A 72089-nucleotide genomic window follows, 5' to 3' on the forward strand; every position below is an offset into this window, starting at 1 on the left:
TGGTCCACAGTTTCAACATGCGTCCAGCCACAGTTCTTGGTACACAGTGCCCACTCTTCTTCAATTTATTCCAAACACATAATGCACTTTTTAATCTCTTCTGTTGACCCATTATTTCCAGTAAATTCAAGTTTTCTTCGCTGCTTTGTAACTGGCATTCCGTGCCCACCCTTTGTGTGTTTAGTTTATTTTGGAACACCCGACGTACGCTCAGCTTTCTTCAACTTTCTTCCAAACTTTTTTCTGCTTTTAATTTTTTACCTTTTGTGGCGATGTTTTTCATTTATAATTGTTGAAAACGTGCCAGCTGGCTCTCTTACTGTCATTTTTTTACACATTGGGTTGCTCAGAGCTCTTTTCATGTATTCTTCACTCTATTTTCCTCTTACTCTTCTCGTTTTCCGCTATTTCAGTCTGAAAAGAAGTAAAGAGAAGAAAATATAATTTAAAAATGGAAATTACTTCTGGCCGATACTGAGGGGCAAACGGGCGTCTGGTACTGCAGAACAAACACGCAGTGGAAGCTAGTCATATTGAACATTCTCTTACAGAAAGTATAATGAAACGTTTGTTACATGTCATTCCTTACATAACGTAGATAACTGAAATACAACAATGAAGTTAATCATTTGCCTTAAATACTTATGCCATAGGCTTTAAAATATCTTCCTTGCACTAACAGCTACAGCAACACCACCAAACACTAAGAGGAGACAAAACACTGAAGAGAGGAAGAAGGTATCATAGTCTGTTTCACAAGGATACGCAAGCTTGTTTCTGCTTACTGAAGCCTTCTGCCATTAGAAGGTGGAAAGGGAACCCCAGTAGCGATCGGTACCGTGTGCCGGCCGATACTGTACGACCCTATCTTAAACGTTTTTGTTGTTAGGTAGTTTAATTATTAATCGCATTTCAAGCTATGGAAACGTAAAAGTAATAATAAATGGTTTGTATAAAGGAAAACATTCTTTCCTTGTGAATCTGTGTCTTTCTCTTCGTTTTATGAATTATTCCTTGCCCTCAGTAAGCATGAATTACAAAAATCAGGAACATAACTGTTTCAGACAATATTTTTGTAGTTACTTTTCTATTATCTATTATTAATCATATCAATAACATATGGACGAGAAAATCAGAAGGAGAGAACGCTGTACGCAGTTTGAAAATTTACTTTTAACAATCCGACCGGGTTAACGATTTCATTTTTGCACACAACATTTTAATGAACAACCTATTAAATTTCTTTCGGAAATTGACAATCTGTCTAGAGTACAGCCAGGGAACGTATCTTAGTGGCAAGACGATTACAGTAATCAAAGAAGAAATGTACATAAAAACGCAGTTGGACACAGAGAAATATAAATTGTATCAATCATGCCAGGAAAACTTCATAAATTACATTTTTGCATATTGACACAATGTGTACAACATGTAGGAAAGTTTGAGCACGGGACAAGTCTTACATTATTTAGTAATGATGTGTGATATAGATGTAACTGAAATTGTCGTATACTTCCGATCTGCCCAATCAATTGCACGGGGATACAGAATAAGCTTTTTCATTGAATTAATAAGAGGCGAAATGAGAATGTACTGAATGTAAAACCAAACGAAGTGTTCTAGAAATAGAAATGAAATAACACAGGAATGAACAGTTCAGTCTACACGCTGAAGAAGCAATGACGAAAATAAAAGAAATATCCAGAAGTGTGATTAAAATTCACGGTGAAAGGTTGTCAGTCATAAGATTCGCAGATGCCATTGCTATCCCCAGTAGAATTGTAGAAGAACGGCGGGACCTATGAAATGGAATGTACAATATATTCAGTTCACACCATGAATTGAGGAAAAACTGAAGAAAGGTGAAAGTAACAAAGGGTAGCAGCAAAGAAATTAGTGATAATCTGAATATAAAAATTGGGGGTCACAAAGTAGACAAAGCGAAGGAATTCTGCGACCTTGGAAGGGAGATTATGCATGACGGTTGCAGGAAGGAAGATATAAAAAGGCGAACAGGGTATCCTCGCAAAAAGGACCTACTAGTATCAAACGTAGGACTTAATTTCAGAAACAAATTTCTGATAATTTACTTTTGGAGCACAATTGAATATTGAGGTGAATCATGGACTGTGGGAAAACTGGAAAAAATAGAAGCGTTTGAGATGGGGTACTACAGAAGGACGTTAAAAATTAAGTGGGTGCAATGTTCGCATTGTCAAATTACTTTCATGTGAAAGGAGTCGTCTGTACCTAAGACGTATTTTAATACATTGCTTGCACAAACCTTCTTTTGTACATTAATCTAATATTTCCTTCACGTGAATTAAGATATAACAGGAACGGCAGCTGCTTACAGGATACGGAAATTTGCATTGCATGACAACGGGAACGAGGCAGTAATTGAGATTAAGTAAGTATATAAACGGCTGAACATCAACGTAATTTTGGTTTCGTACTTAGTGGAAGATTAAGTAATGATGTGTTGATCGTAAAATTAGGAAATCTCAAAACGTTTTGGACGCAATCAGTAAACCGAAAGACATCACCATGTTCTAGGAAGTAGAGGAGTAGAGAAATTGGAGTCGTTGATATAAATCCGTTGTAGAATATTGGGGTCTGACGTATAGCAAGAAACGAATGTTGCACTTGAGAATGACTTCTACATGCATTATTTAACAGGAAGATTAAAAGTTTTCAAGAGGAAAATGCAGCAGTTCTCGTATGGAAAACAACTACATACTGTTCTCTCCTTCAGAGCGAAGAGAGATGAGTATATAAAAATAAAAGCTCAAACTATCAGAAGAGTAGTTGTATTAAAAGTCTTGGAAGATCATTTTACGAATAATACTTTGCCACAATTGCATATAAGTTATAATTATGAAGTCCAGCTGAATCTGAAATACCTAACAACGCTAAAAATTTTATTTGAGTGCCGTTTGTTTTTAGGGAAATTTAATCTGTATTTGACGCAAGTTCATAAGGAGCTTGTTCCTCCATCTTCAACCATTCCTTAAGGGGAGCTGATTTAAAATGTGAATCATTTATGTTAAAGGCAGTCTGTATGAAATATAGTCCAAAACTGTCATCATTGATGTAAACTTGGAGGAAGTACACAATACGAAGAAGAACACCCGGGAATCAAATATGTTTAAAATAACTGATATCACAGCAACATCATAAGAATAAGTGCGGATTATTTGACGTTAACAACAAACAATACGAAAGCTTTATGTAAAATGCGTTTTGCGTTTATTGAATATTGACGAAAGGGAAAATGCGTAAATGTCGATTTCAGAATTCAGCGGGCTCTGTGGGCCGACATGTTGTGATGCCGACGGCGAGAATGAAGTAGTATTTATAGTGGTGGATAGGAACTAGCACACCTACACTAGAAAATGGTGGAATTGGTTTTATCTGCTTGAGAGTTTATGTCTAGTGTAACGCTAGATAGAAAGCGATTTTTCTTACCGGTAATCTTGAAACAGTAAAACAGTCACACAATACTTGACGAGTGCCACACGAGCGTGACGAAAAAAGAAGCCATCAAGATAATACACGTGCCCTTAAAGGTACTTAGGTAACAGAAAGAATGAATGAAATGAAGGGCTAGCTAAATAAATATGTAATTAGAAAATTTTTTGAGCCTCTTGGAAAAGCCGTAGTGGTAGTAGAATGGTATTTTCGTATTTCCTATAACCACTCTTCTAGCAGCATCAGTAAAAACGTTGGGAATAGTTCTTTGACTTGAGAGAAAGCTTCATTGGACTAAAAACGCATTACTGATGAGTGAAAAATTCTCTTCTTCGAGTCATTAGTTCTTAATGAAAAGTTTTTCAAACATTTACTGTGTGTACTTAGAATCCTGTTGATTCTAATATGCATAACTTTATTGTTTAGCTATTGCTTTAAGGAGATAAGTAATATTACATGGATTTTAATTAAAGCACTGGACACACAAGACTACCCTTCCAAAAGAGTCGCTTCCAATGTAATGTTGTCATTCACAACGTAGAAGTTCAGTATTTATATTATATATTTATTTATTTCGCATTGTTGTTGGTTGATATACCGTAGCATATTCGCCGTAATATCTTCTGTCCCCGGAGAAATACTACAGGTGTCCCCGTGACACATGCTGTCACTTCATACGCCGCTTCCTGTATTTAGTGACGCATAACCTGTCGAGTAACGTGCGCGAGGCAAGTGTGTGCTCTTCATACTTTCTATGGGAACCGGTATTGTCTATTCACCCTCGCTTCCTAGGTCGTCCGGTAGGCGACGGACCTTACGTAAGCGGTGGTCTATTGGGTAGAACAGGCACACTCTGTGACTCGCAAGCATAGTGCAGGTTGTCCGTGTACCTTCGAGAGACGGTGCCTCGCAGTTTGAAAACATTTGGAGGGCTTCATGGTGAAACACAATTCAAGACCACCTTCTAATTTGCAATGATTTTATTCGTAGCTGTTGCTGCTATAGCTGATGTAGCTCTAGAGAATGTCCGTAGGAAATCTTACACGAACGGGAATACTTTCTCCTTGCTTTGTCTACTGTTTTGCCAACTAATATCAATCTAACTGGTTCTGGAGGTGAAGTTGTCTGCCCTAAATACATTACGTGCACGAAACAAGAAAGGTAGCTTCAGCATGATCGTTACATGCATCTGTAGTGAGCTAAATATGTCTCTCATTATGGTTTTATACGGAAGTAGATGCGCATCCAGAAAAAATTCTAAAATCGTGCAAGCTGGCTGGAAGTGGATGTGTCAGATTTCTCATATGGTTAGGTGAAGAGTTATACCACCTTTCCTTTGAACGCGTCAGTGTGTTTTCTCAAAGAAGCAACCATTAATATCCCTAACAAGAACTATAATGTGGAAATTTCTGACAATTTTGAATTTGGCTACACTGCATGTCGTTTTGATGTTAGTAAATTTTCGCGATTCCTTTTTTCATCTCTCTTGCCTTCCTGTCAAAGTAATATACGCTTACAGAGCATTCGAAAATTTACGTATGCCGACTGTCATCGTATCCTTTAATGTTTACTATCATTCGCGCATCTAATCTATCAAAACTCTTTTCAGCATAATAAGAAGCTCTGGACTTTGTAGTAACGCTACTGTAATTGCCACTGGCATTAAAAAAGGGGGAACTATTCCGTTCATAATGTGGAACTTCTGGAGATATCTGAAATATTATCTTTTCAATCTTTTAATTCTTGCTCTGCAAATGTCGTGTGTTCACTAAACACCATCGGAAGTTATAGGAGCACAGACAGCATAAATTTTTTGTACAGAATGGTTGCCAATCACAATACACGACAAATATTTGCAGGGCTGCGTAAAAGTTGTATAAAAGTTAGGAAGATAAAGTATCCAATTACTTTCAGGGTCTTTAAGGTGCGTATTTTAGGTTAAGTTTAAAACATACCTTTACCAAACTGTAATTTTGTATCTCTTATGACGCTCGTATTAATAAGAGGTGAAAGAAGAAGGGCAGACGAAAGAAGCATAAGTCTTATCTATGGATCTGATTATATTAGTCACCATGAACTACCAGCTCCTGTTTTAACCATGTGAGATAAGGGAATCACTGAATTGGTAAGGAATATTTTAATACCACTCAACAAGCATAATACCATCTGTAGAAGAGTCAAAGGAAGTGTTAATACTGATGCAAAACAAGCGAACTTCACGTTCAATAGGATTAAAGTCTGAGAAGCATGATGATTGTGTCCTTATAGAAATACCATTACCTCTCAAATTACCATTCACAAAATTGGCTACATTCGTAGTATCGTTGATGACTGAGAGAGTGAAAGAATCGTTCATGATCCCAGAACTGGGAAAGGGAATCAGTTCCATGCGCTTTAGGGTCGTCAAACGCCGTGTTCCAGTGGAATAAAATTTCCTGAATCCACCAGACAGGAGTCTCAGCCATAACGACGTCACTCAGTGAAGATGTGAAACGTGTATTGCGCAAGCTTTTGGCTCTGTACTGTTCAACGATGTCTCCGAGCCATTCGGTTGTCACGCTCAACGCTAAATCGAGACTGGCCAGAGAGAAAATCCCTGTTAACGCTTTAAGATTCTGTACAGTATTTTCTTACGCATAAAATCTTCAGGGAAGAAGATGCTTTGCTGTAATGCGACACCCACTTGCCATGGGTTTTCGTACACTGAGCCAAAATGCATACAGATTATTGAAGACAACTTGGACTGATATCCTGTGTTGTAGTTTTACAGGGCTGTAATGAGTTTCCTTCTATACCGTATTTCGATTTTAGAACAAGCCGCAAACTATTTTCACTATTTATAATTGTTGGTGAACGATCTTTAAGTTCTTCATGTGTCTCTATGCAACGCCACACATACCCCTATAGCAACGTACCACAGTGCATTTAGTTTCGTGGTTGTATGGAAAAATTGTTCTTCCTTTCATCTTTCTTTTGCTATCTCACTTGAGCAAAAGTACACCTCTCCTTTCGCGTTATTTTTCAGTGCCACTAAGTAAATAATAGTTTTAGAGTGTTCTTTTTTTCTTAATGTATCTGTACGTAGCGCCCGCAAGTTGAGAAGCATGCTGGCACTTGTATCTGTTTTCACTAAAGAAGTGGAGAAAACTTCTTTATTATACTCCATGTAGAAATATAAAAGGCGAGTACACAGTCTTGAAATTATAGTTTAGAGTGTCGTACGCCTCCGACGGATAATTTTTTGGCACAATAATAGCTCTACATACAGTAGATTTTTGTATAACTCTTAAAACAATTTCCTGACTCACTTAAATGCACTTACAACTGTATCAAAAGTTTATCATAAGATCAATAAGCAGCATAGTAGTGTTAGTCTTTCTGAGGACTATACAATGTATATTTTCTAAGACAGTCTACAAACTCTACTGACATACATGTGTACATTGACACTGAATATCGGTAATTTCCGTATTAAGAGCGAATGAGAGACAATATCAGAACGATCTACTATCTTTCACTGGTATATAATTACCAATGAAGATAAGCATTTCGTGTAGTCAAGTTAGACTAAAGAAATCCACCTGCTGTAAAATGAAGTCGTAAGTGATACTGACATTGCAAGAACTTAAAAGAAGTTATACTTTGAAGATATTTATTTGTTGGTGTTTCCACAGCGACGTGCATTTTCTTCGAATCTACCCGCATACATTTTGTTGCGCTCTGTAACTGTATACGTGAAACATCATGCTTTGTTATTCCGCGTAGGTTTTATGGTTGTGACTATTAAGGCACGACATGCGCAAACGTATGGACTGGGTGCACGAGGTGTCCTTTTAAGAAATTTGTTGTTGAGGTCAGTCAGAGAGAAACCGAATCTGCTGTTACATCAAGTTTAACTATAATCTTTATGCGTCAGTTTGAAACGGACTGTAAGCTAATGATACGTCAGGTTTTGTAATAACGCTTACTGATAATAATGCTCACGATTCAAAAAATATATTCGAATCATACTGAAAATTCGTCTTGAAAACAGATGATGTCGTGTACTTTCGAAGATTAATATAAAATGTTCTATCATGTTGTTTTATTTCTTTTCCAAGAATAGGAAGCACGTTCGACAGTAAGCGGCTTTTGGTTAGTCACATTACATTTCCACAAATATTTTATGCAGGTCGATTTAATAAATGCTCAAAACTAAGACAAGACGTCACATTACAGAAAAATATCAGTCCACTCTAGAAAACACTGAAATGAAGTTAATGTGCAAAACGGAAGGAAGTTTCAGTTTCACAGCTGAAAATATCAAAATTCTGGGGAATACATGTCTACTATTGAACTTATGATCTTGCATGATTTTTTTCTTCTAAACGGTGTGACGAAATATTGGGTTCACCTGATAATAAGGATTTTGTCCACACAAAGGTAAGAGACTAATATGACGTAACTACACTACTTGTAGTACACGGTAGCTATAGTTGGTGAAAAAATAAATACGGACGAAGTTGTGTGTTGAGAACACGCTTTCCAACCCCTTTCTGAGACCGGTATGTCCACTTTCTTTTGATTTTCGTGTAGACCGAGTTAATAATTACATGATGCAGCTTTTAGCATGACTGTGCATACCGTTTTAGTGCATATGAAAGTACAGTCTACCGCTGTTTCTAATCTTATGGCTTTTTTCTACTCTTCGTCTCTGCATTAGGTAAACCAGGCTCCGCCCTCTTGTTACCCCACTAGGACTCCTGTTGTAGACGCGAATTGTTTGCAGGAAGAATGATTTCTGGCAAGCCTCCGTCTGAGCTCGAATTTCACTTATTTTACCCTCACGGTCTTAACGCGAGATATATGCAGGAGGAAGTGATATATTGGTTGTATTTGATTTAGGATGACAATCGACGTTTGTAAACAGTTTTTGTATCTTGTAGCATTTTTGGACTATAATACAGAGACTAATATAATGTCAGATTTGAAATATAGTTCTTCCTTAGGGTTGAGTATATTGTCTGCTAAATTTCCTTTACAACTTTCGAAGTCTCATTGTGACGACTACACGATTTTCCAGTCATGGAACATTTTGTTGGCAACGAACATTGTTATATTTCCTTTGCGTTCATACCTTCAATTTTCCTCTAATGAACGAATAAACGTTTGTAATGTTGATAACTACAGGTGAATGAACTGAGCTACACACACAGGAGACTCCATATCAGATGTAACAAAACTTGAAGAAAAATAGCAGGATCCAACCATAGTCATATTGAGTGCGAGAGAATTCTCGATCCGATTGACAACAAATGAGAAATCACACCCTGGAGCTCTAATAACGTTTTTGTAATTAGTGCTGTGGATGCAGTGCTGCCTGTTGAATTTTTTTTTCCTGACTTTGTCTAACATTCGGTCAAAACGATCCAGTAATTTGTGGAACAAGGTGTGCAGGACCGTCCTCTGCTTTCTGAAGATCATCCGTGCGCTTTCACCCGTCCATGTCGCTGTTAAGTGCGCTCTGTGGAAATAATTTTAATTAGTCATATTTCAGCTGGTGCGCTCAAGAATATGCACTTCACACTTTTACAGTTTAAAAGGAGACAGTTTTGAGCATATAGGTCTAAGTATCAGAAAAGCTGTTTCCAATTAGAAGAGAAATTTCAAGAACTCCTTGTATTTAGATCAGATTTACTTTAGACGTCTTTATATAACTCGTCTGTTTCGACTGAAAGAGGGAAAGAACCTGCATTCTGCGGGTTCCAAGACACATAAAAGTAAACAAGACGAGCATATCCTTACTTACTAGTCATCGTAGAAGCTGTGACTCTTTTCAACTTAAACTTCTGTGAAGAAGACATCTGCCGAATTCTCTTGCCCCTTTACATGTAATGTGTTGCATTACAATATACCTCATAGCTCGCCGAACATCTTTAAAACTAGAAGACGACAGCAGCAAAAGGAAAACATAGAAGAGACATTGTGACCTTGTGCAGAATGTAAGCGTCTGACGTCTGTTGTGCGTACCTACGAGCTGAATCGTGAAAGCTGTCTCATGAGCAGAATGACATGTAATACCGTTTTAATCTGTCCTAGACGAGCTCCGAAAAATGACATGCTGAGGAATTGAAATATCGAAATGCTAAAATCGTTCTTTTGGAAACAGAGATATGGATTTTATTATATTTATATTTCAGTTCACTTCGTGTTAGGGAAGACGAATTAAGTAAAGTGCTAGAAGAATTGCGTACCAGAGTGATGAAGTCTGTCAGTGTTAAAACAAGTAAGATAATCAGGAACGACGTACTGCAAGGAACAGATGCCTTGGAGACGTTGGAAGCTGACTATTGCGCGTTTTGAGTACTGTGATATGGAAAAGTTGGTCAGAAACAATATAGAAGCCTTAGATATATCTCTAATCCTTCATAGAGAATTCTGAAATCATTCCAGCGGTCAACTATATAGCTGTTACATATTAACACATTAGGGATGGTGTTTCAAATGCTTCTCGTAATCTAACAGCCGATAAATCTCTACTACTCTAGGGCAAAATAGAAAGGAAATAGTTTGTCGTACAAAACTGGATAACACGTCTGAGAGAATGGCACAAGGCTAATACATCTTTGATGTTACAGTAACCTTCAGTGCAGGCAGGAGAACGAATGACTGTGACATGACGTTTAAAAACAAAAAAGCTAACTCCAAATAAATATTGACTGACATCTGTGAAACACGTAGCGTTAGCGACTGAATTAGACGGGAACGCATACAATCATTGTGAGTCCTCGAAACATTATAGACAAAAACTTCGTTTGTGCTATATTATCATGACTGTTCAAAAAGAAGTAGTCGTAGAATGTTAGTCTATCAATTCACAGACATTATGAGAACATTTTTTGGACTTATTATAAAAATACTCAAATAAAATAAAATAAATGAGGCTTGATTTCGACGTCTCATCCGCTTCGCGATCGTTGAAAACGAAATAAAGTGTGGATTGGACAAAGATGAGGAAGGAAAACATCCAAGGAAATTTTTAAGGTATCAAACGGATACGGAACTCAAATAACTGACGAAGCCAATAAGAACGTAAATTAAAATGGCAGTTACGGAAACAATGCTACGTTCTCCGAACACGAGAAAATTCTGTTGATTGTCATTGTCATCAAAGCTCGGTTTCTATTGAAATCTTCACTAGGATCTGAACCTGATTATTAATGTTCTGTGTCGAAATTATTAATACGGATTTTGAAGACCTACTGGTAACAGTTCTTCGACAGGAAGGTCGGTTGTTATATTGATTGTGAAGTGCTGACTCGTCCTCTTCCAGAAGTGTAAGACGTGACAAAATTGTTCCGCATGGTATATAAGGTATATGAGACACGTGACAGACACTCATATTTTAAGAAGAATTTAGTAATTCCTATTCCATAGAAGGTACGTGATGACGGGTATGTTTATCGTTACAAATACGGATACAAATTGTTCACAGAAGATGGGAAAAATTTGTAAGAAGATCAGTTTGGCTTTTAAACAAATGTAGAAAACAATACCAACTCTACGACTTATCTTAGAAGATAGAGTGAGGAATGGCGAACCTACATTCTTACAATTTGTATATTTAGGGAAAGCGTTTGGCTACTTTTGATTGAATACGGTTTAAAAATTCTGAAGGTAGCGCCGACACTATAAGAATGAGCAAAAAGTCATGCACAACTTCTACCAAAATCTGAGTGCAGTTCCAAACGTCGAGGAAATAAAACGCAAACAGAAATAGAGAAGGAATTTAGTCGGGGTTGTAGCCGCCCATCGATATTCTTTAATCTGTTCAACGAAACCATCAGTAAACGAAACCAAGGAAAAATTGAAGTTCACGGAGAAGAAATAATAAATTTCAGGTTTACCAATGACGGCAAAGAAATTTAAATTGAAATAAATAAATAGTATCTGAGTGTTCATAAGATGAACATCAACAGTAAAAGAATGACATAATGTTGTCGAATTAAATCAGATGATAGTGGTAGAATCAGATTAGGAAATGAGACCGAAACGCTAACCGATTAGTTTTGCTGTTTTGGTAGAAGAATATCTCCGAAGTAGAGACAGACATAATATATGTGCTGCATGACTTTTTAGACTTATTACACACTTAAAAAAATAACCTTGTCGTTGTAATTTGCCAACTGATACCATCCAGAAAATGTGAGTTTTTGCGCTCAACAGTGTCATTCAGTTGGCGTGGAAGCGACCGACTCATCTGACGTCCTAAATGCCGTTGTTTATTGTCTTGACTGGCTCTCCGTTACCGGAGGAACTCACTATTTCCGCTGGAGGGTTGCCTAGTGGCAGGCGTTTGCCGAATAACTTCGACAGACTGTAGAGATAATGCCCGAAGTATCCAAACATGGGAGCCTGTTCTCAATCTGTTCCGTAAGACACTACCAATAATCAGTCGTTATTCAGTGTGTCTTTTTTATGACACACACATGTCTTAAAAGAATTGTGTGTCAAATTACTTGTTTCCTGAATACTGCATCAATCTTATTCACCTAGCCGAAGTCGAAGTGGAACGGTTTATCATTGACCTCCCTCGAAAGGTTCCTATCTCGTAATTGTATATCTGTGTCATGCGAATCACTTTCCTGTGTAATAATGTAGTGTTCTGATTGTCTTGAATGAAAGAAAGTAAGTCAGCGAAACCCACTAACGCCTAACATTAGCAAGAAAAACGTCACCTTAATGCCCTCACTAAGTTCCCTATTCACATTATTAGACCTTCCGTTAAGTTCTAGCTGTTAGCAGCAGTTGCATGCCACTATATCATTTGTCCATCCCTTACATGTTGTTTTGAAAACCGTAACTGAAATGCAGCGTTTTGTTGTCGGGTGGCGGAGTAGCATCACTCCTTTACTAGCATAAAAATGAATAGCGTTGGAGTCATTTAATCCAGTAAAACAGACTTCCTTTAGCTGCTGTCGGTATGCTGTAATACGGAACACACAATCTGTTTCAGAACTCGTAGCAAAAAATTGTTTAGGAAAATCCAACGTATATGAAGTTTAGGTCTCTCTTTGTGTGAAACTGTCATAAAACGGAACATTTCTTTCAGGAGATAGCGTATCAAATAAGGGAAACGTAGGTACTCCGAAAATTTTGCTTTGTCCTATTATATTGTTTTCGTTTGGAAAACGCAAATCGTAAATCATTTAATTGATTTGAACTGCCACGACATATTTTGAGTCTTTTTGACGCGTAGTCAGGTTATAACTGAAATGTGGGAACGGACATTTAGTAAGAGCTCGCTGTTACCTGTCAGGCAGTTATCTCAAATACCGATTCGGAAGTGAAAGTCTTCTTAGGAATACTAACAGAAAAATTTAAAGCTTTGGACATGGCCGCACGGCCATTGACCTTTTACAAAGTCAAATTAACAGCAATAGATGCCCTCGGTCGCTAAAAAGGTATCTTTTGACCCAGGTTTCGGCACTGCTAAAACTCTCAAATTGGCATGGAACGTATCAAACTAAAAATCAAGCGGTGAAGCCTTATTCACCAAATTTGTAAAACAGAATGCATAAAAGGCAAGCCACTATGTGTCGAGCTACGGTAGCATCAGATTTGTGATTAAAGCTTGATCGCTTGACTTTTAGTTTAATACATGAATGCCAATTTCAGAGTTCTGTTTCTGATGGAGGCACTCTTAGCGGCACCGAAGCCTGGGTCAAAAACTCCTGCGAGCGAGGACCGCTGTTCATGGTAATTTTATTCTTAACAGACAAACACTAAAAAGTTCGTTTAAGGTTTTTCTCAACTGTCCTTTTTCCAAAATAAAATAAATCATCAGTTGCACTAGTTCATTTAAATGCATGGTCCAGTTACTCAATTACTTCATACTTATCAGCAGAGATAGAAGGCCAAAGATATTCCACCTAGTGAAAGTAATTTTTAAGTGATTGTGGGACATTTGTCGCACGGAACAATCCGCCCATGCATTCTACCTACGATGGTGCACCGTGATGGACAAAACACTTCCTGCCGGCGGAGATGAACGTGAACGTGAGTTGTTCCCAATTAGAGACTAACTGTGAAAGCCTGACGAGCGCTCTTCCACGAAAGGCGGAATCCGAGCCGGCTGTATAGTTTTGTTAATCACGCACGAGCCTGGCCGCAGAAAACAGGGATGATTTCGTTACCTGGCGGCAGACAATTTCCGAGCCATCGTCATTTCATCACGGATTCTCATCAGGACTAACACGCTTCGCATCTCACCCATGAGGTCTCTGGCCTGGCGAGGTGTACCTCAGCACCACGCTGGCCGGCGGGTTCTACGTCATTGGTGGCCATCGCTGCAGCGACATCCTCTCGCCATCAACACAGTTGTATCTCTGCACGTTTTATTCATAACGTCAGCCTTCGTAGGTCGCAGTGCAACTTCGAAATGAAAGACTGCCCATTTTTAGGAATAGCTGCTATGGTGTATACTCCAACTTCGTGGTAATGCATAGTAGGGTCACACAGTGGGTAACAAGTAAGATCGTATTACGCTTGAAAGAGAATGAAAGCACTAATATAATCACACGCAAGTAATATGCCACCAGCTGAGAGAAAACAGATCCATTAGCTTTCAGCACCACTGTAACGGGAATTACAAGAATTTAGTTCAATGATCCTAGTTATCCGGCTCATATACTGAGAAGCGATAGAGTGCTCTACGTTAAGCATAGTAGCATATTCTACTCATGATCTAAAATTAATGTTGTAGAGAATAACTAACACAACAGCTGACGATATCACCAGTTAAAATTTCTGGGTGTCTTTTTCATTCTTTGGAAACTAAGTGCATTAGAAGAATTAATTAGATAAATGTTTAATAAAGACTGGGCTCAGTTACACATGTTCTTCTAGTCTCAATGTATCAGTCAGTTCAGTAGAAATGTAATCGGGAGCTGAGAAAGGGAGAAAAGCATTTGAAAGAGCAAAGGCACCCGCGAAAAGGCGAGTGGTTTGGTAAGTCATTAAGTTTTGATTTGATGGCAAAAATTCGTATCCGCAAATACACCTGAAGATAGAAGGAAAAAAATCCAGTATTCATTCACTCTTGATGATTTTACTTATTTTTCTGTTGGCTATCGTTTAGATCTTCGTTATCATTTTCTTCTCTGGTCAGTTTTCCGAGTTGGTAACATCGAGTTCAAGTAGTGTGGAATCGGAATTAGTTGCTGTCGTAGAAATGTGTGTTCATGTCTAATAGTATAGAATTTTTGACAGCATCATGTACTGCAACTTCTAGAGATGCTTGTGTTTTGACTGAAAACTGTTTAAAAATATCTCATGTAATTAGCCTGCAAGAATCAAATGTATGATCGACATAAGTTTTTTGGGTATGGTACCGCGTCGTAAAGTATGAAAGTACTGCTGCTCAAGAAAAAGCAACATTTCGGCCACGGTTGCAGCCGCCTTTTTCTGGGTCTACTTGACAGGTAGATGCAGAAGAAGGCCGCTGCAACCGTGGCCAAAACATAGCTTTTTTTTCAGCAGCATTACTTTTATATACTATGACGTGGTACCATACCCAGAAAAATTTTATGTTGACTGACTCTGGGGTCGGAAGCCTACGCAATTATACAAGTGTATGATGTCGTCCTGAAAAATCTTTTTTCTGGAAAATACGAGCTATAGGAGCATCGGTGCTTCTATACGGAATTTCAGAATTCTTGGTCTGGAATAGATGTTAGAGAAGTCCAAATTGGTATGCAGAAGTTAATGATGAGGTAGATGTGTGTCGAATACTTTTGTTGGAGGTTCTTTGACGAAACAGCGACCTGGAAAAGTATTTTAAGATCTTTCTTAGCGAAACATCTCCTGGAGTATGTGTCCGTGTTCCGGGAGCTATCCATAACTCAAGGTGGACGTCGGAACCTATTTATTGCTTCAAAAGTTTTGTGAATTTGAATTATCACCAACAGAAGCTAATGTCCCGTGTAATATTTGTATTTATGTTGTTAGTGAGTATATTAAATCGTAGTTCTTTGCCACTTCTTCAACCAAAACAATGTATTTGGATTTCAGTACTCTTTCAAAGCCTTATAAATATTAGACTGCAGATTGTGACTTCTAGTGTGTCTTTAGAAAAAGTGAAAACTCAGATATATCACTTTTCATCCGAATACGACGCGTTTTCGTTCTTTGATTGTAATTTGTCTTCTGATTCAAAACTGTAAACAATAAATCCATTGAATCATGAGGCGAAACTACCACAAGAAAATATTAAAAGAGTTCCGATAATAATCGATAAAATGAAAGGAAGCAGTAATAATGGTATCTAACAGTTAGTTTCTGGTTAAGAAAGATTATTTCCTTCCAGATTGGACTTGAGTTACGAGTTCCTTGAGACAGACCTTTCTGCGCGGCAACGATGCGAGCAGTGAATAATTTGAAAGTTATAAATGATGCCTCTGAGACAAGCTCGAAGCTTATGGAGGACTGCAAATAAATTATTCACAAACAACGCAAAACAGAAGAAGTATGGGCTTCAGGTCGTGTTCGAGCATCACCGTTAGTTTCCAGGGCTTAAAAAAAAAAGTGACTTTATCAAAGACTGAAGATTTGTGTAAGGAAATTGGATTATCGCAACACAAGTGTCTTACAAACATTGCACATAGTAGTTTTAGAGCATGAACTATTGCAGTTAGTTTAGCAGACTTAATAATTACGTTGTAAGTTACTGATTCATCAATTGTTTCAGAGTAATATTTTTTGTACAAGAAGAAAATGAAATTTTTGACCCATATGACTTTCGTGTTTCTTTTAATATATAGTGGCCTGATGGTGCGTCCTCTTCCTGGCACTCAAATGACACAAAGCTCACTTTTTCGTGCAATGGAACCAAAGTAAGGGGTAACACAAAGAAACTATCAAACTAATTCCACCTCAATTTCACAAAGCATAGCATTGTTTGCAGAGAAACTTATCAATGTTATTCTTACGTCTCGAATATTTTTCTATTTCTGAATATTCTGTTATTCCCTACATTGCGTGTTCAAAAAACGGACTGAACCGTAGAGGAGAAATACCTCATCTCTGCGCTGCGCCTATCTATTGAATGGTACCTGTCATTCCCTACAGCGTATAACTAGCTGATTAAAAGTTTCCGGACACCGCTGTCTAGTGACGAATAGAACATTAGAGGTGACGACAGACGGTACTGCCAGTATAAAATGATTCAAGAAGATTTCTGTTGTCAGTACAGAAGCAGTACAGCCGAATGGGTCGTCACGAAAGTTCAGTGACCTCGAACATCGATGAGTCATCAGATGTACCCAGGGTAACAATAGAGTCAGTGGCATTTCAAAACAGCTATTGGTGAAGTGGCTGTGTCGCAGAACCCACTGCTAAGCCAAGACTAAGGAGACCTCAGGTAATGATGGACGAGGACCAACAAGCAATGCGGAGGGTGGCCGTGAGAAATCGCATGAATGCTAACCAATATTGAAAGTGGTTTAAAGAGAGACAATGGATGACTGGAAACGAGTGGTCTGGGGTGATGAACCTTGTGGCAACGCTGCTGGAGGGCTTGGGTTTGGTGAATTCCTGGAGAACGTTACATGCTGTCGTGTGTAGTGTCAGCAGTGAAGTACGGAGGAGGTGCTGTTATGGATGGATGTGTTTTGCGTGTTCTTGATTTCTTCTCTGTATTTCTGCCATTATGAAGCACAGCTAGAGAACGTTTTCTCTGTTGCCTCTTTCTAAAGCCAAACTATATTTCTCAAACAGATCTTCTATTTTCTTTGCCACTTTTCTGTGTATCGTCTGTGTCAGAAACTTGGGCTCATCCCCTGTCAAGTTGATTGTGTGGTAGTTCTTGCATTTATTTCCCCGTATTGTCTTCGAATTTATGTGCATGTAATTCTGCAGAAAACCCAACGGCATGTGCCCTTCTCGTAGATTCTACGTACTAAATTTTAGTTCAGGTTATTACTTAACTGAAATTGGGCAGGGTATGTTGAAAAGACCATTCAGCATCTCTTAAGTTAGCGGAATGCCAGGTCCTAGCACAATGCAAAATGTTTATTTTTGGTTAATCTGGGAACGTTAACTGAAACTATTGTGTCTATGAGACTTATGTTGATGAAATGTTCACAGATCGCAATGAAAGGGAAAACCAAAAATATTTACTGAAGAGGTGTGTGGACACACCATGTTACAGCTCCAAACTGACCCTGTGGAGTATATTTTGAGTTAAAGTGAGTAATTGTTTAGAGCTGGTGGGACACATATAAGTTTATACGTAATGTATGCAACTACCATAATAGAGGTGTGAAGACGTCATTACTTAGTCGGATCCAATTATAAAAGAACGGAAATCTGAAACCCAGGTGAATAATGCAAATATTGTTAAGCATGATTTGACTCACTTGTGCCTTAAGTTGTTTATTTCGTATTAATGTGAAGGAGCTGCTGAGACTGGGTGCCGAAATAAGGAACTAATGACGTCAATCGATCTCTCAGGGCAACGTGAGATCTTGAAATTCGAAATCTGTGTCAGACTCTCTGAAAAATACGAATCTTGAACAAACAGAGACAGGTATGAGAAAGACAGGAGCGCAAAAAGAACTGTGGGTAACAGGAGAAGTACTACAACGGATCGAACAAAGAAAAAATGTAAATAAATGGTTCAGCAAAAGAAACGAACTCAGCAACGTGATTCAGTTACAAATGAAATCAACAGTAAGAACAAGAAAGTTAACGGAAATGGCTGCGGAAAAATGTGAAGAAATCAGAAAGAACTGATCGTCGGAGGAACTGGTTTTGCATACAGATAAGTCAAAATATCTTTCGGAGACTTCAAATGATAAGGAGTTAAAAGTGAGCTGCAAAATCAATTCTACTATTAAACTTAGAAGAGTGTGCGACTGGGTGGAAAGTGTACATAGGGGGTCTCTACGAGAGGGAGTAGTTTTCTGTTAACATGGGAGAAGTACTGGTTGTCAAGTTGGAGGATGTAACGGACACAGTATTTCGACAGAGCTTTGGCGAGGATAAACAAAATTCCTTCAGAAATTCTGAAACTACTATGGGAAAATAACAACCAAACGGTAATTCACCTTAGTACGTAGAATCTGTTACACTAAAGGCATATCATCCCAAGTTTGGAACTAACATCCACACAACACTAAAGACAGGTAGGTCAGATAAATGTGAGAATTACCGAACAATCAGCTTGATGGCTACGCATCCAGTTTGCTGACCAGTATAATGTACAAAAGAGCTGAAAAAAAAAAATTATGACCTGTTTGATGATAACCATTTTCGCTTTAGAAAAGTAAAGAATCAAGAAGAAGCGCTGACGTTACACTCGATAATGAAGTAGACGTCATTTGGGGGTCTTTCGAATTGGGAAAACGACTAACAACTTATTTGGAAAACTCAGAATATATATATGTTTAGTACTAACAGTGAGGTTTTTTTTTAAGTATTGATTTCACGCTACGTTCATTGAAAATACATTCATGCATTAAACTCAATAGCGTCCACTGAAGTCAGTGATCGTTAATTCGTTTGTCAGTGAATAATAAATCTGATTCTTTTCAGCATATCGGTTACCAAGCAATAAGAATTCTGCTATTTTATTAATTACAGCTTAATGTTCATACTGTTTACTACAGATTCTGCGACATATAGATGTGGTAATAATACTTACTCAAATTTCTTCAATAAGATATCTGATATTTTATTAATTAAAGCTTAGTGTTCGTACTGTTTACTATGGATTCTCCACCGTATGAATGCCACATCAGTATGATGAAGAATCCATTGCAGACAGTACCAAAATTAAAATACCTCCAATAATTTTGGTTTTGCACTTTCTACCTCGCCGATATGTGGTATTCATCATCTCTCGGACACATAAGGACTCTTTTTCCCGAGAGATTGGCTGTCGCTAATTCAATGTGTATGTACCCTTTTCTTTTAACTAGTTTTTGACACTGACAATCCTACGCGATTTCTTTCGAAGACTAACCTAGAATGACTCCTGGGGAAATGTGCGCCGCTGTTTATATTTCATTATATTTCAATGAGAAATTTCATTTGAAGCCCTTTCTTTATATGTCTTGCAAGGTTTAATAATTATTTTATGCACTTTTTACCCGTTTATCACATTATTATTAGCAGTGTCTTTCTTCCGTCGCATTATTATTACGAGATATTTAACTGAAGGCCTTGTTTTTCTTTTGTTGTATTATTAATACCAAACATTTAATTGAAGCTCACTTAGAATTATTGTGCTTTATCCATGTTTCATATTGTAAGAGTTCTATCTTTATTTTGTCGTATTGCAGTTAATTATTCTACACAACATTCACTTGCTCCGTAGACAATTACGAACAGTTTCATTTACTTCATAGAGTTCCAACACAGGAATCAGTCTGTGGCCTCCTTATCTATTACTTCCCTTCATTTTATTATCAACATACGAAATTTGTACAGAGATGTCTTTTCTTCAGGCGCCGACGTATTTCTAGGGCACTTTACAGTGTCTTAGTTTGAGTTTGGACTCACATTTCTTAGACAGTTTGGACTTACATTGTCATAGACAATTTATAACCATCATTAATCGTATTTGTTGCTCGTTCTGTTTGCTGTTACTATGCCTTCTTTCCACAGTTACGTACTCTGAGTTAATTGCTTTCGTGTGAGTCTTAGAACAGGTGATAGACTAATAAACAGCCTTGACAGTAATACATTTTAGTGTCTTTTTCAGTACACGCTGTTATCATCATTTGTCACAGGAATGTGTAATTTGATTTCAAGTGACCTCAGTTTTACGTTGTTAACACAAATGCTACATCTTATTCACGTTTGGTCCCTGCTGGATTACTCGATGTACAACATGCGTCACTTTTAGCATTCTGTAGCAGCTTTTATTTGTGCCCACATTATTTTCATTTCTTCAGACTGGGCTCTTCTGTGCTCGTCAGATGACGTGTGTCGGTCTTTTTTGAATTTTTCTGCCAGCCCAGCTGTCCAGTCATGGCTTTTCTGCCTAATTATTTTCCTGTCTTTATCAAGCATTGTTTCTCTCTCTTTCAGATTAGTTTTACTGCAATGATCCATTTATTGTTCCAGTGTTGGCTTTACTGCGAGTTTGTCGAATTCCACAATCTATTTAGTTATTCTATGTGGTTCTTTCTTTTAACATGCATGTAAAATTTTTGCGTACGGCTTTTTGTATCCGAATACATGTTGGTATACGTTTCAATTGTTGGTATACTTTTCTATTCGTTTATTTGCTCTTAGCCTCTATGAACCTTTTTCAGTACAACAGGAAGTAAAATTTTTGCTAGTTACTTTTCGTCCACTCTTTTGCCTTTCTTCGGTGTCTCTTTTCCTGTTTAAAATGAGTGTCAGCCCCACAGGGACACTCTGGCTTGATGACTCTGTTGTAATGTTTGTGTTTGGTGCACTACATTTTTTGTTATGTAGGTTTCTTGTAAACTAGGAAATTGTTTTCATTTTGTGGCAACGAATTCTATAACCAATACTTTCCAGGCCAGTCTTCTGAGTGATTTCCCCTAAATATTTGAACTAAGACACTTACTCGATTTTTCCATCTTTTGTTTCTAGAAGTTTTAGTCCCAAGGAGTTGCTGGTCGTTTATTTTGTTTTTTTTTTTTTCAAACGACAGTTGGAGTTCTACTCCTTCTGCTGTTCCTTTAAGAATTTTTGTATGGTTTTGTGCTGTTTGAATGTCCTAACACAGAATCGCCATGTCGTTTGATAGAGCCAAGAAGTCGTAAGATTGGTTTATTTCCAATTTTATTCGTTCGTCAATTTCGAGCCCCGATTTCTGCATGTGGCCAGCTTGTATTAGTTTTTCTAAGACCCAGTTGAAAAGTAACTAAGAGAGTGTATTACCTTGTCTCACTCCTGTCCTAATTTTAAAATGTTCCGAAATTTTTCCCCCGAGTTTTGCCTTGCATTTTGTTCCATTCAGTGTTTCTACTAATAACTGCAGTGCTTTTGAGGTCCAGGCGTTGTTATTTCAGAATTTCCAAAAGAGACTTGTCGTCCGCAAAAATTTCTTCTGGGCAACTTCTATTTGTTGTGAAACCAGCTTGATACTCGCCAGTTTTACATTCACTTTGCTGTTGAGATATGTTCAGGAGACATTGAAATTAAAATCTGTGTGGGACTGGAAGAATAATATCACCTTAATTATTAATATCCTTCTATCTCTCTTTATTTAGCGGATTCATCAATGGAATTTTCCAATCATTCCGAATTTTCCTAGTTTGCAAAATGATTTGCATGATCAACGTAATTAAGGATTAGACAAACAGATTTCATGACTTCTGCAACAGCTGTGTTTTCACTAAAACTTTGATATTTTTTAATCCCTTAGTTTGTCTGTCAACTTACTCTTTATTTACTGCTTCTGAATCTGGATTGGTTTTATAGGAGAATTTGTAGTGAATATATTTTCTTGGGTTACGAAAAATTTAAAAGTTTTTAAAAATATTTGCATACATACATCCAGTTTTCTTCGTTTTTATATCCTAATCGCTGATTTTGTTTCAGGAAACAGAGGTTTTGGGGCTCGTATCAACATGACTTTGTTGTAAAGGTTTCATAAAAAGATGTGGTCCTGAGTTTTGGAAATTTTCTTCAATTTCACGTAGTTGACTGTTCTCACATTTAAGTTTTGGTTGTTTAATTAATTCTGAAGTCATTTCTCGAGTTTCCAGTTACACTTCATCCGTTTTTTCTTTGTAATTTATTAGTACGCCTTGTTCTGAACGACTCAGGCTCTTTTTCACTTTTATAAAGGAATATGTCTTCGGTCAGTTTTGATAAGTTTCTTTTTGAGTTGTTCCCAATTTTGTGTCTGCGTTTAATGGAGTTCATTTGCTTATAGTAGTGGTTTGACTTTTGCGACTGCAGATTTAGGAATTACTCATATCCTTTTGCTGTATTTTTGTGCTCTTTTTTAGTTTCACTCGTATTATGACGTGGACTGTGTGAATATTTGCTCCTTTGCGTACTTGAATATTTAAAATCTACTTGTGCAATGGCTAAGAGATCCTGATACGATGGGTCTGAGATTAATTTATGTTCTTGTCGGGTGATCGTCATGTTTTTCTGTTTTTTGTGTTTTTTTCTTTTTTCATTTAAGTGATTTGACATAATTTTAAAGTTGAAATTTCTGAACTGTTCTGTCAGTCTCTTTCCATTATGGTTGGTCCAACCGTTTTCCTGAATTTTCTATTTCCATAACTTTCGAAATTTTCAGTTAAGTTTTCTACATATTAGAGACTGTATTTTTACCACTTCTCGTGACTTCCTTACTTTTTCTTGATTTGTTTTCTTTGCTCGATATCGGTACATATGCATAAATTACCGTGTACATTTAACGTGCACGTTTTAAGGAAATAATGGATAGGTCATTGTTCGCCAGCTATACCTCGATTAAAGAAATAAGGATGTTTTGTGAAACTGCTAATGAAATCCATGGTTGAGGTGCATTTTTAAGGATTCTTTCGCTTTTTTGCTTTTGAACAATCTGTGATTTCCAAAATATGCCTTTAGAGATGAGCGGATGTCGACTTTGCCAAAGGAAGTTCTGTTTTTGGGCTTTAGTTACCTGGAAGATTCCGATTTTCTCTGGTTTGGGATATAACGTCTCACCCTAGTCCCCCAGAATCCGACGGACTAGTTGCACCACTGATAGCAGAAGATTTGTTATGTAATGGGCTAATTTTGTGATTACTAAAGCGCTCCATTGCTGGAATTGGTCGCAACTTTAAAAAAGTCATTGGTTAATACTGAAGGGATTAGTTACAGGATTTTAAGCGCCGGTAGCATCTCTAGTGAACGAACAGACGCCAGCCACATTGCCGCTTGGTCCAAGTCAGGAGGAAAGCGGACGTTGTTAAGTGAGATGTCTCTTATACTAGTTCCTGCGTACCGAAATCCGTTCTGTACACCTTCTCTACTGTTGAAGTATTCGCTTTTCCTGTGATAAGCGGCCATCACAGAGTTCTGTCACTCGGACCAGGTAGACCCTGTTTTTAACGAGGCTATTACACCACTTTTCCTTCTTCCTGGTCGCTAACACTTGAACGATGAGGTCCCGGGCTCAGGACCGGCGTATGTTCATCGTCATCGTAGCTTCATGATAATATACTTTCTTGTGTGGTTTGTCTTACGCGGGCGACTCTTTATGCGACATTACAGAGAAATTAGTATGTACTTGTTACTATTATTTTTATTACGGTTTCCTTTGTGTTTCTGGTTCATTCCAGTTTTCGAGACATTTACTCTCCCTGAGAGAGACACAGCACCTCTGAGACTACTGAGACTACTCCTACAAAACGATAATAACGATTTTGAGCTGCTCTCTGTAGCCACGACACACATTCTGTCAGAATGCCGAACAAGTCGCCATAAATTGAAACAAAATGTCTGGTTAAGAAGTTTCATTTAATAGGTTGGCTAGAATAATGGTGGACTATTAAGTCTCGGCCTTAGAAGCGTCCAGCTGTTTCTTCAAAGGTTGAATTTCGATCGGATGAAATATTTTTGTTCAACAAAATCGGAAAGCTTTTTATTTCTTCTCTTTTTATTCATTGAGGCTATACCCGAAGGTATGTGCTTTTCTTTCCAAATACTTATTTCATTATTTTTTGTTCGTTGATGGACAACTGGTTTTTATTAACTAACTTCTTATCGGAATGCAAGCAAAAAATGGTAAAATGTGAGAGGAAAAAAGAGATAAGTTTTAAGTTCCACGACATTGCGCCTTCTTTTCCATTCTGTCCTTAAGTATGTACTATTATTTTCGCGAATCAGCCTTCACATCCAATTACTAGTAACATCTCCGCCTTTGAGCCCTTTTTAAGAGACAGTTTCAATATTCCTTTATTTACTGTGAGAAAGTAGAATTGTTAATTTTACTAAGATAAAATAAAACACATATGCACACATAACCATACAATTGTTATTTCTACAACATTGCTAATAATCTATTACAAAACAAAAATAAAGGAATAGATATTTTAAATGCATGAAAACATAAAAAGTTCTCCTTGTAAAGTAAATATATTATTTCAAGTCCATAGATTTTGCTTCACACATTTAATTTTGTTAAATTACATTTTACTATTACACAATTCCTCTTTGCGGAAGTCATGACCGAGGAAAGTGAAAACTTTGTCGTCAGGACCTGTTGCCCTCTTGGTACTTGCTGCAGAGGATTCCGAGGAATCAAATCCCAAGAAAAATAAAAAAAAAGAGGACACAAATGTCGGTGAGGAAGAAGATGATGAAGGAAATGAAGATAAAGAACAACAAGCGCAAGAGGAAGAAGCTTAAGAAAACTAATGAAACTTATATTTTTTTACAGGTATATATTTTCTGTAATAACAATAATAATACAGACAGTTCTGCAACAAAGTTTATCATTAAAAGTATAGATGTTATCTTAAAATTCTTTTTGTGCACTTCATTTATCTTTTACAGGCTCTTTTGGCCATTTTGGACCCGCCAATTTGAAATTTTCAATTTTGATACAAAAATCGTTATCTGAAGTGTTAGAAAAGTAATATCCCCATTTTTTGGCCATATTGGTGCATATTTAGCAATTGTGGCCTGGATTTCAGCATTTTGGCTCAGTTTGCCGTGTTACATCATTGTCGGCACGAGTACTGGAATATCGCAAAATGTAGCAGCTTTACTGAACATAAAACCTCATTCCAGTTTCTTCGTCCCCATAACCTTGTAGAAATCGCACTTCGAACTCTTAAAATCGATCGATATGCTAGCTGAGATATTAAAACTAGTGATTTTGTTGCTGTATAAATCGTCCTGCAGCCCATCACTGATCAGTAATATACTTACTAAGTTTAGGAGGCTTCATTTTCTAGTTATGTTTAACTATGCGTCTTCAGAGGAAATTGTCAGAGAGTTCATCTAGCTGCCCTGCTACAGAGACGGTGAAGATTTTGTAAGACGCGACACACTGGCCGAAAGCCTCTGAGGTCACTGCGTGCGTGAATTATAGACACCAGTCTCCACACTGCACTAGTGGAATGTCCTGCTTCGTCTGAAACCATGGCAGGGCGTCCTAATATTGTGGTACGCCACGCGTCACTCACCATTTACAATAGAAGCTGAGTGCTGCGTGCAGAACTTGTAGCCCGTCGTCTCATTTTGCCATCTACTCTCGCCTACGCCCCTATTGTGATGGACGTCAGGCGGACAGGTGAGCTTCAGTCATGCAAATGTGGGCTTCAGTATCATCCCACAAGAATACGACGCATTGTTCAAATAACTACCTCTTGGTGATTACCTTGCTCCTGAAAGAAAAATAAGATCTTCTTTACCTATTTTCCACTCAAACACAAACTAGACACTATTCCTTCCTCATCTCTGTATATAACCCATGATCCGTTTTTTATCCTAGACAATATTTTATGCTACACGGATAAAGTCGGCGTATCACTACAAAACATCATTGTGCACCAAAAAAATCGATACAATTTCAACGACACAGATTTATAAAATTCAGCCAATATAATAATATGTTCTTAGAGCAGTAGTGTGAATGTTACCATTTATCTTCCAGACTACAATCTTGCAGAGTAGATATAGGATCTTGAACATTTATTAAGCGTTTTCTTCAGGGTCTGGTTGTAAAATTACTCTTCTACGCAAGTCTATGAGGTGGTCTGAATCAAAGATGAACTGAAAATGAGAACCAGAAATTACATCACTGATATTGTACTAGCGCTTTACACAAAACAGGAGTCTCAGTTCTTAGCAGTGTAATTTAAGGAGATTCACTGTGACAACGATATAGCAAATGTAGCTCATTAAACTATTGTTATATTAATCAGACCTTGGACATTTTAGCACACTAATAGGCTACGAGAAAGATCCAAAGAAGTATTTATTGTTAGCTAGGGAGAACTTACACAATTGTACGACTGTTTTATTTCATACTTTCGTAGATTAGTGTGTTATTTAACTATCACTATTTGCTGACGATCAGTTTTCCAACATTAATTGTGTACATTTCTTCATAATCGTGCATACTAAACTGTAAAAATATACTTCAGGAACCAAGATAAAGACACACTTTACAATATTCCTTAAATGTGTTTAATTATTACTCGGTATTGATATATTAGTGATCGAATGTATACGAAAGTGGCATAATATAATGCATCAACAAAAACAGATTTATTCCATAAACCGGGTACTATGTTCGTCCACATAGCATCACAAACCCTCTGCAACGCCATCCAACTGAATACACACCGAAACTTTGATCGCGTTAATTTATCTGAAATTGCAACTGAAGTGCATGAATAGTTTGTAGGACTTACTAAGAAACTTACGTAACCACAGGGCAAACATGCTCCCCTGAAGACGGGAGAAGGAAACGTGCACCTTGGCTAATTGAAGAAATAAAACAGGTCAGGGATCTCACAGACGCTGCGCATCGGGCATACAAACTGCGCTCCCGTCTTAAAATTATATTGCTTACAAAAATAGAATTTGATCGGATTAGACAAGCTGTTAGAAATACAAAACTCTGACATGCTCATACAATAATCGAAAGCAGAAATAGACCAGCTGTCGTGTGGGAAAATTTGAGTGGTTTGGATACCGGCAAAGTAGAAGCTGTAGCTGATCCGTTTGTCCTAGCCGATGAACTGAACCGGTACTTCACATAACTTAAATAACAGCTGAACCGCAAACGACGCAGAGACTCATTGATTACTTCACGAGCTAAACGACTGTAGCCACGAAAAATCCTATCTGAAATATATTACTTGCGATACCGCCAAAAAAGCTATCATGCGTGTCAAATCAGCAACTACGGGACACGATGGCATCACAGTCCACATCACAGTCCAAATGATGAAGCTTGTTATTGGCCCACTATAACAGATATCTTCAACAACTCCTTAACCACAAGCACTTACCCTGAGGCCAGGGACATATAAAGTCATTACCAAGACTTTGTCGCAGCACCATCCGATTAGCGGCATATTTGTATTCTTCCTGCACTGACCAAGGCCTTAGAACATTCTAACAACCTACCTTGCTGCATGCAACCTACTAGGTGAATACCAATCATGTTTTCGTAAGCTTTGGAGCACAAAATCTGCCTTCTTAAAGGTAACAGATGACGTGAACCTTGTCTTGGACCCATAAAGGCGGTTATCATGTGCCTCTTAGACTTCAGCATTGCCTTTGACACTGCTGAATTCGACATTTTACTTGTAAAACTTAGCATCCAGATTTCTCGCCACGTGAAATCGTTCCGCACTTATCTGCGTCTCGTTAGCAATGAGTCATGCCAGGCACCATACAGACACCAGGGTTCGGTATTAGGTCCTATAGGCTATAACCATTCCATTTTACGTAATTGTCAGTTTTGTCCGACTGTAGACGCTGGATGTACGCTGTTGACCACCAGTTGTATCTAAGTACAAAAGGATTAAACCTGAAGACAGCTAGTTGATCGTTCTAGGTTCATTAGCCCGAAATATTGAGAATCTAAATCATCGTTACCCCTAAATCGGACACATATCAGCTTCTGTCCTTCAGCGAAAAGTCTCGGAGTAATAACAGACGAAAATCTAAATTGGGCTGAGCACATAACGGCGGTGTATGAGAAGGTATCATCACTCGATGCTTTGCAAAAATATACGTTCTTCGCGCTTGACTAAAAGAAGAAACCTTTACCAACACTTATACTTTCAGTTATTGATTACAGCTATGTTATCCTGCAAGGCCTTTACTAGGGAAGGCTACGGCGCCTGGAATGGATACGAATACCTGTGTCCCTTACATCTGTGATGTTCGATTCTTAGATCATATTTCACCATCATATACACAGCTATTCTGGCTGCATAGAGACAATCGCAGAGATTCCCATGCCCTCTGTCTTCTCTACTGGCTCATCAACGAACACTGTGCATCATGTCTCTCCGTGACTTTAAAGCTCTTGTCTGAACAACATGAGAGAAACACCAGTTACCACCAGAGAAAAATCCTTTCTGTACCACACTTTCTCGAAATCGTTCTCAGTACAGGAATTCGACCCTGGAGTAACCTCGCGCATTGTGTTAGGGACCTGAATAGCATCTCCATCTTCAGAAGACAGCTGATATGTACTAAACCAACAGCAGTGATTAGCATTGTCCCTAGAGGCGCTCGTTACCCTTGTGCATCCTGCTTTCCAACCAGACGTTCCTCTTTTCTTAATACTTTTAGCTGGTGCAGTGTCCTTAAATTTCCTTTCCCCAGAATTCGCTGTAAGAGAAAACATCTATTTTGTACGCCTATCAATTATTTTTATATCTACCATTGTCTTAATGTGTATTGTTGTGACTATTACGGTTATTATAACTATTTGCATTATTGCTGTTAGCAGCAGCTGTAGTAGAACCATCGCAGTATTAGCTTTATTAGTTCGTAGTCAGTAATTGTTTCGTCACATTGTCTCTAAAGACTCTCTAGTCATTATAATGCAGTTTTCATATTCAAATTTTTATTTCTTAAGTAACTATGATGGGAAAGATTGTGTGTGAAGCCCTGGTGCGATGTAAGAGAGTGTTGATGGCTACAATCAGGTCAGGTTAAATGAATAAAAATAAATAAAAAGCAAAATAAGTTAATTAAACTCTTTTACCGCTGAAATTTTTGAAAAATATTTATCTTGTTGCAGTAAGCATGAAACATTGTCATTTTTTAAACGATGGTGAATAATATCAATCATGTAACACAAGCTTCAAAAGACGGGTCAGTTAGCAGGATGCACCTGAAGCTTGATAGGAGTGTCAGTTTGTTAATGGAAGGAAGTGAACAGGATTAAACCTTTGTAGGGAGACGAAGGCTCGGCTACAGTGGATCTAGAATGCAGTAGTTATGGAACGATGAAGCGGCTGGCACAAGATATTCCGACGTGGATAATCTAAAATATTGATACTGCACTGAATTGAGAGAGAAACTGAGGAAATACAAGAACAGAGTGGCTTTCGGACGGCAAGTCTTGGATAGATAATATCTGCAGTGTTAGACAGGGGACATAACTTGGAGACACACATTGTTTCTATCGATCTGGAGAAGGCCTATGACAGTGTTTCACTTTCTAGGATTCGAGAAGCAATGAAAAACCTGAATATTCATAAATGTTATGTACAAGCAGTTATAAAGTTGTATTCAGAAAACACTTGTCGTGTTAAAGTTGTGAAGTAACTGTAAAAAAAAAAAATTAAGGTTGGCTAAGGACTGAGACAAGACAAGGATCTTCGCCGAGAGAGAATGTGTTAAGAAAGCCTAAAGAAGATTGTGAGCAGTAGGGCTTGAAAATTCGCTTCACAAAGATTGAGTACTTGGTTGTCGGAGGTACAGAAAGGAATCATGACATGGTTGATGAATATGTAGTTATAGTTCATCGTAAAAATATTCAGGGACAATCATTTCGCGTAAAGATGGAAGCAACGCGGAAATAAAGCACAGAAAAGGAAAAGGAAAGATGGCAATTAAGCAATTACATCCTATTATTTGGAATAAAACGTCATAAAATATGAAAATGAGGGTACACGAAATTATAGTTAAGAGCATTGCTGTATATGATCCTGAACTGTGGGAAGTCTCCAGGGTCAATGAAAAGAAATTAAAGACAGCGGATATGGTATTTTGGAGATGAAGTTGTGATGTAACAAGAAAAAAACAGATAACAGATGGGAGTTATAAAAGATATCGTAGACACAACTCAAAGTACACGGCTAACATGGTATAGACATCTTAAAAGAATTCTAGAGGGTAGACGGCCTTCTAAAATATTGCACTGGAGACCTCCAAGACACAGGAAAAGAGAACGACCGCGGCTACGTTGGAAAGATAGAGTGAGGCGTGAAATCCCGGACAGGGCCATGGAGGAAGAGGACTGGCAGGATAGAAGGAGATGGCAACTTATATGCAAGTGACTCCGTATGATGTAGAAAGCTCCCAGAAAGAACACTAAGATATTTCTCTCCCTTGCTTTGAAACAATGTTAACGCACCCAAAAATATTCAGATACTTTAACAAGGTGACTACAGAGAATTACATTGAACCGTAGTGTTAACTGCAGCAGCGTGGTGCCGAGTTCGAGTAGACATCCATGATAAACCAGCTACAAGAAAAATTTTTCGTAACATTTTAAAATTATTAACAGCATATGTTGCTTGATCTGATAAACTAAAGGTCTGCTTTTCATTCACACATTTTAACCACATCATTCATTTACGGTACTAATTTTTTGCGTAGTTAGCGTGAGGAAGATAGACGAAGCCGCCCAGACCAGAGTTGTACGTGTGGATGTTTTAACTTGCCTTTCTGAGAACTACGTTGCTCCTTCCGTAGGCTTATTTCAGATGGGGGCAGCTGTACATTTTGTTATAACATGCGTTCATATTCGTGGGTCGATATGACATTGGTTTACAAATACTGTTAATTCAAGATGTGCTAAGATCAGTACTGCAGTAAACTGTGAATCCCGAATATCCACCTGTAAGACGAGATGGTGTATTCTGGTTGGATTTGTGCCCTAGGGCCGCCCCTTATTCCATTCGTTCTCTTAGGAAAGTTATTCCTTGCACGTGAATATTTGACACGTTTGTCTTGCACCAGACGCATTAGATTAAATGCAATTTTCCTACCTCCACTCCCTATGAATCTGCTTTTTAAAATAGACTATCCCGGATGGACTGGTATTAACTTATTGAGCGGCTGCCTCTTGAGGTCTTCAAAGTTCAGTGTTACGTTGTTATATGCAGAGGAAGGGGCAACAGACTGTCAGATCATCAGCAAAAAGAACAAACGCATATCTCACGTAGTTTCTTTGCTCACTTTGTTTCTGCCGGCCTAAAAATGTAGCCAAATGGTGTGGTAGAGCCAACTGTCATAATGTATCTTCAAATTGACCTGGAGACCTTCTCTGGATGACAGAATTCACTGATTTGCGTGACACCAAAACAAAATTGAATGTATTACGTAAACATTGATGTATATATTATTTTTCTTGTTCGCACTGCTGTATCTTGTCTTCGCACCAGGACCTTAAGTCTCCATATTCACTAATTGTAACATACCAATTGAAGGTTATCGAAACGTTTGTTGCTGTAGATCGTAGTTTTAAATTAATAACGTAATATTCAGCTTATGAGGAGTGAAATGGATCCGGTTACTTCCAGGACAACGTCACAAAGTGTCCCAGACTTACACTTCATTACTACAGATTCGTAAAACGAGCTATGTTCCTGGTGAGGACAGAAAGGGGGCGGGGGACAATTATTTAATTAGCGCCACGAAAGTTTTTAAAATTATCAAACGAGCGTGCGTTGTCTGATGATTACTTTCGATAACGTTGAAAGTAAGCGTTTTTTGCACTCTCGATTTAATCCAGGTTGGGGCAATAAAGTTCAACTGAGTCAGGAAAAACCAAAGGGATATCTCAACTATAGACCGATGCTACAAACAAATTCTGCGGTTGATCTAATACGAACGTATGTACTCTATACGAGTATAGTGAAGAAATCAGTGTTGTTACAACAGAACATTGAAAGCGTTGGAGAATAGCATTTCGCAATAGAAAGTGAGAACTGAACAAAAATAGTTCCGTTTCTGTCTCAGGCATGGTTACATATCGCAGCTGCATATAATCTTTTGTACTCTTCATATTAATACGCGGCTATTATTTGTCTTCACTTTTACATCCTCGTTTTCCTATTCACAGTCACTTTAGTTCCATCTTTTAAAGTAAGATGCTACAGATTTCAAACTCTTCTAGACTTACGAATTATGGAGAATTGAAATCAATTGTTTCCGTCAATGGAATTAATAAGCGTATTAAACATAAATACACTAATCTTGTAGTACCTGTAATCAGAACACATTCCGCAAATGTTAGCTTTTATTGTATCTCTATTTGAAAATACAGAGAGGGAACAGGACGTCTTAATCAAAAATCAAAATAATATGATTATGATGTCTACCGACACAACTGAGATAGTAATGAGATATAAATTTCCTACATACAAGTCTATACGAAAGTGGCATGCACTCACACTTTACAGAAACCAAAAAACTTCGGAATATGCAGTCACATCTTAAGTTGCGTTTTTTTCTTAACACTTGTCTTCACTCTCTCTATAATCATCAAGAACCTCGGTTGCTAAAAAAATGTGCAAGCTCTGTATCCATTTTCGACATTGATGTATAGTGTTTCCAACCTGATAAACCCAGGTTGATGTTCAATATTTTTAACAAGTCTACTGAATTTGTTCGCAAGGGCGTAAGCTAGAATTTCTATTAAAAATTAATTTTTCTGATTATTTCCATTCAAGCAATCCAACTGAAGATGAAAGCAGAAGAATAAGAAATTTTATACAGTGAATTTAGTAATGCATTGTACATTACTGTTTTCCAGAGATACGGCATTGCTCTGTTTCATATCTGTATTTGTGAACCCTCTTCGTAGATATTTCGTTATTAATCATCACACAGTCACAGCTCATGGATGTGATTAATTTGCAACTTCGATACTCTGTCTTACTCATATCTCCGTGAGAAGCCAATTAATTAAATTTAATTGGCACAGTTTTGACGGGATCTGTCACTGAATGTGCAGTAAATGTGGTTTTTCATTGTCATCACCAATTCCAAAGTCTTATGGTTCTAACTATTCTCTAAGTGGCTTATAATTTTGTATTTTTCGTTCCCGTCTCCTGTCAAGCATATTTACATTTAATACATCTACGAATTATTTTGTCTATCGAAGACTTCTAAATTACAACCACAATGAGCACAGTATGCTGAATACACATCTCCGTAGTTGTATTTATCGCTGTAATAGGTTCTGAGATATGCATAGGGAACGAAACTGTATTTAGGAAGTCATAAGAGAAGTCTACGTCAGGGTCACTTCGTGAGTTACAAGTACCTGTAAAGAGGTCTCGCGGTCATAGAACGTATTAATTTGTAGACTAACTGCGCTATAGCAATAACACGTCTTGGGTCTGTGCAGAGAGTTTAAGGATGTTTTGAGTCAGGCATTATCGTATTCCTCCCCTCTGCACTTAAGATCTGTCGTTGCACACACTCCTGATATCTGTTTCAACACTTCATGTTAAATATCACTTACAATCGAACAGTTTTCCTCTAGTCTTGACATTCGATCAGTGCTTCAAGGAAATGTTTCAGTGCTGTTTATGATACTAACAGCTTTCGATGTTTTTACAATTTACTGTCTATGGGTCGGGGGGAGTACTGTAGCCGACAGGACGCTCCCCACTCTGTTCTAACATTTTTTACCTTGTTTACTGTACAAATATTAGTGCAGGAAGACAAGAGTGCCCTAGAACAAAGTCGGTCTGTGTGAATATAAAATTTAAAAAAATGCCTGATTATGAATTCCATCATATCTCGTGCTACAAAGAAATTGTGAAAAGATCAAGCTGTCGCATCCTGTTAAACATGTAGATAAAGAAATCTTGACGTATGACGCTGAAGAAAATGTCGACATTATATGGATAGTGGTTCCTACTGTCGTTAACCAGATCCCAGTGTGTAGAAGAGAGATTTGTGTCTGTTAATTAACTTTTATTTTACCGTAAAAATATGAAGCGTTAAACTCTTAGAGAAAGAAGCCGCCGGAAAAAAAGATACCGAACAATGCTCACCATCAGTCGTTCATGCGTCTGCAGCCTTCCATCCAAGATCGAGAAACGACAATCATCTGACGACATCTCACGAGACGATTCGTCAAATTTTGTTACTACCTACAAAACAGCATGTGCTATCGGAGGTAAAGAAAACCAGCTGTCTGGTCACAAGCTAACTCCATGGACCATCCATCACCTTGTTTGCTCAATTAAACACTTGACTAAAGAAAGATACTAGATTGTAACAGACTTATAATGGATAAGCCTATTGCAAGAAGACAACTCCAAAAAATATTCGATCAGATGTGCAGCGTAAATTTTAGTATTTGCAGTAAATTCCTTTATTTCAGTATTCGTACAACTTTTTGAAACAGCAGGGGCACAAGTGAACATCTGGATTAAGAGAAACGCAGAGGCTAATCAAGCTCCATTATCTTGCTGTCTGAGGTCTCATTTTCTATTAGTAAATTAATATGTATGTTGCAGAAGTAATTTACGCAAGTACTTCCTTAATATTTCGATTGAATATTCTGAAATTATTTACTTTAGACACTCTTAGTTTGGTCGTTACACCTGCTGCGTTTTCTTTTATTTTCTGGTTAGGAATTTGAAAGCCTGATACAAAATGCGTATAATAGTCTTAAGAAACGTTTTGGAATAGTGATTAAAACGTTTTCAAAAAAATTTTGTGCTTCATCCAATGAAACTTCTGTCACCTGTTAAAATGTAGCGTTGATTGTCAGTATTAGTTTTATACAGAACTCATGGATATGTATTAATTTTATAAATGTTAGAGTTTCTGGCTGCATTTATTTGTGGAGGTTTGCTGCTATATTACAGGTATATGAGTTTCTGCAACGTTTTTGTATCAATACCATTTAGTTTTCTTTCGTAGTCTACCTATATCACACAGCTTTCCACAGGCCGTACTAATTCCTGGAAAACGTATGGAAATATTCCTCAAGAATATTTACTTGTACCGTATGTTATATTCTATAGACCGATTAAAAATGTTCATCTTATACGACTAATGCGACTTTGCAATGAAAGTACTCACTGCAGGATGGCACTGGCGTGATTATTAGTTTCTTAAGGGGAAAGAGAAGTGTAAATGACCGTCCTGTCTTCCAGCAATAGCGATTAATTTTGAAATAATAAGTAGTTAACTTCCTTGTTTTCCATCTGCCTGTTTTCATTTGACTGCGCCTTATACAGTGATTATGTAATACACGTGATACGTCCCACACAACTGAACAACGATTTTTTAAGACGAGAGACAGACAAAGATGGGAGAACATAATTACAATAGCACTGTTCCGAAAGAAAAATATGCATAAGTCTTTTATTTTCCATTTGTTATTAGAACCGGGGAGCCATGCTAATATTTTGTCGTTTGGGGTATTCCAAGAACGAGAACAAAATATACTGTCACAGTTAATTGTTACATTACATGCTACATAAGATGCAGCCGATGTGGATGTTCGTAACTATTATAAAATTCTCTAGGTCTTTATCTGCCCATGAGAGTCAAACATTTATTTCTGTTCTCTGGCTCAGACAGAGGTTGATTACTTTTGGCACGATTTTATTTCTATGACTTGTTTAATTCATAATAACTAACTTTGTTCGTAATTTTACGCTCTGTGGCCCACTTCTATAAATATATTTTTTTGTTCTTTGGCATTTCGCTTATTGTGACAGCCGTCTGTCCGAAGTGCTACGAAAATTTGCAACGGAAGAGGCCGCCAAGTTTTGATGGTTATGACGTAGAATTGCAAGTGTACGTGTATTGCGGTGCATGCCTGTAAGATGCGATGCAGCGTGGTACTGACTTGGCAGGCATACACGTTGGCATAAATGTAATATCAGTAGATTTGTAAAGACCATAAAAAGTTATTCCATTTCTTCTGGTCTTACATATGGTGCTGTTATTTATGTTTTCAAAATGCTGAAATGCTAAAAATATTTAAAATAAATCGAAAGTAGAATTTTTTATATTACGGTTTGTTCTGATTGAAATCCTAGAAAGAAGAAAATGAAGACCCCAATCTAATAAAACCTTTGTGTTTATATCACATATTTGTGATTTCAAGATGATTTTTCCACTGTTCATCACAGGCTGCTTTCGCATCAGTGACCGTATGACTTTGATTTGAGCAGACAAGGAAGTTTCCAATCTTTCACCGCGACCCTAGCGGCCATTGGACTGCGAGAAGGATTGTGAAATAACAGTGATAATTGATTCTGATTTATACTTTACCTCTACAAATGTATAATTCATTTTTTTATTTTTGTTGTAAATGTATATTAGTTTGCTGGAATTTATACAATTTTAAAGTGAGACATATATGGAAAAGTACTAAATTCCGCCCGTTTCCTGAAACAATTTTCGGGATTCATTTCGATTTCTGATACTGTTATTAGTAGAACGATAATTACGTTAGAGTCTGTTAAGTATGCTTTTCTCTTATGCAGTAATGACAAGGAAAGTTGTTGGTTACGTATATTTTACTTACAAATATTCAAAACCAATTGCAGGCAATTTTTTCAAATTAAAACCCAAGTTAAATCCCGAAAATATTTAGATACACTGTTGTTTTTCCGAACACTGTGATTAGACTCGTTATTCAAACAAATGTTGGCATGGAAGATAGCGTAGATCACTCGAACAACAACTGAAGAGTAAATCTGAATTTAAAGAAGTATTCGAAGCGAAGCAGGAAAATAATTAAGTCTGACAGTTCTGCTCTATAGGAAGACGATCACTGATGTATTATGCAGCGCAAATCATGTTGTTGCTTAGTTATTTCTCAATAGCATCAATTTTCAAGCTCTGTTAAAATTTTGTCAGCCGCAGTTTCTGTTGTCTGCATTACATTTTGTCATTTTTTTTTCTATGTCGTCCCTTATTTTTCTTTTCTAAGCTTGCAAGCAGCCACTATGATAACTAAAAATTTATTTTAAACTTAAAAATTGTTTTAATTTAGGGACAATTGTATATTAATTTTGTTCATTTTAGTTATCAAAATGAATGCTAAAATCACACGAGTAAGTTCCTTTAGGTTAAAACACTTTCTGGCAATTTTGTAACTAAGTTACAGCGACTGTAAGGCCGAGGATGAGAATCTTAAGAAAGGTAACCTATGGTACATTTAAGTGTTTACTGTAAGAATTTAATGCGTTCTTTTAGCGCTTCAGACAGAACCATGTACTTGTCCAAAGAAAACACAGTTTGCATAGTTCACCTAAAATTTCGACCGTTAATATCCAACAAACCATTAACATCTAAAAATAATGAATGATTCTCTATTAGGTTTTGTTTTTATGCAATCCTGTAGTAAAAACTGAACGCTCGAAATAAATACTCATACATATTTTTGCATATGTCCATGGCAGCATTTTGTGCTCCGCTACGGAAACGGAAAGCAGGAACGCAAAGACCAATTTTTTTATCTTGGTAGAAAATGATCCAGTGAAATGTATAGCGATCATGGTGAATGCATGTTTGCGGGACAATGATACATATATTTTTTTAAATCAAGTTTGTTGTGGAACCGCTAGTATTAATACCATCATTGATGATTGTAATATTGTTTTGGAAAACGAAATAGATGACGGTTGCAGTGTTTCCACTGAAAGACGCTGTTACTTACAAAAACAATTTTTTACAATAACCTGTCCGAAGAATGCTAAATTAATTGCTATTTTCAAAACAAGTATCTCATCAGATCGTCGCGTACAAGCCTAGTATCTGTTTTTGCATAATGAGTACCTTCTTACAGAGTGTGTTAACGTGTTTGATGCAGCAGAAAACGACCCCAGAGAGAAATGTTTAGCCGAGTTTAAATTTTGAATTAACTTTCTAGTTTCAATATAAAAATTCTCGAACAGAAAATAAACCATGATGTCGAACAGAAGATCATCCAGTGGTAAAGAAAAGGATTTGTACAGTATTTTTAGAATTCAGAGCTGTCTTGGGATCTAATGTCCACAGTCGTACAGCAAACGTTTTGAAGCAGAATCTGATGGGTGAAGAAGTTGAGATATCAGACAAAATTTCGAGAGGAATAGTCGACAAACGTCAAATATCTACACAGATTTTATCACAAAGTTTAAACCAGTATTACTGAAAGAGCTTGGGAGCTACGTCTGGAGTTGATATTTTATTGTTTGTTTATCGTTAAGCTTTGGACAGTATGTTTTGTTCAAATGCTCAACTAAGATTAAAACCTTACGCGCCTGAAATTCAGAAGAACACTCTGTCGTATTACTGCAGGTACGTAGAATTCGCATATTTCCGCAGGCCAACTAATAGTGCTGAAGGCTTTTGCCATGGCGCCCAACTGACGAAAATCCTGATTTTCCAACGAAGTGCTTTTCCACGTCCACTCCAGATGCCACTGCATGATCCGCTGTAGTAATGTTTCATCTTTTTAGTCTTTTATGGTTACAGTTTCCTGTTAAAAACAGTACAAAATTCTTCTGAATGTTGTAGAATGCGTACAATGAATCTGAACACTGCATTTTGACCCGTTAATGAAATATATTTTATTAATATTACAACATTTGTTGCAAATAACTACATTGTGCTACATTTTTCAACGTGTGGAGGGAAGCGTATCTCCTGCCGCGCTTCGTAGCAGACCATTATCAAGTTATTTCACTTGCTGACTGGATTATTCATGTGTGCTACAAATCAGTAACAGTAGTAGTATAATTAAACGGCCAGTTGAGCTACGTAGACATCTGACTGTGACTGTTGATTCATTAAATAACTTTCTGTCTACATTCAGTACACGTTGTTGAACTTTCACATTTCTTGCGGGATGAATCCGTAGGATGTTAGTATTCGTCAGTAGTTTTGTACGGATCTAAAAGAAGTCAAGTCACTTCACAAATTTAGGCACCTACTCAGAAGCGAATCTCTCAAGATGCGTCCCATTTTACAGTGGGGATATTTTTTCACCTTCTCTGAAACTATTAAGTAGTATTAAAATATCCTAAAAGTTATCGAAAATTTAGGTTTCGTCCTTATTTAGTTTCTGTGTGAAAGTCAATCTACTATCACACTAATTTTGGGATACGGTATTTCCTTGAAATATTTTCATTCTGTCTCTTGGTAACTCCAGTAGGTATATTGACTGATATATTTACTCACGAATAACAATGTTACCGAGAAGATGAGTAAGAAACTAAGTTTCAACCTCACGTGTCAATGAGAAAATATATCAGCTGTGTTACTAATGACGTACCATACTACTACCATAAATGAGGTAAAAATATTTTAGTTCCTGTTGTCCGAAACCGTACCCGTTTTTGCATATTTATTTTTCTCTACACATCCAATACTGTTCTATATAGTTGCCATGGTTTCCGGTTATGATTTTCATTCCCGTGGTATGGAAAAGCGAGATTAGTTAATTTCATTCAAAGCAGATCCGATGAGAGACTACAAATTTTCTGTATTTACTTTTATTTTTTATTCTTTCTGGACTAGTGAAAATTACGTCACAAACTCAGGTCCTCAGCCCTATTCCTCGCACCAAGTGTTTCAAATATTCCATCAGCTACTCCCTTTCCGTGCCAGTGTACCGCTCTAAATTAGGTGCTTTGGTTTTACAGTTAAATTCACGCTTTGTCTGGATTTGTAAATATTGCATCTGGCTGAATACTACTTTTCTAATCACGGTACTGAATATTAATTTTTCAAAAACTGCAAAAACCATTTCTCCCTTTCGTTTGGTCAAAATAGTTCAAAATCGACTTTCACGGTAATTTTCACTTTTTCTGTATTTCTTGGTGAATCTTCTTATTGCTTACAATTCGCTATAGATCTATTATCTATAATCGAACAATAGTTTTTTACACAGGTTTCTTTCTTGGTTATTGTTATTACACATTCTCATGTGTTTAAAAAATTTGTACTGCCCACTGTAGTCTACCCATTCCGTTTCCTTGAAGTACACCACTGATTAAAGTATGTGTTCCTTTCATTCTAGTGAATATATCTTCTACTTCTGATTTTCTAATCCACTTGATATATTAATCTCTCCAGATATGTAAACACATTTTGAATTTGTCCTATTTCTCTTGCCTCATATTTTGATGACGTTTTCATATTTTTCTTGAATTTTTATCAGCTGTAATTTTTAGACCATCTATCTTTTCTTTTCTCTCTGAAAGGTCTACCTGTATACTGCTCAAATCAAAATTTGTGAATGTATGGTAAAGTCGTCAGCAAAAGATTCTTCAGGTAGCAACACATTGAAGAATGAATGTGGGGAGAATAGCCTCAGTCTTCTAAGCGTCTTACATTTACAATTTTCAAATTATTGGTTTCAAATACATTTAAGTTTATTTTAATTACATAGTGCAATTTCTCTGTTAGTTCTTAGTATACATCTCCCTACATCTAGTCAAGTAAATAAAGGAAGTAATACCACCACTTCACCTATTCTTGATTATAAGGCATCTGCTATACAACAAGAACACATAAAAATTTGCTTTTAGTCTGGAATTAGGAGACTGGATACACAGTCTTCACCGAGAAAAAATTTGCTCCCAAAGTTTGCTCATTGAATCACAAGAAACCTTACATGTGACATTAATTGTATCAAGAACCTGCAAAGTAGGAAATAATTGGAAAGGATAACACATACATTTATGTTTTGCTTAATAAGGCTAGAACATTGAAATAATAATACTGTTTTTTCTGCAGTGCTAAGGCAATGATGTCAAAGAAGTGGGACCCGAAAACGTTTTACTTAGAACGTATTCCACATAAGGCTATCAATTTCAACTGGTGCACGCATCATACATGAAAAACCATCCGATTATAAACCTCATTTCTTCTTTATCAGTCTAGTTAGAGCTTCGGTCTCATTACGTTATATTACATATAAAAATAAAAATTAATCATTCACAACATAATGCGGAAAAGTTAAATAGAGATGGGGAGGAGCGTTGCCACGATGCTATGCAATTAGGCATCTCTCTGTTCGACAAATAATTTAGGTAGAAACGTAAATGAGGATAGCAGAGCAAGGATTAATTTTCGTAAGAATATAATTTATTTCCTTGCTGTTTTTCTTCCCAGTCCATAGCGCATCACTTAATGTATGGAGCGAACCTCAGTTTTGCAACGATACTATTGAAGTTCGCCACTCAAACGGCATGTCAGCTGCGTCTCATTCCATCCACTAAGATGAAGCCATGCTTATTAATAACAGATCTGTCTGAAAGATTTCTATCTGCGAAAACAGAGACTTTTCTGTGTGTTGGATATTCTCCTTCGCTATATCACTCAAGCCCTCCTGACGCTCGCTAACAGCAGTCGCAGTCTGGCGTACCGCGCATGCGCCCCGCCTATCAGCTTCCCACGGCCATTCGAAAACCGATACGTATACCAGTGCCTTGCTGCGAGTATCTATTACTCCTACTTTCAACTAAACTAGGCCAATCATGAAGTTATTTTACGCACGGTAAGCACGCCGGGGTACTTAATGGCACCGTAATTCGTAATAAGGTTTCACAGTATGGCAACATCTCCTACTCGGTGTGTGGTATCCTCCACCATAGCGTACAAGTAAATCGATTGCCGGTTACGATCGATCACCCAGTTAGTAACTATGACCCTTGTGAATGCAGCCAAGCGAGCTAGCAATTGCGTCTGTTATTCAAAATATGAAGTGCGATTTTATTTTACGACTGCTCAGTTGAATTGCCAGCCGCTGTGGCTGAGCGGTTCTAGGAGGTTCAGTCCGGAACCAGGCAGCTGCAACGGTCGCAGGTTCGAACCCTGCCTAGGGCATGGATCGGTGTGATATCCTTAGGTTAGTTAGGTTTAAGTTGTTCTAAGTCTAGGGGACTGACGACCTCAGATGTTAAGTCCCATAGTCACAGCATAAAAGTATCAGACTTCTTTAGACTTGTGGAATCGTGTGTCCTCGATCTGACTAAATATCTTCACCGTTTTGCAGCACAGAATAATTTTTGGTGAAGCAGACCGACAGTCACGTAGCAAAATTCTTTATTTATACTCAGGCTAACAGATAAGTATTTCAGATATTTTACAAAGACCAGTGATATTCTTGTTGAATAATGTGAAGACCGTAAGCTTGTTAATCTATACGCTAGAGCGTCAACCTGCGTCCTTCGAACAAGTCGAATCACTGAATATGAGGAGAGCAGTTTATTGTATTGACCTGTTTCATATGTCAATTGGAAGAACAAATACTCCGAGAAAACTATTTCTATCGACACCCGTGTTAAGACCATTAGGATTTTCTGTGAGTTGACATAGGCAATCAATGGAATGATAGTAAGTCCAGCTCTATATCAAAGATCGACATGGTGTCGATGAGTAACGGACACTAGCTAAAACGCATAACGCTGATTCCAGTTTTGCTTACTTTTATAGCGATTTGTTCGTTTGAAGGAAGAGGGTCAAGCAGCGTCAAGTTTGAATACATCTTGAAGAAGGTTATCATTATACAAAGCGCCAGATTCCTGTTATAGTCCGGGAGGACGACGGTTCAATCCCGTCTCCGGCCATCCTGATTTAGGTTTTCCGTGATTTCCCTAAATCGCTACAGGCAAATGCCGGGATGGTTCCTTTAAAAGGGCGCGGCCGATTTCCCTCCCCATCCTTTCCTCACCCGAGCTTGCGCTCCATCTCTAATGACCTCGTTGTCGACGGAACGTTAAACACTAAACTAATCCTGTTATAGTTGCCCTATACATTCCTTAAATGGCGTTATGCCCCCCCCCCCTCCCCCACCGGACCACCCGCACACCAAATTACTAGGGAAAGAGAAGCCTGCAGGAAGGGAGCGAAAGCATTTACTTCTACAGGACATTCCACTTTGTGATATACAAGCAGCCACTCCACTAATGAAGTTTAGGCAAAGTTTTATTAGATCTCCGGCTTATTTCAAAGAACAAGCTGCTGCCCCTCAGGAGATTTGGGTAAAATCCAAGGACCCCCTACGTGGATACAAGGAGGGTTGGACTCATGGAATCCCTTAACAAGTTAGGACTAATATTTCTACATGCAACGATGTTCTGTACGGACGGGTTTCTCTTGGACATTTCAAGACCTTGAGAATGCCGTGATACAGAGTTCTGTTGCTTCTCTCTGCCCTTGTCACTGTTGCTGTATGGATCTTACATCAACGTAGACCAGTGGTGTGGATTTGACTCACTGCTGATCTACAACAGTATAGTTAATCATGGTATATGTACTTCTGTGTACGTGATTTTTCTGACACTATTAATAATTTTAGTAATGAGTGGCCTCACTACTGGGCCAGTACTTTCTATCGCCAGTAACCTAGTGGAGATACCTCCACTCCTTGCAAACGACATGGTGTGTAGAGACAGCCTTTCGTTTTTACGACGAAGTGGATAGTGTCAGGTATAGCTGCTGCGGTCAAGAACGTATTCACGAGTTCTGATTCTTCAGTTTCTCGCTGCGAATGTGATAACTAAAATGATCGACGGATATACAGGCAGTTGATCGTGTCCTAAGGACACAGTATTTTGCCAGTCGATCCTGTGTGCCATCATAGGCGCTCGCATTGATAGTCTCAGGATTTTCTTATTTTCCCTAGAGCTTATCCCGTCCAGCACGACGTCCGTATGTTCAGAGATTGGCAAATTTTATTTTATCATTTAACTTTGTAGTTGGATGTCGTTCCTGGCTCCCCAGTCGTCAACGTAACGTAAGAGTGGAAAGTCATATCTGCGCTCTGAATCGTGTAGCCAGCCGGAGTGGCCTAGCGGTTCTAGGCGCTAGAGTCAGGAGCTGCTCGACCGCTACTGTCGCAGGTTCGAATCCTGCCTCGGGCATGGATGTGTGTGATGTCCTTAGGTTAGTTAGGTTTAAGTAGGTCTAAGTTCTAGGGGACTGATGACCACACAGCAGTTAAGTCCCTTAGTGCTCAGAGCCATTTGAACCATTTCTTGAATCGTGTAGACTTTGTCCTGTATGGTGGCGCATTTCAGCTGTTTCTGTATCGCATACTCTAAGGCGTGATTTGGGGAACAGCCATACATTTGTCTAAATGAACGTGGGAAACCACCTAAAAGACACACCCACGCTGGCCAGTGTACCAGTCTGCAGCCACCGACTGGGTCTCACTTACATCTCACATTTGCGCTGTGCAAGCAAGTGATGGTAGTATCGATCGGCGAATTTTGTACCCTTTGGACACCAGCAACTGGCGGCACACGCTTGGATGATTCTGTTTCTCACGACTTAATGCCTCACTGGTGTGTACTGCATGTTTGGAGCGGGTGCAGCTCCGTTAATGTTGAGCTGCCGTTTCAGTCATTTTCCAGTTCATGTATTGTGTGACAGGGTGTTTTGCTCATTATTTATGTATTGTTGCAGATGTGATACTTTTGCCCCATTTAGTTTCTTTGGTCATTCGTAGTGTACCGTTCACGCCTCCGGGGCTGGCTTTTGGCACCTAGTTCCTGTTTTGACGCTCCCCGCTTGGCCCACAGGCCGGCCTGTTGACACGCGGGCGCGACTGTTCCTATTCGGCGTGGCGTAATTGACGAGCCCACAGCGGCGGCGGCGGCGGCGGCGGCGGCAGCGGCAGCAGCGTCACACAACGCGCACAGCGCAGCACGCAGCGGGCTTCGAACCGGGGACCCGCTCTGTGGTGTGCCAGCCGCCAGCCCCGCTGCACCGCGCTGCCCACTCGGCCGGCGCGTTCGATCAGTACGGCCCCGTGCCAGGTACGTAACTGCGCACTTAGCCAGTTAGTGGCAGTGCTATTCTCTCGCCGGGACGCTCGGCGCCGCTCTGCATATTCCTGACCGGTGCCGGGCGAGTGCGCAAAGTCGGCTTCCGTGCGGTTCTTCGGCCTCGCCAGTAGGCAGCTGTTCCCGTCAGACCCCGGTCCCCTTCTGTCCGCGGCGACTAAAAGGCGGAAAGAAGTGGGTTGCAGTCCGCGTCTGCGCAGTGCGACGTGGCCCAGGTGGCCGGCGCCGGCCAAGGATCGGCCCTTCGTGCGGAGGGCTCAGCCTGGTTCTCACTGCCGCGAACCTTCCCGGAATGGCAGACACAAACACAGTGCCGAAGACTTCCATCACTAATCAAAACATACGCATTCCTCAAGAAGCAAATCAAAATTTCGAGGGAAAAAAGAAAAAGAAAACACATTCCTTCATCGACCTCATCCGTTTCTAGTTCGGCATCTCGTTGACATTGGAAGTGTATAATGTATATCCGTTTCCAAAAAAGGAGGTGAACGAAGTTGTATTGTTTTCTGAAACTGGATCATCATCGGTACTTTTTCGTGTGTCCAGCCAGTCCGAAGATTCCGTCTTAGTGGGAAGTATTACAGCTCCGACCATCGGCCTTAACACTTGAAGAAGCTGACCATATCCTTCCATGCAATATCGTACGCGATAATGAGATCGCCCAGCGTACTCGACACCCATAAGATAATGTAGTGCTGTAACTTAAACTTATTTTGCAGATCAATATCGATTACTGACGCACGAAAAATTCTCAAGTTTACTCGTGGTGCATAATCAGCAGTTCAAACAACTCCGTAATAGATCGATCCAGTGTGAAGTGTTGCTTCAAGATTCCTCAAACAAGTTCCGTAAAGTGGGCGTGATAATTCTTAGAAACTAAACGCAGGGTACTTGTGCTATCGGTGCTTTTGTAATGGGCTACATTCAATGACGCTAGTTGTTTTGCCCTGACAAGCCGCTGTCGGTTTGCAGATTAATCTCGTCTAATATTAACTGCTGCTTCAAAATATTCTTAGTAGTGACTGCAAAGCGCCGACGTGTGTCACTCACAAAGACAAGTTTATTCCAAGTACGTTTTCCATTAACACGTTTTTCCCTGTTGGTCATTTTGCTACTCATATTTGTATTCTGAATTCTTGTAACTAGAAGAGCCTCTGAGTAGTAATGAATAATTACCGCATTAGTGAAGGTACGAAAGAAAAATTGGATTTTTCCCAAAGCCAAAATTTTCTCAACGCACGTAATTTTCGGCTGCAACTATCAATGAAGTAGTACCAGGATTTCTGTTAGTTAGTGCAGTTGTATTTCCGAGGTATTTAAAATACATCTACGGGAATTATCGGAGAAATTATTTCACAGTAAATTTGTGACACACCTGCTAACTTATATTTTGACTGTTTTCAATTCTCAGAAAATGGACAAAGTATAAATAGATACAGGTACTGTCTAGTAATTCTTTCATTAACAGTTGAGAGGCAAGGTGTGCAAAAAAACATGAAAAATATTACATCTTCGTACAACATATTATTCGAAACGCGAATCTGCCTATACAATGAAAGGGCGTCACATTTGGCACATTGAAGAGTGGTTCCAGTTTTTGGCGAGAAAACGGAAAAATGTATCTAACACTGATTTTTGGTCTCTCATATCACTTTCAGATATGGTTAGAAGAGAAAACTTCAAGATATCTTACGGAAAATTGCGCGCCCAAAAGTAGATGCCTACTTTCCTCTGAAACGTATTTCTTTGTGCGTAATAACTAAGATGTGAGACTCTCAAGTATTCAAGACATCTTGTTGGAAACTAAGATTTGAAAACATAGATGCTTTGCTGATAACATAAATGCGAGTTAGTTACATGAGCCTTCTTTGGCAACATGCTTCGCAGTATGTAACTTAGAAATAATTAAACTATAAATTCCACTTTTTAATATCCCACGTCTTCAATAGCATTACCGCCGAATACACCAGGTGGGCCCTCTTGCGCATTACTTGATTTACGGACAAAAATTTTAATTACCACGCCCAGCCCTTATATTTATTGCCACTGGGCGTTTTATTCCTAGTTCGCCAAGTTAGCAAATGCGGCGACAATTTGCGCTTTCCGTTCGCTACCGGATGCATAATTGAGGCAGTATTGCAAACATTGATCGAACGTATAGCCATCGTTTTTCATCAGCGCCATCAGCGATATGTTTGTGATTTTAACAACTTTAGCCGCCGTTTTTTCCCCCGTGAACTACGAGTGGTTTAATGCAGGAGACGTAAGTGCGTAATTGCATTACGGAACACGGGTTCTGTGCGACGTGAGAGGCAGCTCGCCGCACACCGGGCCGGCGCGATACGGAATTTGCAGGGCGCGGGCGGGTGTACGCGCGCGTCCGGCGGGACGTCGCGAAAATTTCGGGCTCTCTGGAAACGAGTGCGACAAAGGGGCGCCGGCGTTTGCCTTACTCGGCGGCGTGAGCCCGTATGGGCAGCAGCGATACCCCCCACTACCGCGGCCAGCACATACCCCGTCCCGCCACCACCACTAGCGCAGCACAAAAAAAAAAAAAAAATAAAAAAATAAAAGGGGAACGAGAGCAGCTAGCAGGCGCTTCCACACACAAGTTGGGAGCCAAGGGTCGTCGCCACGGACCCGTTTCACAGGGTGGGCTGGGCGAAAGGGGGCTGGCAAGGGGTGGGGTGTGTGTGCGAGAGGCGTGCGTTCGAAGCAGCATTACTTGTTCAAATGACGACCACCAGGGCGCCCACCGCTATGGCTGACGAAACGAGTGCAGGGTGGAGGGGAGGGTGAAAAAGAGGGAAGGGGGAGGGGGAGGGGGGGAGAGGCAGGGTTAGGCTAAAAACGTACGCCGAGCGAAAAAAAAAAAAAGATTTCCGATTCGCCGAGCCCCCGATTTCCAAACTAACATGAGCCTGCAGTTTTCAGGCGCTCGCTCACTACGGGGATAAAATTATTACAAACGTATCGCATAAAAGGTAAAAATGTCTGGAACTCGCTGTCGCCCTGCCGGCTCTTTTTTCGCCCGCTCGCGACTCTTGCCGCGGAACACGTTCCACAAATAAGTAATTTAAATCCAGATAGACGCCGCATGCAGTGTGCGCCGGGCGCTCCAGCGGCCGCTACCCGCTCCCCAGTGGCCGCTCGGCCGGTGGAAACCGCAAGATGCAATCTGAGTAATTTGTTGCGGCGCTCGCCGCCTATCGGCGGTGGACGCGACGCGACGGCCGCGTCACGCGGAACGACGTCGTTACCAGCCGCCGATGAAACTCTATTTTTGGTTGAAGCGCCACGTGGGGTCGCCACTATCCCGTAGTTCATCTCCTACCCCGGGCGACACCGATCCGCAGCAAATGCTACTCCTCTCTGCCTCGAATACCCATCAAAAGACTGTCTGCGAAAGGGGAATTTTCGCGTTGCGAGTCTTCCAGTGAACTTGGAAACAAAACCAGTCTTGGAGCGCAAATTTGTAGTTCAATACCAGCTCAAAGAGCTAGGCCTTTTAGCTGTTCCAACACAATACGTATTTTCGGTATTGAAATTCTTCATCAATAGCCCATCACACTTTGAGAACACTCATGTACATACCCACTATACTAGAGGAAAAATGTGAGCTTTATTATCCATTGTCAAAGCTTCCACTGGCTCACAGATTCAGCAATAAAATTTTCTGAAAACTTGCCTAATAGCATAAGATCTCTGACAAATTAGCGAGGCCAGCTTTAAATCTGATCTGATTTAAAAGTATTTGTCCTAGACAACTTTTATTTCATTAACGAATTTCTGGCCGGCCTGGGTGGCCGAGCGGTTCTAGGCGCTGCAGTCCGGAACCGGGAGACCGCTACGGTCGCAGGTTCGAATCCTGCCTCGGGCATGGATGTGTGTGATGTCCTTAGGCTAGTTAGGTTTAAGTGGTTGTAAGTTCTAGAGGACTGACGGCCTTAGAAGTTAAGTCCCATAGTGCTCAGAGCCATTGGAATCATTTTTGAACGAATTTCTTCTTAAAAGCTGGTGGCCGGTAAAAGGATGTAGTTACGTGAGTAGAAATAAAATAATAATGTGTTCAATAATGTTTACGGTAATCATATATATATGATTACTGTGTGTTCGATAATGTTAACAGTAATCATTTGTTAAGAAGAAATTCGTCAATGAAATAAAAGTTGTCTACGACAAATGATTGTATATATATATATATATATATATATATATATATATATATATATATATATATAATGTACACTGACTCGTTCCACATCATTTCGATAAAAGAATCTTACAGAAGGTCTGTGGGAGATGTAATTAACTGGTTCTACCGTCATCAGAATGCTATAAAAATAGAAAAAAGTATGTGCATGTTTGTGAGTGAGAATATTGTAGTAAATTATAACAGTGTAAATAATAGTGTCGATTCACACGACCTCAGAAAGTTTTAATAACACACTGGTCTCCTTGCACTTACGGTACCACGCGGCTATTACTCTTATTTCAAGTGTAAGCGCTGAGTAACACTACAGAAACTCTTTAAAAACTCTGACAAAGTGATATAAATGTGGTATTTTGATTGTGAATACTTTCCAGTATGCAAAATGTCGAAATACATTCACACGAAGAAATTATTAAACAAATATCTGAAGAAGGCAGAAATCACAATGTATAAAAGTGATGTGACTATTCCATCCAGTCAAGAGGCTATCCGCCCTATATATTTCAGTGTCAAAATCATAAGTTTATACCACAAGTAAACATTTTTCGTCCTTTTGCACCCACACATATTTCGTGAAACCATGTTCCAAACTGCTGGCACTTTATCCAGACGAGCTGCCTAAAACATTTGCTACTACTTCTTTTATATCTTTCTCGGACCATGAAGCACTTGGCTTTTTCTATTTGCATGTACGGACGATCTGAAAGGAAACCAAGAAAACGTATTCTCTAGAATTTTACAGTGAAAATGAATTAAACTATAATTTGACCAAGCGGAAGTAGTCTCACGTCTCAGGCGCGAAATGGCCCTATGTGGAAACATTTCGAAAGACGCAGCAAATAAGACCTTCATGGGAAGAGCCAGCAATATTTGTTGATAGACACACTGCATAACCTTTGTTCATACACAAGTAACATTACGACTTAAAATTTCATTTCATTGTGCATGGTAGGTCTCAATTTCTTAGGCTGTATTCCTTAACTACGGCAATAATCCATTACAATTCGCTTACCCCTCGAGTTTTTTCTTTTGTTCTGTCAATAATGTAACAGAAAACGTCCTTACTACAACCAGATGCAGCGATACAGACGTACTGGCGCATACTGAAGGCAAAACGACCTTGACTCTGTTTTAATATTCTTTGTTTCATGCGAATTAGCGAGATGAGCGGAGTATCCCTACTGTGCTCTAGTAAAAGACGCAAACAGAATTTAGAACCATGCATTGGCACCGTCACTGTGCTTACACCTGCAATAAAAACAGCTTGGCCGCAAGGTGTTACTGACCGTAAGCGCAGCTTACAGTGACGGTTAGAACTATGAAAACTCTACTTGAGCCAAACTACGACTAGTCAAAAATACAATTATAAAAGAACTACACCATAAAAACTGGTTCGCAGTAAAATATTAATTCTCAAACAGGAGCCTGCGTCATAAAAGATGTGTAATGAAACTAGTCGAAAGCAGTGTAGAAAGGAACGAAATAACCACAGACTCAACGAGCTTACGAGAATACAGTCGAGAAGGCATGGGCGGCGCAGGGGTAGCGACGGGAAGCAAATGGACAGGGCCAGAATATCAGGACGTGCAGAAATATAGGCATTTCGTGCAAATTCATCTTCTGTATTTAGAATTTTAGTGCGGTCGTGTTTCTTCTACACTTTGCGAACGTTGGTGCCAAAATCAAGCGCATGTATTTCGAATTCTTCACTCATCTTAGGTATTTTCTGAAAACAATGTACTTAAACAGCGGCATCACGAAACTTTCAAAAGCTGCTGTAATTTTCATTTATCTACCGACAATCAGTTTTGCTCAAGGAGCTTATGGGCGCTAAACGCCGAAGTTATTAGAGCAGTTCCGCTCTAACGACCGTCTACGAGTCACCTATGCTTTAACAGAAGTGTAAAAGGAATAGTACACGTCAAAATATTTTTTTTCCTTTAACAAGAAAACTGAATACGATTCGGCACCAGATGATTACACCTGGTCTATGTCTGTCCACGTAAATTTTAAGGTTTGGCGATCCATGTGGTTTCCTCCGTTTTTCTTTTTTCTTCCATCGTCTGCAACCAAGAATATAAATATTATAAAGGTATGCATTTGCGATAAACCTACGATCGATTATCCTAGCTTCTAACCAATATCGCTACATTCATTCGAAAATAATACAGTCTTCAGCTTAGGGTACGACTTTGGTGGAACAGTGCAGTGGACTGTGAATCCGTGCACATTGCGACTAACAGTAAAGTGCATGTGATAATGGATGGACGTATAAGTGACAGCTGCTAGTGGTAGATTTTCACATATTTATAACACGTACACAAACGTATATTTTCCTTTAAATATTTTCACGCATATTCTGTTTTTGACTTCCATTTTGATGCTGCAATTGATAATAATAATCTACATGACTCCAAGGGAACTTCCTTTGATCTGATGAAATGACATCCATAACTATCTGCTGCACAACAGCTCATATTAATTACTTTGACGTGTACTATTTCTTATATATTTCCCTTAAAATGTATATGGATTGAAGACTTTCGCTTGACCGACACTGGTTGTCTGTCCATAAATACGCAGTACAGCATCTTTAGTGGACTCGTGATATAGTTTTTTAAATTATCTTAAATAGCTGTCCACAGTAGGATGTCTCCAAATAAATATATTTTGGACATTAGTCCTCTTTTTGATAAATCAGATTTATTCTTATTACATGAACAATTTTCCGATACCCGTCTATTTGTTCTAAATCTGATGATAACATTTCCTACAACATCAGGAATATTTCTTAAAGATTAATCTAATTTTTCCTATCTGCTACACCAGCTTATGGTGTGACAGGCACACAACACACACGTGGTTGCACATGTATCATTACAACACTTGAGCTGTAATATAATTATGCAATTTATCGATGCTGTTCAAAATATCTTGAAATGTTTTCGCAGTTAAAACTCGGATCACTAGTTCCTTGTGGCATCATAAGAGTGTCTTACTATTCTTGTTTTTCTATTTAATAACTATTATTTGGTGTATACTGAATTACATGACAGGAGAAATAATATATGAAGTAGCAACGCATGTACATGGAGTGTAATCTAACATAGTTCTTTTCTATCGTCTATTGATATAAAAGATAAACGTCAAATAAGATATGTGAAAATGTAAATAACCATAATATTCTTTCAAGATGTAGTATAATAAATACTTGTTACCATTCTTACTATGTAATCAGAAACTGTTAGCACTGTATAAGTGCAAGAAGACTGATTCTTATATCTGTTAAGTTACGTGTACGTAACGTGCGTTTCACACTATACGATGGCGTAATGGGTAAGAACGATTATAAGAATTCTAAAACATGGAAAAGCAAAGAAATTTTTCAAAGTAATATTGACATTAAACTCTGGAAAAAGGAAATATTTCTGTCAATGTGGCAAAAGCAGATAAAGGGGAAACAAAAGTAATTATGGCGGATAGCTGATACCGTTTAGAAACGTGTTGTTGTTAACAACTACACACATGCAGGAAAACGCCCGAATCTTACATGTGTCATGAAAAGTATGTGACAAGCTAATTTCACACCATACGACTGCATTATGGGTTAGAAAAATAACCAACTTATGTAACAGAGAGGAAAAATCAGTATAATACAACCAAATAATTTTGACACCAACATCAGAAGAAGGAAAAATGTTAGGGTTGCGATAGCAGCGGGCGAAGAAGAAACGAAAAACTATTTTATTTATGTGTGATCCGATTTAGAAACATGGTTTAGTTTCTAATATAGTGTTCATCCTAAGCACTTTCGGGTATTTGTTTCAAGCTCTAAAAACGCGATATGAATATCAGATTATTCTGTCGTTTATTATTTTCCCAACTAATCGCTACCCCCTACCAATATGAAATTTTTCATTGATGTGAAGCTGATGGGTGAGTTTTTAAAAATTTAGTTAGAATTTAGTTAGAATTTAAAGAGCTCATTCGTTGTTGTCTGCATCTTAAAATCACAAGCAGAATTCATCCAAACAAAATATCTCCATCACCAATGGTTAAAGGAACGGAAAAGCGAACAATGCTAAGACTTTAACGCCTCACGAAACTAGAGGTTATCAGACACTGAAAAGTAATTCATCTGAAAGAACAAGAGGAAATTTAAGGAAATTGCAGAATAGAAATATTGATATACCAGCTGTTCCTCTCCTTCGAAATGAGATAGTAATTTGTCCTTAGTTTCATTTGTGCGTCTCATGTGAAACTAGATAAGAGCGTAGGTCATTGGAAAGTCCTATGCTTACTTGTAACTTGAGTGTGAGCACAAAATGCGCCGTAAAACTTGCTGTCATGCATCAAATAGATTGTAGTTCTATCTGTATTTAGAGAAACACTTTTCTCAACTTTTGTTCCATTAATCATTGAAAGATATTACAGTCAGTCTCTTGCAATCACGAGAAACTGTATTAATAAATTACTGCCTGCAGCCGTATTTTTTCCTTTACCTCTTCTCTTGTAAATCACAACTTTAAAAGTAGTCTCATCGCTGTCTGCAAAAACGCCTGCTAAAATCTTTTTTGAATATATTCTTGTGAGTTCAGAATCAAAGTGCTGCATGAAGAAATTCTTCTTCTTCAATTCTTGCCAATAACAGTAACAGGAGGGTTTTTCCATAATGGTTTTAATTTATTTACGAGGAAAGTTTCGCTAAAGAAATGTCAGAACAGCTGTGATGCGTTATCCGCTAGTTTTCCAAGTGGTTTGTGACTGCTTTTTTATGTATAAATGAGAAAGTAAACGTCCCCTCCTTGTTACGTTATAGATCGCACGACGAAAATCTACTACTTTCTGCTTATGGTAAGAAGTACTCTAGGAAAAATGAGAGAAGAGGCAACTGACTGAAAAAGGATAATGTAGATTCATAATCTAGCAGGGAATATTTTATTTATATGTCGTTGTCATCACAAGAGTCTGTGGTGCACCTTGGAGAACCACCGACTGCAACTACGTTCGCAGTTTTCATGCTTGGGAAACGTTTCGACTGCTAAGTAACAACTCATCAAGCACTCCCTTTTATGTTCGTTCTCTGTGAGTAGGCCCATTCTGGTGTCCTCTGTTGTGGCCAGCAATTATGGTAATGAACATGTAGGATTTTTCTTATGACATTAAGGATTTTCATCGTGCATTAGTATTATTGCATAGGCACTGTCCTTTTGTCTCTGAATTACGCGAGTTACTCTTGTATTTAGATATTCTAGGGAAGTTTTGTGAATCAGGATTACTGCGAGTACACTAAAAAGCAATGGAATAAGTGCTCGTTTACTCAGTTTAATCTAGTAGATGACAATGTATACAGATTTTCGTGAAATCCTTAGATTAATGTCATGCGTCTGTCGCCGAACAAAGATATTGGTATAACTCTTCAGTCAGCTGTCTTTCGAATTTTTTGGGTGCTCTCGACAGTTTCTGAAGAAACAGTAAAATGACTGAAATATGTTACATACTTTCTATTACTTTCTTGGAGATAATAAGCAGTCACTCATTTCACTAAAATCATGAGCTCTGACAGCCACTCATTTCAGTGAAATCATGACTTTTTTTCTCTTACAGTTTTTTAATCACTCATAAGGAAGTGAGTTTTTAAAATTTTGTATCACGTTTGGAGTATGCATAAAAAATATGATAGTGACTTGAATTATTCATGCGTCATGTCTGACGCTATTCCCGAGCAATCTTATAGTTCTTTCTTTCATCAGTATTCATTTTCCGTAGATTATTCATTAACAGAGTCAGTTTTCTCGATTTGCCAAAAAAAGGTGGTAGCTGTGTTTTATAGTTTGTGACGCATGACGGTGTTTCTAATTAAGTAATGTTTACATGTTACAGGACACAAAAATTATCTCCACGTTGAAGTTACCTCTATTTTCAGTGTCTAGTGTGTGATTTTGAAATTGAGTTTGGAGGTCTTTCATAAGGTACTAACGGAGACAGTCTGTATTCAGAGTAAGCGAATAACCTGAGGCTTCTTCCGAAATGCCGTTTTTGTTACTAAAATTCGCCTATGTAAGTTGAAATTATAAATAAAAATGTAAGAGTAATGAAGTGTTATGCAACCTAAAGAATCTTTTTTTTTCTTTAATTTTATAAACGAACCGTAAAGCTGCAGTCATGAACAGTTCCTTGTTATCTAATCTATTTTTTTGTGTAAGGGTTTCAACCTCTAAAATAATTTGAAAAATAAAAAATAACGTAGTGGATACTAGCAGATTACATTTTTCTTTTCTCCTTCGTGTCAGAATTAAGTTCCTCCTTAGTCTCTAGCACTTTTACCCTACAGCTTAATGCGGGTCATTTGACCGTTTCGTTCAGACTGTAGGAAACAAATTGTGCTTTTGCTTCCTTCCTTGTAACCATACAGTTTCGTTAGTTTCATCAGGATTTAGATACACGGAAATCGAACGTCTGTTGCTCTCGGCATAATTTCTGACAGTGCTTTAGTTACTTAAAGTTAAATTTTCCGCACTTCGCGCGTCATGTTTCCTTTTTTTTTTTTTTTTTTACGACTAGCATGCCTTTACTGTACACAGCTACAAGGTCGAAAATAAAGCAAATAGTGGTGAGTAGATGCAGTCGGGTGTGTCGTGATACGTTTCTGTAACTACTGATATTACTCAAAGAAAAAGTGTACGCTCTCAACTATTAGCAAAAAAATTAAGAACATTTCTTTCGCTCTTCTCCCAAGACTTTTAGTTTCTCATGCTCAAGCAACCATTTAGCACCATACTGTGTCAATGTGATGTTAACATCTTCCCAATCGCCTTCGTGAAAAAATTATTCCTTTACGACGTAAAATATTCGTGACGATAACTTTCTGTGTTGCCTTTCTTCTTTATTTTTTGTTTTTGTTTTATTATTCTTTTATTGATTTCTAAGTGTTTTATTCTTAGGTTATTTTGAATACTAGTAACGAAGGCCATTGTCGTTTCATTTCAAATATTTATCAGACGTACTTTTATCACATCAACTAAGCATTTGAGAGTGAAAGCCAACAACAAGACACTCTCGGGGAAAAAAAGACTCTCTGTTTCGACGTTGTCCTCCGTTTATTTCATTACGTATAATAGACTTTATTTTATTGCATTTACATACGTCACGGACAGATTCTGCGTAACATTAATTTCTACGACACTGGAAAGAAAATGGTATTCCATACCATTTTGAATATACTGGACCATGCACCAATTGGCTGCATATTGCCTTTAGTACAGGCACGTAATTTATTTAGGTTGGTTTTTTTCTTCTTTATTTGTGTGACAAGTAGGTTTTCTGATCACCTGATCTGTCTTTCTTTTCTTATTTTTCTTTTTAAATCCAATTCATCCTTACTTTGTTAAGAGTTCTGTAGGTGCACGTGGTATTAATAAACTGTGTGAATATTAGTTTTTATTCATTTTATCTCAAGTTTTCAAAGCACTATCCGTTTTCAGAGCATGTCCATGTCTCTCAGTATTCCACCGTTTACTAATGCACATGTCTTGAACATAATGGGCATTTGGTTGATGTTTCTTTCGTTAGTAATGGAAAGTGTACAAAAAGGAAACCAGCGAGAAATTAGGAGTTGGTGGCAGTTATTTTGTTGTATGTTGAAACTACTTGCAATTACACCTGATGCTCGAAGTTTCAGTCCGTCTGAAAATATTCAACGACTGCTTGAGGCTGTCTTAGTCAAAACAACTACTAAACTTACAATTTTTTCATACTGTAATCACTGTTACTTTTATTGCGTGTTATGTGAACAAATAAAGTACGAATTCTCTTGCGTAGCAACCAGTTTAATACCTTAACGAGATTCCACGAAACATGAACATACTAATTTTCTTATTTACAGCTATTTTTGAACAAAGTCATAAGATCAATTGTATGCTTTGAAAGTTAAAATTGTAAACTGAAACATTCTACTGAAATGACGATTATGACACTTGTGTATGTAAAATGTATAAACACAATAAAATACGCCTGTTTCATATTCAGTTCTCCAAAGTTGAAAAATAACAAAAAAGAAACAATTTGTTTTAAACATATTTCTGTGTCTATTAGCATTTCTATTTTAATAAATGATCCACATTACCGCCATATGGAGTGTTCAGAAAGATAGTTATTTCCATTTCCAATTGAATGAATTACTTAAGTAATGTACAAGTCATTGTATTTAGATGCAAAGGCTGTACATGTTGATACACCGAGTATCGTCATATTTGGTTCATATATTATTTAGAACTTTACAGGTATGCTCCTCCTATTATTATTCAAAACATTTATTCGGTCCTGTTTTGCTTAATAGTGGTGTTAATTAATTGTATAACAAATCTTTTGCGATTCTGAGACTGCGTCAGTAGTTTATACAATGAAAATCAGCGGAATGAACTGATTTAACAAATAAAAGAAACTCAAAAATTATTTCAAAGGTGGGATATTGTTCACGATGGAGAGCAATACATTCTTCTTATGTAAATACATATATTTACGAGATAGCTGTTACATCATTCATGAGATAAACTGTGAGCTTCAAAATAAACCATGTAAAGGTATGACCTGGCTGGATCGCATTTTCTTTCTTCATTTGTATTTTTTTTTTCCTTTTTTGTGATGCAGGAAATCCAGAAAAAGAAGGAAAGTCACTGAAGAAATGGCAATATAATTTTAGAAACTGTGTTGCCAACACTAAGGAGCTGTTTACTAAACAGACTGGTGTAGCTCATGGAATACCACACAAAATATCCTTTTTGCGCTTTCAAGTATAATCTACTTGAAACAGTTTATGTTTGAAATTTCCTACGTCATGTGTTGGGTATTCATTGTTTAAGTTTCTAGGAAATAGACTGAGACGTAAGGACAAGGACAATTAAGGGTAAGTTACGCTGAGGCTGCAAATATATCAAAGCATTAAAGTTTTACTTTCACAATGGAACAAAATTTATGAGCGTTCTCACCTCTTCCCTCACCACTTTCTCTTCTTGTGAACAAAAGTATTTTAATAAAACAAAAAAATTAATTAAATGTCTTAAATTTTGATTTACTTACTAGTACTGGACAATTCTCTGCACGTACTGACGGAACTACTATCAGCTCCTGGTGTTTTGATGTCTAACATAGCAGGTGACTGGGTGACATTACAGTTACAGTGCAACTTATTTCTCTGATACAGTACTGTTCTCAAAATAAGTTTGTAACATGTACATTATTTTTTAGTCAGGAAATCTCTACAGTCTAAACGCAATAAAGACAGTCATAGCTTTTATCTATGGTGAGAGAGGTAGCGTGGCTGCTTAGTTTTTCCTTTTTTTTTCATTCTTTGCCCTGCCATACGTATGTTACGAATTGTGGTACACAGATGACCCAGATTTTTAGTAACGTACTTTCAAATTCTAATAGCATGAAGATTCACACTTCGTTTAGATCCTCACTCCATACACTTTCAATGGTAATAACGGAGGCGTAAATATAATGATCATTTCCGCTCTGTATAAACAATTTTTCACTTCTTTGGATCCAGTTACTAATTTTTAACACTCTCAAAGCCATTAGCAAACTACTTATTAACAGGTAAATGTTCTATTATTAATATTCCTTCTGTATGACATGAAATACGAATAATCAGAGCTCTTCCGTTCTACTTCACTTTCACAGTTCATCATCATTTGCTGTAGAGTCATTTTTTGTTGCTGGTTGTTACTGATCAGTATAAAAAAATATTTTTTGTTTATTGTACAATTAGTGGCTGAAAAAGTTAGTAGTACCTCATTTCATTGGTACATATCAATGAAATATGCATAAATGGTAAATAAATAAACTAGTACGGACATATTCAAAACCTCAAACTGAAGATGATGTTTTGTTGTCACAGTTTATGTTAGTTTCTTACGCTATCACCAGAACTTGTCATCATTTTTTCAAGTAGTAAGATGCTGCTGTTTTCTCTTCAAGTAGTACTGATCATTCTGAAATTTTTATTTTAAATCACCGTTACTATTACTACTTCGTCCCTCTTCCTCAGACAGTTACATTCGAATTTTTAATTTTTCTTGGTGGATTTTACTATACTGATTTTGGTATTTGTTCTTGAACTACACTGTAACTTTCTTATTTATAAAAACATCAATTTTCCTGTGTAAGAAAAATAAGCAAAGAACTGCCTTCGTGCACCACCCGTAATTTTCATCTGTTGTTGTAATTGGATAATTATTCACATACTATTTTATTTTGCTTGCGCAGTTCCGAACTACTTTCTCGTAATAGGGAGTGTATATTATATTCTTTTCCATGTAGAATGGATATGTTTCATATTGCAGCTTTCATTGATAAAAAGTTTGGCACTTCACTATGAAACAAATAAAATATGTTTACACATATACAAATAAAATATATTTACTTCCAATACTTACATAATTAAATTACCTTAATTATAACTATTGTGGCATTTACTCTCGGTGATATTGTTTTTAAATTATATTTAACGCCTACTATTCTTTACTACATATTTTAGCACATTCTTAGAATCACTGTTTTGCAAACACCAACGACAGACAGATATTAGTTTTCTTTCCTGTCTTATTATAAAATCACGTAATTTACTGTCATTTGTAGTGTATTTTTAAAGTCTAATGATACCGCAGGGATCCCTCACCTGAAGAGAATTTATTTCAAGAAGCAGTTATCCGTGAAACGGCGACATCCCTAAACGAAGAAAAACTGTGAATAGAACCATTGATAATACTTGAAGGTTTTGTCCAATATTAAGCCGAACTCGTATAACGGTAACTTTTTGACAAATTTATGTTTATAGTTATGTTGTGTTCCCTAGACAGGAAAGATATATTTTATGCTGATTTATTTAAATCCGCCTAACGTCTGTATGACTTACATGAACTTGGGATAATGTATATCTGTGATGTTTTATTTCCTGCTTCAAAATAATTTGATGTCCCAGTGTAGATATATTACACCAGTATGATGCACCTGTATTAGCTGATGAAGCGGAAATGAAAGAGAAAATGTATAAACGTATGATTTTTATGTTAGAATGACGGTTCTTCGCCTGCCCTAAGTATCTCGTGAAACTTAGTTTCAAGTTTCTTTATGACAGTTTACATCACGAGTTTATGGGTTGGAAGAGGGACACAAAGGGGACATTATAAGGCATTCCCTTTCTACGTAGTTAACAAATGAAAAAGTTGAAGAACAATAATGCAGCGGAAGAAAAAGTTACGATGAGACAGTTATACTACCAATATATATTCGTTGAATGTTTCCTTACCAAATATGCGAGTGCAGTTTACTTTCATTAATACGTAATTGCATGGACTTTTGGATTTAATTCAGCACAATATAAAGAATTCATTAAATCAATGACAATGGGCTGAACATAGTTACGTTAATAATGATGTGTTGTACTATGGTGAATATGCGAAAACAAAAGGAAAATCATTGACAAAGGTATAATAAGGATCGTCGACAAAAATAAAGCACAAGTAGTTACTTATTATTTCGTTCTTTATCAGGTTTAAATGACCTTTTTGCTATAATGGGGGATAGAATAATTACTTAAGCATTCATAAATCATTTGATGTTGTATCGTTCCTTATATAGGAAATCTTTTTAACGCACAGTGTTCCGTTGTTGACGATGACACTTACATTGACTGTCTATTTAGGAATTTGTTTCACTGAGTGCCACCGCAAACGCAATACTTTTATTCATAGAGCAATTAACAACGTGTCAGAAAATTTTGAACCTTTCGTATTTTTTTTATAAAACATTTTCACGCATTTTACAAAGACTGCTCAAGTAATCTTCATTTCATACGTTATCATTAAGAGATTTGCTGACTGCCATTCTTTTGCAAAGTATACCCTTCTTTAGACATTTATTCTTCAACAATTTCTTGTGAGTAGTGTGGAAGTGCACATATGCAAGTTTCTATGATTATGGTTTACTCGCCACATGCTTACACTATTTCGAAATTTCACTAACAAGAGATAAAAATTCACGTACATGCAGGCTAACGTTATGTTTCCTCTTTCGTCCTGCCGTATCATGAGCAACAACTGGAATCCAGTTACTGTCTACATTTATACTATTATTCTTTCCTACGCTCTAAATTTCAGTACCAAATTCTTTATAGACTACAGAGGTGCAACATTTTCGACACGTTTTTCTTTTCATATTCTCTAATGTAGTTAAGGTGCTACGTTCGTTGGCGACTATGATACTGTTCATCTTCGTAATATGTTATGATGCCTCATTCATAGTTTCAAATTTCTCAAACTTCTAGAGGCTTTTACTTTCACACACTCACCTAAAATCTCGGTAGTGTATATCTGATACCTTCTGAAAAGTGTGAAATTGCAATATCCACTAATTCAAGTTTTATAGCCGAGCATTCGTCATGTCTTCACTGTACAACTTCTTACTGATATGTTTTTTGTGTATGGCATTTTTATTTATTTTATTTTATTTATTTATTTCTATATGTCATTTAATATTGGTAATACCTTTTCCAAAATACTTTCTTAATATAAATTGCACACATTATAATATAATATAATATACATTTTGCAAGTTACAAAATTTTTTCTGTGAAGTATAAATAAGTAAGAGTTTCTATCAGTCATACGAAAAATCCATGCAGTAATATGGCTTAATTCAATAAATTCACCAGATCTCAGGCTCTGCTGAATATAAAACAACTGTGTCAGTTTTTACCTCTCACTAAGGAATACAGCTTTGACCGATGGTGAGACAATTGAAAGCTATTTCATTAATTTTACCGAAGTCCAGCTTTCAAGACTACGCAGGCTTTCTGTCTGTCGTAGTCTCTCACAAGGTCTACACATCTACGTAGTGTCGAGGCGATCAGAAGCGTCGAAGTTCTTAATTAATTTTACTTAAATCTGGCTTTGAAGATTCTACAGGTTTACTGCCATTTGATGTCATTGAAAAACCAACATTTAGCTAGAGAGAGTGTCACCAAAGATGTAGCGGTATTAAAAGCAGTTCAGTGCACAAAATATCTGATAGACTACGCATTCAAATTTTACATCAGGATTGTTATTATTATTATTAATATTATAATTAATATCTTCGTAGTTATATGCATATGACAGAGTGGGGGCCACAGTCATGCTGCTTATTTTGTCTCAGTTCTTATACTTCAAGGTGTAACAATGGAATGCCAATTTCTTGTTCTCTCTTAATTATTTTCATGCGCTATGTGTTATGGAGTTCAGTATGAGAATCGTGGGAGTTTCCCAAACACATCTGAAGAACAAACTTTTATGAAGTGTCTGCGTGCAATATTATAACTGTTGCATAGGATAACAGCTGTCAAATTGATATGCAATTTGTCTAAGTGTTCAGATTTACAGGTGACGGATTTATAAAGAAAATGTTAGGACAAATTATTGTAGTTTTCTACAACCAAAATTATGTTAAAAATATTCTAGTGAACAGCGTCATCAAACATTCGTTCGAAAGAAGTATTCGTGAGCAAAGACATTACCTTTAAAACTCTACGGAAAAATTACTGCTGAGAAAATTACCTTAATTCAATAATTTTCAAAGAAAAGAACGAATATAAAATATGAAAAGGCAAACAAATATTAAAATCTGGAACAACATCATAGTTTCGTCAGGGAAACAATATTAAAACATTTGTTAACCTTCAGAAACAGTTAGAATAATAGCTAAACATAGGTAAGAAATGCAGTTCACAACAAATGGAATGCTAGATAATACTGTAATAAAGAGTGCTGGATTCTCGTGTTTTTAAGAATAACGATAAATTTGTGGATACACATTAAGTATATAGTGTCTATGAAGAATTATTTCAACCTGTGCAGTATTAACTTGCTCCATGAGCCGTATTTGGTGACTTTATTACCTCAGAAAACTGTGTAGTATTCAAGATTTTTCGTTGTCTATATTGGACGATACAGAGATTCCTAAACGCTTAACATTCCTTCTGTTCATGATAGTTGGTGACAGCCGGTTTCTCAACAAAAGACCGAGATTAAGAACTAGAACGGTGATAGCAAGTTTCTCATCGAAAATAAAGACGTCAAGAAATGGAACTGTGGTTCCGAATTCCTAGGCATCAAGTATGTTGCGAAGCTATTGGCTGCAGTCATTCATCTGCCGCACAGATATGTCCAAAAGTAATAACAGGTTGTCTATGACGATTACCAAAAATTGACAAAGTGGATACATCTTTCAGCAACACACATTTTGTATTCGTCATATACAAATGAAAATGTATTAACGCTTTTTGGATGGGAAAATATCCATACAGTTTTGTTAACGGCTTTGATATGAGTTCTTCGTCACATTAAACTGGTTATATTTTTCACTGTTTTCACAATTGTTCTTAAATATGTCAGTTTCTCCATGATATTCACATAACGTTCCCGTACGCTTCTAAAAACACGATACCACCCATTTCGAAATAATAGAGTACGTATTTTCTGCGGAAGATGAAATGCTCGCCCTGTTCTGGTGGAAAAACTTTTGAGATTTTCTTCACTATTTAACATGATTTCCGCACCGGGAAATATTCATGTGTTTAAAAACAGGCTTTCCGTGCTTAATATGACGCGAAAATTATTGTTCTGTAGATGGCTGAGCTAGCACTGTGCAAGTGAAGGTACACCAGCACAACAGAAGCATTGCTCAGCTTTTGAACTCATGATTGCCTTGCATTAGAAGAGATCATACACAGAAATTATCTAATAGCTCTGGATGTCTCTGTACATAGACTGATGGATTCAGTTTGTGTTAAACATGTATTTCCTAATAAAATAATTCCTAGGAAATATTATTCTGATACAGATATCACTACAGCTATATTTTTACCGTTTTGCCACAGTTATTGTGAATAAATATTATGAATTCTGAGAAGACGTTTTGAGGTAGCACCCGCATTATGAATAGCCGGCATGTAGCACCAGAACAAGAAATTAACACTGCTACAGCTTAGGGATGATCAAAGCAAAAGAAAAAATACGATAGTTTTCCTATTGTTTCAGATCTCAGCTGTTTACCACACAAACTTTGACAAGGACCCCTATTACATTTTTTGCTTTGATCATCACTAAGCTTTATCAGTGTTAACTTCTTAATTGTAGTGCTACATTCTGACTATCCGTAACACGGGTGTTACCTCACAACGTCCCACTTGCCATTTGGAATGAGCCAATTAAAGAAGTGTTGTTCTTACATTTCGTCTGATGTGAACACAAAACGGTAAGGTCGTCTTCCGTTACGCTCCGTCGGCGTCCTATGTAAATCGTTCGTAATTCTGTTTCCTACAAATAATATCACTGCTAGAATTATTATTTTCTTAACATGGGTACAAGCAAGAAGATGTCAAAATAACATAAAAACAGTTACTTTGAGGTAAAGTGTTTTACGAAATACATATGCCCATGGTTTCATAGCGAAACCGAAGTTAATCAAGGGATGTTCACTTTTACGGTTCACTGCGAAACAGTTCTTGTTGTTACTCATGCCAAGTACAATTTCCATAGCTCCATATCTTGCACATCCAACTGGTACGATGGCGGTGATGTACTGTCCCACACAAAGCACACCTCCTTAGTGTTCCCATAGCAGGCGTATGTACTACTGCATTTACCCGTTTATCTTATGGAACGTATGATTTGTAACACCTGACATATAGTGCTTTATTTTTTCTTCTTGGCGCAGAAGTTGACGCTTCCACAAACATTGCCACCATACTAACTATGATGTCCTTCGCACTCATGCTACCTTCTGAAATAATTTCGATCAAGGCTTATGCTGGCGCTAAGCACAGGCACATCGAGATAATGCGACATTACGTGGCGCCATCAGATCACTTTGAATGTCACTGAAGACGGTTGCTGACCTCTGATCACTTGTAAGTTCAATTTCTAGTTGATGTAGAATCTCACTGATTAGATCAGCAGTACAGACATTACACGATTCTGAGAAGACGAGGTCACTTCAAGGTTACTTGCCAACAGTTAAAGACTGAAACGAAGGTGATTACGTTTACTACGACAGCTGACTCATAGTAATGACCTGATGCAGAAACAACGTAGGTGGCAGACAAACTGACAGTTACCATCAACAAAAGCAGAAAGTCTCTGAAATGCACGTTTAGAAAAAGAAAATAACTGCAAGCAGTAGAGAACACAAGAAACATGAGCAACAGCGTGAACTTTGAACCTAGCAACGGCAAAAATGGGGGGTATTCAACACCGAGTATAGGAGGAGGTAAACAGACGTCAGTAGCTAATGCTTAAAGTAAAGTTTTACTATTACATCTGTGATAAGGTAAGTAGTCGATCTAAAAATGATGGCTTTGCACAGTAGCACTGGTAAACAAGAATCAATATAAGATCTCCGCAGGTGAGGTACTACGCATAAAACAGTCAGCAATGAGATTTGCGCCTTCCACCCGAACCCATACGATCGAGCGGTTGTCTTTTTATTTTTGTTTATTTCTGCCGCACTGAATCTCTCGTCTTGCTTCCAATTCACCTGCAACGACTGATCATGCTGCCAATAGATCACACAAATGTAAAGAGGAGAGCGCCATGACGTCGCCAGGTCAGTAGACTGTGATTAAGTTAAACTGCGTTTTTCGGCAATCTACTGGATATAATTGTTTGGAAAAGAGTGTACAATAATCTCACGTCTGTGTGTGGCAATTTTTTGTTAAATTCGTACTAACGTGATGAAGCTATTTAGGCGTTTAATGCATAACTTTAGTCTCGAATGGACACGTTTGTGTGCTCTTTTCATCACCGTTTTATATGTTGGAGAGCAAAGCTTTGTTATATACAAGTCTGGACTGGTTCTCAGTGAAGGCTTTCTAATTTTAGTGGCGTTTTTCCCGTCTTTTCGGCACTTAGCAGATATTTTCCATGTTAATTTCTAGTTTCTTCACAAAGTGCTCCACCGCGAAACCAGAGTGTGAAAAAAAAACCATTATGAATAAAGTTAAAATCTACTGGGTTATTAGGCCGCGTCATATTTGTTCTAAAATGATGGGCCCTTTGACCCATCTGCTGGGATCTTCCTCAGGATCTTCTGGTGTCCACTACTGCTAGAACGCTAGCAGAGGGGTCGAAAGGTTGATCACTTTAGAAGAAATATGACGCGGACTAATAACCCAGAAGATTCTGACTTTAGTGACAACGGCCAATAAATCCAGCAGACTTACATAACATTACGAATCATTTTAAGTTTAGGATGTCTCTGGCAGATGTTATTTTAGCTTGTCCAGAGACGAAGAGGATGGTAGCGGACTGCTAGAAGATTGGTTAGGTGCGCCAAGAAAGACAATAATATAAAACCTTATCCTAAACCATGTCTGGACAAGCGACAAAATGAGTACCATCACTGATGCTTGACAAAAATGATAATATGAGCTGTGCAATAGAAGAGCTAATACAAAGTACATGAAATGCAACCAACACAACTGTCTTGTAAAGGGGAAGGGTTGTTTAAAATTGTTTCACAAAAATGAAGCAATTTATACCATGTCTTTGTATTATAAATGTTGTAAATTTGTTTCTATCACACATCTGTGTGCGACAAAAAACGAGTGGTAAAAAGCGTAACATTTTGCTTGCATTTATATGAAATAAAATTTTTCCGTAATATCGAATTTGTCGAAGTAGATCAGACAATTAATGAAGTAGTGCTCTTTGAAAGATTGAAGAGTTGGGGGTTGTTTTGTGGGAGGAGATCAGACAGCGAGGTCATCGGTCTCATCGGATTAGGGAAGGATCGGGAAGGAAGTCGGCCGTGCCCTTTCAAAGGAACCATCCCGGCATTTGCCTGGAGCGATTTAGGGAAATCACGGAAAACCTAAATCAGGATGGCCGGACGCGGGATTGAACCGTCGTCTTCCCGAAAGCGAGTCCAGTGTGCTAACCACAAAGCATGAAGAATAGGTTATTTTTTCCTTTCAAGTGAAGTAAAAAGTAATGCCAAATCTGATGGTTCAGTATTATCGTTTACACCTCTGCCTTTAAGAAATCACGTTTGTGTTCACATCGAACGCTTCCTGCAACCACTACACTAGCTGGAAGGTCCCTTTACAGCCAGAAGACTTTTCACTGGCGAGAACTCCCGAAGGCTTCTCATTGCACGTGTAACGAAATAATTTGGTTCAAGTCATTTACAGTATATTTTCTATCAGTTTAAATAGGATAACTGTATAATATTAAGTTCTAACAAAGTGTTGATGTGTTGAAAACAATGTGATTTATTTCACCCAAAATATCGAGACAAATGTGTGCACCGTAAATTGACTCTTGAAGATACCGCAAAACGGCAACATGTACTCGTACAGAATTCAATTTAGAATGTCGGCGTTGGATTCCTATCAGAATCGTGTGTATCGTTCTGAAGCTACCCTTCCCGCCTGTGTGAAGAAGCGTCATCGAGAAAAATGCTTTTAAAGTTTTGGATTACGTTGCTTGTAGTTAAACTAAACATATCTCTACTGAGCAATCTGTTGTCCATATAGCAGTCCTTCCCAATCTAGATCTTCTTCGTGGACATGGTGGTCCTGGCGGTCCCTTTGGAAAATTCTGTCAATAGCTGCTCTGAGCGCTCGTTACGTTTTTCTTTCGGTTTTGTGCCGAAGCTATGACAGGTAGGTCCGATCTCAAGTTGGAGAACTTCCATACTTCCCATAATTCCTGTTAGGCCGTTGCTGAAATTGTCTGCTGCCGCAATGGCCGCGATATTGGTAGCTTTCTTCCAGTAATGAGTAGTTTTCGGATTCACTTTTTCGCAAATCCCATTGTACCTCGATAATGGAGTTCCTGGTGAACTTGGGATGAACACTACAATAAAGTAGACATTCCAGAGAACATTTTTAACCAAAAACAGACTTTTTTTAATCTTAAAGAGAGCACTAGCCTGTTAAGTTGAAATATATCCTGATCCAAACGACTGGACTAGTGGACATCTCATAAATGTATTTTACAGTTTTTTCATCGTTTGACATAACAAAATATTCAGAAAATTCTACTTAATCCAGAAGCTCGTTTTGTAAATAGATATCGCCTTTTGTCTTGCTCAAGTGCATTTTATTTGTTTCAGATTCGTTTCACCTTTTCCTTAAAGGTATCTTCGGTGGAATATAGAATGATATCGTTTTGTTTTTATATACGACAATTGAAGATTATTAAACAATTCACGTCTTGATTCTTACCTAAATAAGTTATTATTTAAAGTTATTCAGGTCTCACCTGAATAGATGACTGAGGTCTCACTACAACTTCACTTGCGATACATAAGCACATTTTCACGTTAGGACCTCCAGATGAGAGAAAACACAGACGCCAGCCAAAAACTCGAATAACTGTAAGTAATTACTCATTTACATAAAAAACAAGAAGTGGTTTTACAATATACAAATATCGTATATCAAAACCAGACTGTATCATTCTGGCTTCCACTGAAGATGCCATAAAGTAAAAGACAAAACGCATTTGGAACAAATAAAATACACTGCAAAAATAAAAAGGATGTTTCTACTGATGATAGCCACACAGAAACTTGTTAATACAGAATTGTGCAGTGTTGAAACGAAAATAGTGAGGGGGCGGTTTGCTGCCACAGCAGGTGCGGGAAGGCGGCTTGTTTTGGCGGCGAGGCCGTCGTCTGTGCTGGTCTGGGCGGCCACTCAGCTAATGCTGCGCCGCGCCGTGCTGCAGGTCCTCGCAAAACAGGTGCAGCCGTTGCCGCCTGCGCCGAGGGCCTCTTGTTTCTTGACACTGGCGCGCGCTCCACACACGGGCCCAAGCATATTTGCCCGCTATTGCTCCAAACATTTACAGAGGCCACACAAATTTCCATACTATTTTACCCAGTTTCCTAGTATCTGACAACATATTCCTCATCAGCGCTTCCTATTATGTTTGCTTCTAAAACAGCGGAGACCAGGTTTTGTCAACACGCTCGTCGTGCGCGTCCTGTCAGTGACGAAGAAATTTTGTGGGGCCTAATTTCGTGATGGGCTCTTGACTTCAGAGACTTGCAAGAGCTGGTATCCCTTTTTCGTAAACATGTTTAGGGTTCATCACTCTCAGCAGGTAATTACAGTTTTCAGTGGTGTCTTAGCAATAACAGTGGCAAGTAACCACTTCAGTTTCATTTACTGTCAGTCCCGAGTCTTTTGATTGGTCTGCTGCTGTCCTCTGTTTCTTCCGATTTTAAGCTAGCCTTTTCATCTTTACGCAAATACTACATCAAATGTTCTGTACAATATGCTTTGCATACTCTAGTCGTTGTCTCGTTAATCTATTAGGTTGATGAATAAGTTTGTAAAGTTTTTGTTTTACACTTTGTTATTCCAGTTGCAATGAGTTTTGTTTATAAATTGTCATTGCTTATTGTTGGCTCACTGTCGCTAGTTGAGTTTGCAAGTTACTTACTTATTCACTTTCCATGTCCGGAACTAGACTTCTGACTTCCAAAAATCAGCTGCCAATATGGCCTTGTCATTTGCCTCCCATAAGTTATTCATTATGCAGGTCTGGCCTAAATATGAACAGATAAGCAGGTGTTAAGGATCTTGGACAGAACCACACAGACAGAGAGTGTTCTTATTCTCTTTTAGGAAACCCCATTGCTGCACGTTTGTCTTGCACTTTGGTTCTCCAGACTGTGTATGGTAGGTCTCCACCAGGCGCCAGTTCTTCTTTTACATCTTTATGGGGGTTTCTCAGGTCGATTTCCCACCTTTTCAGACACTTCTCTACAGCCGACCCCTCCAGGGCTCGGGTACGTGACAGGAAACCCTTCCTCGAACAAAGCCGTTGATCAGCAGGCTGGTGTCCATATAAAGGGTGATGCATGTCCATTTCTTGCTTGGTTTTCTCAGCTTCAGCAGCGATGTCATGTCGTATGTTGGGCGGTGCGATCCCCATGATTAAGTACATCCTGTACACTGGGGGTGGCCTCAAGCATCCGGTAACAATCCATGCCATTTCATTCACCGCGACTTCTCGCATGTGTTATTGCAGACCATACTGAAGCGGCGTATACCGCGGCTGACACACTGAGCGCAAGGGCTTAGGTTTTCAGGACTTTTGGTTTTGTACCCCAGGATCCGCTGGTTAGTTTCCTGATGATGTGGTTTCTAGTTGAGACTTTTTCCCTTGTGGCATTACAATGATATTTATAGGTCAGTGTGCGATCCAACGTGACACCAAGATATTTGGGCGTTTTACAATGCTCGAGACGTTCACCTCTCCGTATTACATTTAATTCACTATTTGCCTCCCTGTTCCTTAAATGGAATGCACAGACCTGCGTGTTGGAAGGGTTCGGCCTTATGTGGTTTGCCTCATAATATTGGGAGAGAGCTTCCAAGGTACTGGTTAATTTCTCCTCTACATCCATAAAATTGTTACCTTGGGCTGCAACTGCAGTGTCATCGGCATACATTAATTGGCGCGTGATGTTTGGCACTGGTTGGTCATTTGTATATATATTATACACAGCTGGGGCGAGGACGCTTCCCTGAGGTAGGCCATTCCTCTGATTTCTCCACCTGCTCTTATTAGCCTTTAGACAGACGAAAAACTTCCTATTATTCAGGAAAGTAGCTATCAGTGATGTTTGCATGTTGTCATTTTATCATATAGACATAATGAGTGGAGCTGTGGATGCAGGAAAAGGACTACCAAGTGGGCATATTTTTCTATGTGAGATCAGTAGAGGGGTGACAGCAGCAGAGGCAGTCAGAAACATTTCCTCCGTGTATGGGAATCATGCCACTGGGCAGAGCACAACAAGAAAATGAAATGGTTTTTTCTTTTTCAGGAGGATTACTTTGTCATTAGCGACTCTCAGTGTTGAATAAGACCTTCAGCTTTCAACAAAGATTGTTTACACGCATTAACCCACAATGCTCCATGTCAGTCTACTCGATAACTGGCAAATGTAACTGTCATCTCTTCACCATTTTCGTACAGTAGTATGGTTAAAAAATCGTCTGGCTATATGTACATCTATGCTTGTTCGTCATCAGTTGACTCGTGAACAACATCGACCATTCCCAACCTGTATTGTCACTGGTGCCGATAAATGATTTCTTTATGCTAATGTCAAGAAGGGAAAGGAATGGTTGAATCCAAATAAAGCAGCACCTTACTGTACGAAGTTCTGCACGCATCCACAAAAGATAATGTTATATGTCTGGTGGAACAGCGATGGCGTGGTATGGTAGGAACTGTTTTCCTGTGGTGTAACAATCACTGCTGATATTTATTGTCAATAACTGAGACGTCTGGAAGACGCAATCGAAGAACAACGACCAGTAAGTGTACGTGAATTTATGCTACTCCACTATAACTCCCGCCCACACTCTGCTCGACTGACAAAAAGCGCTATGCAGGGTTGCGCTGGGTAGTCAATTCTCACCCACTTTATTCACCTGATCTGGAGCCCTCAAATTTTCAGATTTTCCGTTCTTTACCTAAGATCCTCGTCTCTCGACGAGGTCTTCGCCTCAAAACTACGTGATTTCTACAGTTGCGCAATCGAGAAGCTACCGCAGCGTTGGTAACTATTGTAAGTAGTGAAAACAACATTTAATTGATGACTAAAATCTCTGTTATGCTTATCTGTTGCTTTCATTAAGCTTATGGAATAACGCTGCGTACTTTTGCATCAACCTAACATTTTCCAACCTCTGTTGCTCTTTCCAGCGTCAAGTTAATTACTCCTGGAGACTGTGGTAGATTAGGTTAGATTAGATTAGACGATTACATGTTCTGTGTGTTATATAGATAAACAGTGGGAAGATACTCAGTGATGTAGCGGATCTAATAAAACGGAAATACACAATAACACTTATGCTACTG

Source organism: Schistocerca serialis, chromosome 1 (genome assembly GCF_023864345.2).
Source record: "Schistocerca serialis cubense isolate TAMUIC-IGC-003099 chromosome 1, iqSchSeri2.2, whole genome shotgun sequence".
In the NCBI taxonomy this organism is placed as follows: Eukaryota; Metazoa; Arthropoda; class Insecta; order Orthoptera; family Acrididae; genus Schistocerca; species Schistocerca serialis.